This window comes from Clytia hemisphaerica, unplaced genomic scaffold (genome assembly GCF_902728285.1).
Source record: "Clytia hemisphaerica strain Z4C2 unplaced genomic scaffold, Clytia hemisphaerica genome assembly, whole genome shotgun sequence".
Lineage (NCBI taxonomy): Eukaryota > Metazoa > Cnidaria > Hydrozoa > Leptothecata > Clytiidae > Clytia > Clytia hemisphaerica.
This window is the reverse complement of record NW_027103435.1, coordinates 21,053-93,141: the sequence shown is the minus strand read 5'-3', so window position 1 is coordinate 93,141 and position 72,089 is coordinate 21,053. Positions and strand designations below refer to the sequence as shown.

Sequence of the window (72,089 nt, the reverse complement as noted above, 5' to 3'; positions counted from 1 at the left end):
ATGATCTTCAACTCGCTTGTTAGAAGTCGTCTCACATACTCATGCCAGACTTGGAACTTATCAGAGGTACAAATGCAAAGGATCAATTCAATGTACGTTTCAATGTTAAGAAAACTTGTGAGAAACGGATGCAAACGTGAAGAGTTTAGATACATGTTGACCAATCATGAGATTCTTCAAAGATGCAAAACCTCTGACATCCAAAGCCTCGTCCTGAAACAACAAACCAGCTACCTGGGACACTTAGCTCGCCAAGAAAATAATTCGCTGACAAAGAGACTTTTGTTTAATGACAACAAAAGAACAAAACACGGTCGTCCAATGGAGTCACTCGAAGACAAAGTTATAAAGAAGCTTAATGTCACCAAAGATCGATTTTATAAAGATGCTTTGAAGAAGAAAGGAGGACATGATCATCCAAACGTTGATCGCCGACTGTCGTCGCAATGATGATCCGGCTAAAGCTGCAAGTAAGTAAGTTGCTTCTTTCTCTAATAGATGGAAAAGAAGTCGTTGTAATGCAATTGTCGTTTGTTTGTGTCTGAAAAAGAAGTTGTTGTAATACAATTGTTGTTTTTTTGTGTCTGAAAAGAAGTCGTTGTAGTGCAATCTAAAAATTTGTATTGAATAATGAAGTCATTGTAAAGAAAAAATAAACAGACAAAAAGTCAAACAAAGTAAACTCGTGTGAAGAAACTTGCTTTGGAATACGAATTTTTCGGAAAAATAAGCATATGATAAACATACTTCGAGCCTGAGTCTAAAATATCTCTAAGCATAACTGAGCTTGTTTCCCAAAAAAGATATGCTTATAAAAAAAACATGTAACAGGGGTTTGGATTATAGAAATTTCACCAGCCGATTTACCAGAACTTTCAACTCCACCAGTATATTCACCTGAACTATCACTTCACTTGCAGAATCACCAGAACCATCAACTCCACCAGTAGTGTGGTCGTGTTACAAAAATACAGGCTGCTTGTAGGAAAAAAATAAGCTCTATCTGAAACTTTCTCCAGACCTTCTTTATAGGATGCTTATACCTCAGGAAAAATTCCCCTAAAATCCCACTGGTGGAACATCCATTTTTTGTGACATTTCTTTTTTTCCCCAGGCAAAACTCTAAGGGTGAAATCTTTGGAAAATTTCAAACTCATTTTCAGACATTATCAAGTATACCATTCAAAAGCTCTCGAAAAACTATATAGAAGACTTTTAAACGGGTATAGCCGATTTCATTACCCAACTCAAGATAATACACGCAGAAGATGCTAATGGTCAATTTATACCAAAATGTGGCGAAAAGTGGAACTTGCGCATGAAATATCTCGAGCCCGTAAATTATGCTAAACGACCCCACTACAGCAAGTTCACCAGACCATCAATTCGACACCAGCAGATTCACCAAAACTATCAAATCCATCAGTATATTCACCAGAACCATCAACTCCACCAGTACATTAATACCAAACCTATAATTTCCTAGTGATTTTTTCTGGGGTCACATCTTGGGGCAAGTGGGTCACATCTTAGGGCAGCTTTTTGGGGTCACATCTTGGGGTAATCGGGTCACATCTTGGGGCAATCGGGTCACATCTTGGGGCAGGTTTCACATCTTAGGGCAGGGGTCACATCTTGGGGCTGTACAGACCCTATTAATATCAATTTTAATACTTGAATTTGTGACTTTTTTTAGACTTACTTTGAAGCATTTTTTAGTAGTTCTAAAACAGATCACCTAAAAAGAAAATTTGGTCACCTGGGCCCGCTTTAAGTTCTCAACAGCTTCTAGGAACATTATATTACTTAATAAAAATAAGTTAAGTTGCCAGATTTAGATTTACTTTTCAGAAGTATCAAATCTTGAATAGTCTAAAATAGTCACCAACAGAGGAACTTCAAAATTGCCAAATTAATCATATAGTTTAAGCTACCGCTGTGTAAATTTTCAAGCCAACCTGATAAAGTAAGTCTAAACTAGCCATGGCTAACACTAACTCCCCAAACTTGCTTATCAAAAATTATGATCAAACCTATTTGTCATTTCGGTACTCAAACTCTTTGTTTATATAATAATAGTGAACCTAATTAAAATAAAGGAATCTGATTGGTTCTTTGAGTGTACATTTTTTTCTTAATTGTATGGTTCAGAAAAAAGGAATTCTTTTAGGATATTTTTGAGTTCACTATTAACACATAATAATTTGAATACTTTGTTTTAAATAATTGTACTCGTAACCAACTTATTTTGTCTACGAACAATTTTATAAGAACAAATTTAAAGAGAAAATCCAAGGCTGGGATGTTTATCTTTTGTCAAAAAAGGTCAAAATCTAATGGTTTAAATACGCCATGGCAAAATGAAACAAAATAACTCAAAAGAATAGGAACTAAATAAGAAAAGTTTGAGACTAAGTGGAAAAATCAGAACAGTTTGAGCTTCAACTAAAAATGCATGGTTATTATGAAAAAGACTGTTCATAAAATGAATTCTTAAATTTTATTGTATTGCTGATTATTACACAGAAATGAAGGATAAAATTTCACTTTATAGTTACAAAAATATCTTGCAATAGTCTGAAATTATATTAAAAGGAGATGAGTGTTTTAAAAAATGATACCGCTCTTGCTTTAAATCTTGCACTTTGATTTAATATACACTTGATAAAAGGTTAGCAAAAAGAAAAGCAATAAGAAAAGCAATTAGATTCACAAATCAAAAACAACCGTGTTTTCTTTATGACTATTGAGAATTTCCTATTCATGATATTGAGATGGTATGGATGAAAACTTATTTAAACCTATTTTATTTGGAAAATAGCATAATGCAATTAGTACACCCGTGACAAATACCACCTGTTCAGTATTTAGTAGAAAACATGAAGGGGTTTTTTTGGCAAAAATTGGAGAAAAAAAATCTTTTTTTGAAATATTTCTCAAAAGGATTTAGCGCCTCGCAAAAGGACTTTTTTTTAATAAGACATGAACCTCCTCTAAACTGGTAAAATTTGAGGAACATTTATAAGTTGAAAACTCATTTTCTGATTGTTTTTGAAAATTATTAATAAGCTTATTAATTCTTGCTTCAGCTTGCTTGTGTGTTGATCTTTTCGATTTTTTCCATGGGTCATTGCTTGAAAAATATTTTGCCACTTATAATAATTGCGGCCAAATATATTTCTGTACAATACTATGATATAGAAAAAAAGGTTACATCGTAAATATCATGAATATAAAGTTTTTTAATGAATTCAAAGTGTCAGAATAACAAGCCTGTCACAAAATTAAATGGTAAAACATTATCCATGTCAGACATGGCATGTATGTCAGGCATAAAAAATTCATTACTTAATCAACAAAACTAACGGGTACCCGGTGTCGCACACCGGTTAAGCTGTAGCTGAACACACTAAAAGTCCTTTGGATTTTGAAGCTGGCTTAAAAAAACGATCAAATGAATAATTAGATATCTTCAAAGTTTGACTCTAACCCCAGAGATCTTTTTCTCGCTTCGCTCGCATTAAATACGCCATCTAGATTCGACAATTTGAAAAAATGTCATGGTGACGAGGAGGGAAATGTAGAAATGACAATTCGTTTGATAAAAGCAAGATAAAATATAGTTCCCAAGCCCCCAGACCTTACTGCATAAAAGTTAGGTACCCCCAGAGATCATAGGTACCCCCTGAAATTGAAAAAAAAATCCAGTCCCCAGCCTTTTTCAGGAAGATTTTGGTTGTAGAACCCCCCCCCCTGCGGGCTTGGGGGGGGTTCATGCCATGTCATAACTATCATGAATTTTTTTAAGAACTTTTTGAACTTTACACAAAAAAGTGAAAAATGATAGCAAAATAATACAATAGCACACAAAAGATTATAAATTATAAATTATACAAAAATCTTTATCTGATCGTGATGATAGCAATAACAATAATAATAACTCTCTAAAATTTTTAATATAATTTTGATTCTTATTGCTTATCTTATTGCTGCCAAAAGGTGACTTAAATAATTTCAAGCAGATTAATAATAAAACCTTTTGCCATTTCAAATGAAAATTTAGAGAAAAAGAGCAAAACTATTTTATTCAGACTGCTCAAGAAAAGAGTTTTTCATTAGAAAATTGATTAATGTGATGCATTAAAGTATCCAAAACTAAAATTTGTACTGAAGCTGAAATCTCTATAGTTGGTTCATCTTGAAATTGTAGTCTAGCCCCATTCTGGTGTCTCGTTTGGAACTGTTTGCCAAATCAAGCAGGGAATCCTGTACCAGGGGTAAAAAGCCCTCAATCCGAATTGAAAACAAACCATATGTCATCAGAAATTCATTTATTCATTATGTACATAATGTTTTATGTTTGGTATCAAAATTCAGTTGTTGTGTTATAAATTTTATACTATATATATACATTATGCATCCAAATTCATTTGCATTGGCAATTACATGTCAACATCAAATCAAGATGTACTTTCCAGAGATGATATTACATGACAAATATTGATATTCAGTTTACAGGGGAAATTTTGAATCCAAAAACTTCCAAGAAACTAAATGTTAGGTACACATCATCATTTTGATTGAATTATTCCATTCTGTTGTTTCCTTTAAGTTAAATATGGTTTCACACATCTTATTAGCAGACTTTGTCAGTGTTTACAAAGATTTCGTACCAGCCACGTGAAGGTGCAAAATAATCCATTGATCTAGGGGCTACTGTATGGTACAGTATGATGGCAACTAATCTGAAAGTATATAATGAAGAGGGAATTAGGATCTTTGCAAGCTACACTTACATATTTAACAAACACCAAACAACAAAATTTAAGTCAAACAACAACTGGACAACCAATGAAATTAATCTTATATAATAACCGGATGACTGTGGGTAACCGCAAACCGCAATGCTTCATGACTGAGCCAATCTACTAAACTTCTTGGATGGGTTTTTTTGGTTCTGAGAATAATACTTACAATTCAGGAAAAGTTCTGGACACGTGCAAGACAGCGAAGTGTATCCATCAAAGAATTTTTGCCCACAAGATGGAGAGAAATGGAACTGTACAGACAATTTCCATTTGGAAGAGAACTAAAACAAAATAGAGAAATCATTTTTAAGACCACAATAGGTTGGTTGTCCCTTTGCCTCTTAAATTGCCACAAATTCATCTCCTGTTGTCAACCTTTTTTTAGCCAGAGTGATTGGCCAAACAAACAGTAACTACGTACCCTGACTTATCAGATTATAATTGATAACATGCAGGCATGAAAAATAATAGAAAAAAATACCACATACCTTACAGATTTGACTTTCCTTGTTGCAATGGATTTCAGAAGATAACCATCATAAGAAGAAAAACAAACATTGAGATGACCTTGATGGAGAAGATGTGCAGGCGATAAAATAGATAAAATCAGGACTGTCTATTCTGCTTTTTCTTCTCCAAGCATCTAAAGCCATTTGACGAGTCTTGACTTTTAACGTTTTGACACTAACAGCCATCAAACCCTGCATTTTGACCTCATCCAGGTCTTTCTGCAAAATTTTGCAGGGTGCAGGCTTGCAAAACGCTTTTGTACACAAAATCTAAAATACAGACTCGAATTCATGCTTCCTATAACGCGACTTGATAAACAGTTTTCTTATATTTACCGCAGACTTTAAGTCAGTAAAATAAATCTAATGACACTAACGAATGATCCGGAAAAAACAACTCCGGTTAGGCTAAAAACAAGATGCGACAAAAATGACTCCGGAGCATACCCTGCGAGTGCATGTTTTGCAGGGGTGTCGCACCGCCCTAAAGAATAGTGCAACTTTGTTTTTATCAGATTTAAAAAGATAAATAAGTCAATTCTAAATTGCTTAAAAGCCCTTGTCATAACTTTTCGAATTTTAACATGTAAAATGACTTACACAGTTTTTAACAATATCAACCACTTGAATGTTTTTATATGAAGAAAGAGATTAATTTCTTCCCTTGCTTTTTATTGCCCTTTGAATGCAGTTATGGTTCGACAAACTTTTAAAATTTTATGTTTTGATTTACATTTGAAATGTTCTTTTCTATAAAGAAAGTTGTTTTGTTTTGAAAAGAATTCGCATGTCATTAACAAATACGATCGTTAAATACATTCGAAAACATTTCAAACAAAAGAAAAGAGAAAAACAGAATCGGGCAAATCTGGGCCGAAATAAAAATTACTAAATGTAGATTTGCCTTAAATTTCTAAACAAAGGCTGAATAAAGTCTAAACCAGGCTCTATCCGACCTTTCAATCAAAATAAACTTATCGAGAACAAAACATTGCTTGCGAAACCAGAAGTATAACACACAGACAGAATGACACACACAGTACGGCTGTTATATATATAGTATGAAAATATAAATGTTTTCTCCTGTCAGACCTACAAACAACAAAGAGTGGCCGAATTCTTTTTCCTCTTAGAGAGACGATGTTACAATGAGAAGGTAGCAAATCTTCTCTGGGTCCCTCTGTCTTTATCCTGGCTTGGGACGCTTTATCATTTTTAGAAATAGCGATAAACTTGCAGTTACCTGCATCAAATACAAAATCAATGACCTCTGATAGTTCTTTAATCAGTTTGTCATGAGGAATCTTTGTGTACAATGTACTAAAGTCAAAGGTGGAAATAGATTTGGCGTTTTTCTTTTTATTGATCCGATTGAGTGAATCGGATGAAAATGTTTGTTTTTCTAAACGTTTTGGTCTTGCTGTTTCTGAGAAGGACTTGGATCTTCCATGTATCTATTGGACTCCAAAGAAACACAAGACTCCTACTGGTAAACGTTTCATTATCGCTTCAAAACATTGTTCCACCAAACTGATTTCTAGATCTGTCAGTCTAGTTTTTAAGCTTGTTTACAGACAAGTTGAAAATTTCCATACAAAAGCAAAGTTTTTGAGCAATTATAATAAATTTTGGGTACTACAAAATTGTGATCCAGTACTAGATTCACTCAACCGAATCAATAAAAAGAAAAACGCCAAATCTATTTCCACCTTTGACTTTAGTACATTGTACACAAAGATTCCTCATGACAAACTGATTAAAGAACTATCAGAGGTCATTGATTTTGTATTTGATGCAGGTAACTGCAAGTTTATCGCTATTTCTAAAAATGATAAAGCGTATTGGTCAAAAACAAAACCCAAATCTTCTGTGTCTTTTACACAGAATTCTTTGAAAACTGCTATGAAACATCTGATAAAAAATTGTTTTTTTCAATGCAGGTGATATTGTTATGTGTCAAGTGATCGGGATTCCCATGGGAATCGATCCGGCGCCATTTTGGGCTAATCTTTTCCTCTACCAATACGAACAAAGGTATATGAGCAGGGTCATTGAGGAAAATAAGGTTAAGGCTCGCCATTTTCATTCGACTAAAAGATTCATTGATGATTTGTGTGCGATCAATGACGGTAACTTGTTTCAGTCTGTGTATAGAGATATCTATCCAGATGAGCTTGAACTCAAAATTGAGCACTCTGGTAATCATGCTTCTTTTTTAAACCTGGATATTACCATCAAAGACGGGATATTTATTTATAAGTTGTTTGATAAACGGGATGCATTTCCTTTTTCCATAGTCCGAATGCCACATAAAGATAGCAACTTGCCAGAATCGATTTTTTATTCTTCTTTTGTTGGTGAACTTCTCAGGATTGCTCGTTCTACGTTACTTTTCGAGGACTTGAAAGTTAAAGCCAAAGTTTTTATACAAAGAATGCGATGTCAAGGTGCTGAAAACGCAAAGTTAGATTACAGTCTTCGACGGGTTATAGTTCGTCATTTTTCAGAATTTTCAAGATTTCAACTCTCTCAAGATTCACTCGTTCGCCAGCTCTTGCGGTGAGCGGTCACGGTGTACGGGGCTTCGATGCCTACGCTCAACGGTATTCTAGGAAGAGCCTCAAAAGCGCTTTCGAAGCAAATGAAAGAGGGAAGAAAACCCACTATAACCATCGAATCATAAACGTGGAACAAGGATCCTTCACACCCCTAATCTTCACAACCAACGGGGGAACCGCTAGAGAAGCTTCAAATTTCATCAAATCTTTAGCTATCCTGATTTCCGACAAGAGGGATGAACTGTTCAATCAGACTTTAAACTGGATAAGAACAAAACTTGCTTTTGCTCTGATTAGATCCACAGTCCTATGTTTACGTGGGTCTCGTGTGCTCAAAAAGCAGAAAACTGAAAACTTGGATGATATTATTATCACTGAAGCTACTGCTTATATAAACTAGTTTTTTTTTTCTTTTACTATTTTCTAACCCTTTGTTTTTTCTATGTTTTAATATTTGAACCTGTACTTATACATATAATGTATGTTACGTTTTTAGACCCAGTCAACAAAAAAAAAAGTAAAAATAATTCCGCTTCGAACCGGGTTATAGTCCGACTTTTTTAAATTCTCATTCTTTTCCCACTCTTTCCATCTTCTTCTTTGAACTGTAAAATGTGTGTGAGAGCCACAGGGTTGGATAGTGGCGATCCAATCCCAGTTCCTTCCCATCTAGTATGCTTTCTACAACGTTGTGGCAGAAACGTGTCAAAGGTGTGGCAACTTTGTCTAGTAGAAAGTACACTTCTTTTTTCATTGTTATTTTAGTTTCTTCGGCTGGTTCCGTGGAGTTTAAGTTTTAGTTTATTTATATTTGCGCGCGTTTCATACTTTCACTAAACACATCTTTTTACACCTTTTTATCTGTGGTGGTGTCTAGCTAACACTGCTTGGCCTACCTACACAACCCTATTTCCATCATATAGGAGGATATTTTCACAAATGGCCGAAATCCTGTGTAGGTCGAAAACTGAGGAACAGATAATGTGTTTTTTTTGAAATATTTTTTGACTCATATTGAGTTACTTCTTTCCATCTTAACTCATATTGAGTTACTTTCTTCCTTAAAGTCATTTTAGATCACTAGTTTTACATTGACGGATTTCTATGTCATCATATTTTCCTTTTCTACTCCAACCTGATTGATTTGCTGTGAATGTTCATTCTAGATTTTTGTTGTATTTGTATTGTCTTTTTGTTTTGTGGGTTTTTGTCTTTATTGTTTCCATTTTGAGTAGTTGAAGGTTGTATACTTCTAGACTATATATATATATATAGTCTAGAAGTATATCTATATATAGATATTGATGTTCAATTACAAATCCACATATTTTTTGTTCCCTTTCTACAGCTGATTTCATTATGTTTACATTGCATCAACAAGTCATATACTGTAAGATTGTCTAATATCATCAACCCCTGTCACCATTCATTGAATGATATCGTCCAATAATAAAAGAGTCAATCGTTAATAACCAATAGGTAATCGAAAACATATAAATAATCCGGAGTATCAATTACGTATCGATTATCTAAAGCAATTATATACAATCTAAATGTCATAAAATGTGGTTTATAAGAAAGAACACAATATTTTAATTTACATTGCTTCCCTAATGCCTTTTCCGCAGGAATGACGAATGCCGTAATGATTACATCCATATTTAACATAATACTATTTTAATTCTTTGTTTGGTTGTTTTGCTTTGGAAACCTTCTGTTCATTTTGAGCAGCTTTCGGGCTTCTTGAATCCTTAATTGACAATTTAACACATTTTTCTTGTTGAAATTTTTGGATTTTATTCAATAATTCTTGAAACGTGTGAAACTGCTCACCCTCAATAAATTCACAAGTCATTTTTATCTCTATAATAAAACATGTTTATAATAATAGCTATTATGTTAATAAGAAATGAAAAGTTGTTTTTGGAGTAGTAATAGTTCCTATGCCGCCTGCACGCATGAAGGACAATTCATTGTTAAAGCAATTTTTCAATCTAACTCAATAGCTGATTGATTTTAATCGATAGCTAATCAATGATAAAGTAAATCAATATTAACAATTTTTAGACGTTGTATCGATGAGTTATTGATTTGATTTTAATAGGTAACTAATCCATCAATCATTCATGGATTAGCTATTGATTAAAATCGATAATCAATTTTAAATTGATTACCATCGTCTGGATAAATGAATATAACTTTGACTTTTCAGTACAGTATTCGTAATATCTAGAAATTTGTCTTCTGTCTAGAACCATAATTCACCAGGCGTCTGGTGACTGGTGTTAAAATTATGTCTGGTGATCACAAAAAAACATCGGACAAAAGTGTCCAGTGCACGAAGTTGTCCAGTGCACGAAGTTGTCCAGTGCAAGTGCATGCCTTTGTCTAGTTTAGGCATAGACAACACAAGCCATAATTCAAACACTACGCTCTAGTCTTGCACTTTAGAAATGTCTAGCTAGTGATCCCGGGGTCCCAGTCACCATATTACCCGAAAAAAAAAATAGAAAACTCTTTGAAAAAATTTCAAACATTTCAAAGATCTTTATATCTGAAAACAATCTTTTATATACGGGGCATCTAACCCTCAGTTTGCTAGGCAAAATATTGAAGCAATAAATAAAAAGTTATGACTGTTTAAGTTTTGTCAACAAGTCTATTTTTTAAGCCGTACACAACAAATGAATATGACCTAAAAATGGAAAACAAAGTCAGGCATAAATGTGTTGAAAGCACACAATGAAGTCAATCAGAATAAAAAATCATGTTTGTATGGTTAAGACAAGTGTTATTTCAAAACTGGCTTTTACATTTAATGTTAAATATTTTCAAATAGCATTACTGGTGATCATGATAATAAACAATAATGGACCCAAAAGCATTTAAAAGCCAAAACCATGTTACCTACGGTTTCGGGACAATATTTACTTGGAATACTTGGAAGTAGTTCAACGCTCTGTGGCATCTTCTCGTCGAGACCAGTGCCATGTGACCAGCTCTCCTCAAGTCTGTATAGCCTGAAACAAGAGGTTCATCTGGGACAGTACGCAAGTAACAATCAAGTATTTTTTTGAAATCAGCTTTTTTACATTTTGTATATAATAAAATTCCTCAAATCTTTGGGTAAACAATTGAGCAATTTTGGTCAGAGGCATTGACTTGGCGTTAAAAAGAACTTCTCCTTATCAGGGGGATGAACCATTTCCTTCCTTGTCTCTCATTGAAATAGCTGAAGATGCCCTTATTCTCTGTTTCATAATCAATTGCAATATTTGAAACTAAGCCTTCTACGATGCTCCAAGTATAGATGATAATATATCATTCCCTCCTTCGTTGCAAAGAATACATTCCAAGTTCCTTCAGTCTTTCCCAGTAGCTCAATGCTTTGACATCAGTGATTTACCGTGGAAATGATCTTTGAACCGCCTCAATTCCTTGGATCAGGCCCTTTTCCTTTGAGTTCCAAAGCTGTGAACAATAGTCTAAATGGGGGGTGATTAACGACTTCCACAGTGTTGTCATCACTCCTTTACTTCTGGATTTGAAGGTTCTTAAAACCAAGCCGACAAGTTCTGTTGATTTTTTTATCATACCATTGATATGCTGCTTGAAGTTGGTATCATCTGTTAACACTACACCAAGGTCCTTCACACCAGATTTTTCGTCAATGATTTTGAGTGATCAGTAAAGTAGCTATCGCTAGTAGCCATCTGCTTGCCATAATGAACATTCAACACCATGTTGTTATCTAATGCCCATTTATAGACTCGGTTTTAAATCTTCTTGAAGTTTGAAGGTGTCTATCATCAGCAAAGCTTGATAGTGTTGAATACAGTACTCCACATTTTCATCAATGTCACCGATCATGATAATAAACATTAATGGGCCCAAAACTGAGGCTTGAGGGACACCAGAAATTGTCTCAGCTGCTTCAGAGGTTTCACCAACAACTACAATTACTTGTTTGCGTTTGGTTAGGAAAACCCTTGCACAAATTAGGAGCCGTTCGGGACCCATGGGAGCAGTTCTTTTAATAACACCAAAAAAGTGTCCATTCGCCATTTTTTGTCATGGCGTCTAGACAATTTTCAAAAAATACGAAAACAATCACAAAAAGCTTTCACCCCAGACACTGTCCGTCGAATTCCCAGGATCCTTAGCTGAAATGATACCAGGAATTGAATGATAAACCGAGACCCATTTATTATCCCGAAACTCATCAAACAGATTTTCTAATATCATCAAACTCGTCTAATTTGATAGAACTTAAATTAAACGTTTAGGGTTTGATGAGTTTTACAGTCAAGTCACGCCAGTGTGCAAACGACCTGATGCTCACGAACGAGTGGCTCTGGATTCAAAAAAGAATAAAAAGACAAATGTTTCTGAAACCTACTTTGAACAGCACAATAATACTCACAACCTACAAGCCTTGCAATCTATCAAAAAAAAGTTTGACTTTCGTGCACTGGGGCGTTGTGGTATAGACATCAATCTTGATTCCTGTACAGGCGACCAAGGTTCGATTCCGACTCACAACCGTTCACTTTTGGCAAGTGAACAAACCTTCGCCTGGGTCAACCCATGCCATGTGGGAGGGATTGGGTAGTCAGTTCAAGGTACTGACGCCGATGCTTACTCAAAGCATCTATAGTTGCGAGAATGGGCTCCCAGAGCCTCCTGTAACTCAACCATAATAAATAGATAGATAGATAGGCACTGGGCACCCCCTCTACTTATCCTAATTATCGAACTGTTCACCTCGTTCAATGGAATGGGTCTACCAAACACGAAACACCAAAACTAGATATAGCTACTTCGATCTTGCCTGTCTTAAAAGTTGTTGATAATTGGATTGTTAATGCAGAATGAAGAGAAATGAATAATGCAATGGCCAAAGTGTCAAAAGGCTGACAGCTGTGCTGTGACTTCAAAACCTTCATTCCTTATTCTCCATGCACCCATTATCCATGCTTTCATCAAATCAAACTCCCCTCCCGGGTAATGCGATTTTTTCTGGCTTTCTTTTAAACTTTGGACTTCTTTGGGGCTCGAACTCATACATGCAAAAACAGCAACACTACTAGCAACACCAATTTAACCACTCGGCCACCACAGCTTCCCAACACTGATTTCAAATTATTTATAGTTCAAGTTTAACGGGAATTTCCCAACCTGACGTGGAAGTAGCCATTCCGCGCGGACGGTGTTATATCCACGTCATTTCTAAAAATAACCTGACGTTGCAGTAACCACTCCGTTGATTTGTCAAAATTTACCCCTCAAAAAGTGACCAAAAAGCCAACATTTTAAGGAATTCAGTCAGTCAGCAATAAACTTTCATTCATATCTTTTGACTGAATAAACATTTTGAACATTTTTTTCACAGTGACGAGTTTCTAAGAACAAAGAATCACCACAGTGAAAAAGGTTTGACTTTTTTCTTCTTCAATTTTCATCTTCATTTTCGAACTTGTTTGAATTATTTTTATTTGGTATTATCCCACTAATAAATACCTTTTCAACAAGCACAAAATCGCAATCTAATTCAAATGCTATGAAAAATTACAGCCGCTTTTATTTCCACTGCAGATTGTTTTGATCTTTGTTGATTGGAAAGATAGGTAAATAAAAAAATTCTGAAAATCTACCCAAATTTGCTCTGAAACAGTTTCTATGGGCTGTGAAATTCGGAAAAAGTGGTTTTTAGGAAATTCCAGGACATCTGGTTTTTTTCTGGCTGTCCAGTGTTCACGGTATTTCTAAACAAGGGTCTTAAGTCAAAAAAGTAAAAAGCTAAGTTGAAAAAATATACAGTGAAAACAAAAGACTAACTATTGATAGAATCTGAATTAATATGAAGATAGCGATTTTGTGCAAGTTAAAAAAATAGATCTATGAGCGAAATCTTTTTGATTTTGAATACATAAATAAATTCGAAAAAAAAAATCAAAATGCAGAAAAAACAAGCGACATCTACGTGCAAAATGCCATCTATGTGCAAAAGGTTAGAAAAAAACTAATGATGGAATCTCGAGAAAATCCTGCTCCATCACATTTTGGCCAATGCCATTTTGTATCATTTTGCAAAAATCTGAAAAAAACTGATGACACGATCTTGAGAAAAAAATGGAACAAACAGACGAATGAACATGGGTTGATTTATAAAACACCAAGTCCAAAAGTTGTTTTGTTTACCAAAGACCTCCATTGTAATAAGATAAAATAACAGGTTAATAGAAATTATAACTTACCGGTGTATGCCTGAAAATACGCATCATCTAACACCCGGCCTCTGTTGATTTCGGCCCTTAATGATACAAGAGGCTCAACTGAATCACCTGGTAAAACCGGTTATGGTGGGTTGTCTGGTAAAACTGGTTGTTCAGCTGGTATAGCTGGTAAAACTGGTTGTATAGCTGAGTTGTCTGGTAAAACTGGTTGTTCAGCTGAGTTGTCTGGTAATGCAGGTCGAGCTGAATTGGCTGGTAAAGCAGGTCCGATTGGAATGTTTGGAAGTCGACAGCCTTGTTCACAGAACATACATGTTCCGCAGGGAGTCATGTAATCACTTTGTTGGCATACAACACATGTTGTGTCAAATAAAACATCAGAGTTTATTTTAGTGTGGAAGATAAAAGTGGTTTTTGATATGACCAGTCCATTTACACGGATAAATTGCCAAAGATCTTCCTCAGAATCAATTACGCGTCCGTCGGCCATTTCCATCGTTAAAATACATTGATGTGGTGCCTCCCCAAAGGAATTTAATGAGTTTTTATTGAAGTATTTCAATGTAGCTGCATGTAAGAGATCTTTGAACGAATATGGAAGTTTATAAGGTACTTCAATCAACCGTAACCCACCACTACTGTCTGCCGGTACAATTTTGTCTTGAAGGAGATTAGGAAAAAACCTTTTCCACTTTATCTGGATACCCTTCGTCTTAAGTAAGTAAGTAAGTAAGTTAGTAAATGATTTATTTGTCCTAATAAGCGAGACGAGCGACCGCACTCATAGACAAAAAAAGCTAAACTAAGGAGGTGGCCGCACGAAATAGTTACAAGATTGAATAATTTTAAGCTCTTATTTTAAGTAGAAATTGACAAGAAATTTTTCGTAAAAATGCTTTAAAAAATAAAGTTTAAAAACAAAATAAACCAACTCAAATAACCAAATAACTAAGAAGACAAACTGTAACGAGAGCTAAGTATACGAAGACAAAAAGTATAACTTAAGAAAGTCCTTAAGACGATCCAATGCAAGTGTGGAGTTGTCATCAAATGTCAAGAAATCTTGAATTTCATTCCAAGCAAGAATTGATTGATTGGTATAAAACTGAGTAATTGCCATAAGTCACTGTATTTACTTCGGGTATTTTTAAAAGTCCGGACTTAGAACGGATAACTTCATGACGATCAGTATCATTTAATCGCTTGTACTCGAGACTTTGCAATAAAGGAGTAGGAAGTTTGTTTTTTAAGTGCTTGAAAAGAAAGATAATATTTAGATATTTGACAAAATCGAAAAAGCGAAGAATCTTGAAATCTAAAAATAAAGGAGATGAATGTACACAAAAGTCAGAGAAAGTCATAATCCGAAGAGTTCGTTTTTGAAGAATGTGGACCCTGCGAGCATAGATTGTCTGTCGTTGACCCCATATTTGGGCTGCGTAAGAAAGATGACATTGAAAAATAGAATGATATAATGATGTTAATGTTTTCTTGTCGACATAATGCCGAAGTTTACTGAGAGCTCCATTAGCTCTCTTTAATTTATTACAAACAAAGTTTATATGGTGTTTCCAGTTCAAATGTTCATCCAGATATACACCCAAATACTTGACAACTTTGCTTGGTATGAGTTTGCGTCCATTGACTTTGATTTTTAAGTCATAGTTGATCTTCTTTCGAATCGGATGAAAGATCATAAGTTCAGTCTTACCAACGTTTAACGAGATCTTGTTCGCCTTCAGCCAGTTCATGAGAAGCTTAAGGTCGATATTTGCTCGTTTAGCTATAGGTTTTAAAGATTCATCTCTCAAAAAGAGCATAGTATCATCAGCAAACAGATTGACAAGAGAATATCGAAGAGCAGTATGAAGATCGTTCACATAAAGAAGGAAAAGAAGGGGGCCAAGAACAGAACCCTGGGGGACACCATGTTGCATGCGTCTAGATGTAGAATTTTTACCTGAAACTGAAACAAACTGTGATCTGTCAGTTAGAAAAGAACGAAACCAGTCAAGAGATTTTCCCCGAATGCCATAGAAATCTAGTTTAGCGAGTAAGATGGAATGGTCGACAGTGTCAAAAGCTTTTTGCAGATCAATAAAGATGGAACAACCGAAATCACCTTCATCCAAGGCACTTGAGATTTGGTTAACACAGTAAAGAAGGGCTGTCTCAGTAGAATGTCCAGAGCGAAAACCGAATTGTAAAGAATAGATGGAATTTGTCTGATCAAGAAAATTTATCAGTCGTTTGTGCATAAGTTTTTGAAAAATTTTGTCGATGTTTGAAAGAAGTGAAATGGGTCTGTAATTTTCAGCATCAAAAGGAGATCCTTTGTTTTTGAAGACCGGAATGACTTTCGCTTCTTTACACGGCGGTAAAAAGTCACTCGATTGTACCCACAAAGACTTATTCCGTGACGTCACACTTTCAAAATGGCGGCGCACATTTCATGTCATGAGAAGGCGATGTCAATGAGAAGTGTTGAATTCCTTCTTTATTTTAAGACTTAAAGTTAGATAAAACTATCATTTTTTTACTAAATAAGACATTACAAGGCCTATATTATCTTGTTGATGTATCAAAAGTCTCTCTTTTGCCAATGTTCTTTCAAACAAACCATACATTTTGAAAACTTTATAAAAAAATGTCTAGTATGTTACAGCTGTTTGGGTTTTGAACTGAATGTCACAGCTCCAAACCTCCATTTTCTTTGAATATTTCAAAAGGTATCATAGCAACGGAGGGTTTTGTCTTATTACTTTTACAAACAAGGCCCCCAAGTCGAATAAAATGACCTTGGAAGGCAAATGTCCACCGAATTTGGTAGTAAAAGTAGATAAATCTGGATTCACGGGCCGCTATTAGCAAAAGTGGAAAGATGGAAAGGTTGTTTATATATCTGAGAATGGTTGTGAAAAATTTCATTGATATTGGTTCAGGTTTCATCAAGTTTAAAGCTTTTTTCCTTGCCCAACTAAATTATGAAATTTCGAATTCTGCTCCCTAGGTTGGGATCTTCCAATGAGACTTCTCAAATAACAAATTAAAAATGGCGGCCTACAAATTTGATATTTTGACTATTTTTCAGCAGACAAATCCCATAAAGTCAAGCTTAATATAAGCAGCTTATAAATTCTTCAGAGCATCATCATTATATTATATATTATACAGTAACTATTAAAAAAATGAAAAAATGAAATGTACTAAAAATTTCCAACAATGCAGCAAAGAAAAGGTCATACAGGACGCTGCAACAAAGAACGTTCACTGATCTTTTGGAAAGCGTCATCAAAACAAAAGGAACCAACACAATCATCAGAAACAGAAAGTGACAACACTGGTAATTTTTTTTTAAAGATTGTTTATTTATAAAATTCTAAGGTTCTGGTAGGTAGGTTATAGCGTATAACCAATCGTTTGATCAGATCCCAGTTGCGACGCCAGGGCAGGGGAAGAAGTGTCTAGTCCGATCATTTGTGTGATCTGTTGACATTAATATAAGGTGAAGGTAGGTATGTATACAGTGAGATTTTATATTGCAAAGTTTAATGATCCAACCTAAAATACAAACAGACAGGCAGACTTCCTTCCTGGACGACACCGCACCAACGTTCAATATTAAAAAAACGTTAACGTTAACGTTAACGTTAACGTCAACGTTAATATTTAAAAATATTAAATTATTTTTATTAGGCACACAGTTGCAATCGGCAAAGGAAGAACTCGTTGCCACACAAAGCACACTTGATCAAGCGCAGTTAGAAGTCAAGGAAGCCCAAACAAAATTTGAAACTATTGCAGAGAAACAACATACTGAGTTGGTTCAAGGTGCTTTCGAACTATGTGAAATTAAGGATGAACAGAAAATTATTAAGGACAACCTCAAAAACGCAAATGAAACCTACAACAAATTGAAGCTTTTGCTTAATCGGAAGCAGTCAGCAAAAACAAAACGTCAGAATAACCAAACGTCAAAGGAGATGCTCTCTTCTCAAAGCACAACCAGGTAAAGTGTTTTCTAGTATTGGAAGCTATTCATTAATTGAATACTATTGAAGGTCCAAAATCTGACAACTATGTTTTTTTATTAAGCCAACAGGGATAATCATTTTCAAAAACCCGGGAATTTTTCTGACCGACAGTTTTTCTGACTGACAATTCTTTGAGAAGAAATAGTTCCTGTTAATAATTTTAATTACTACTCTCCCTCTTATTAGGTACCGTAGACGCAAGGAAACCAAAGATTTGATGGAGTTTGTTCATGGTGGGGAGGATGCAGCAATAAATGGTGCATGGGACTTCGTTATGAGCCAGTGCTCCCAAGAAAAAATGGAGGAATTAGTTGCCAGCTTCCGTCGTGGTAAATTCCTGCAAACGATACTCAAAAAGCAAGTTGAAAGTGATGAAGTAAAACTCAAGAAGGCAGTTGCTTCAAAATACCTTGGTCACCTGTCACGCAGAAAATTCGGTCTCCTTTGTAAGATTCAAGGCGCATCTTTCAAAGATGATGAAGGACCTGATGTTGGAGAGCTGATTCCTCGGAACGAGGAGATCAAACTTGACCTGAGATCACAACAATTGTCTCACTATACTGTTGACAAGTTTGTCAAGACCCTGGATATTGGTGAGATCCACGAAATCCCATCGTGTTCAGGAGTCGCTAGAACAGTCACAGCTCTAGTGACAATGATTGTGGATGTCAATCTGAAAGTGAAAGCCAATAGAGAAAGACTCCACTGGTTTCATGATATCCAAAATCATTTTATCGTTGAGTTCAGTGATGACGGAGCACCCGAATCCAAAGAAGTTACAATGACAATTGGTACACTTAGCTTATGGAACTACCAGAACCGAATTCGTAGTAGAGATCATCATTACCCTCTTCACATGTTGAGTATTGATGAAAAGAATGCCATTTGTGAAGACCTTTGGAGGCAACACTCTGATGAGATGCTTCTTATAGAGGGAAACATCTTCACCATCAATTCTCAAAAAATTACTTTCGAGTTTCAACCCTCAGCCGATCAGAGTTGGCAATGTTGGGCAGCTAACGTTCTTCCTTCTGCGGCAACTTATCCTTCCCCTTATGCCAATGTGCATAAGTCCCAACTTGACTTGATTGATGGTACAATTGGCTTGGAAGACAACAATACATGGAAACCTCCAACAAATGAAAGCATAAAGAAAGAACTTGATCAATTGACCACTTTTCAAAAAACACTGTCTCCTTCACTTTCTGATTCTGGTAGACATAGTCAAGAGCTAGCTTTTATGGCTAAAAATGGATATAGAAGTCTTGGTGAATCACGTATTGGAATATTTGCTGAGAGGTACTATACCGTTTCGATTCACACAATTAAAACAATATCTTATAAATGCCAGCTAGACTTTTCACTTTGTTTTCAATACGTACCTTCAAAAAAACTTCTTGTACACAAATTTGGAAACTATTAACTTTGGAACTTATTTTCACAAGGAAATTTTGTATGTCTAAAAAACTTATTTTTCGCAAATTTTGCGAATCCAAAGGTTCTCAAAATTGTCGCAAGGGTTAATGTTTGCGAATTAACAGAAAAACTTGCGAAATTTGTGAAATATAATCCCCGCGCCAAAACTTATCCCCTTAAGGTTTTTCTTTTCAGATTACGACCTGAGCCTCTTCATCTTGAAATCAATAATTGGCAACATCTTTTGAATTTGATTTATCTTGAATCCATTCGAAGAGGTAATTATTTTAGAATTATTTTCAGAGGAATTGTTTTAAAAAGCCTGTCGTGTCTTTTTAATTGTCTCTCATTACATAATTTTTTTTATTGTTAGGTAAATTCGAATCATTCTGCAAAGTTTTGGAAAGTCCGGTTAGATGTGAAACATACCCTGGATGTGGTTTAAAATTTATTGTCAAGAAAATAAAAGAGCATTACGAAAAGGAAACGCAAAGAACCAATGTCCTTGATGTGCGTCTCATTGGAGCCCAGGCCATTGCTCTTTCCCGGTATTGCACACGTGTGATTGACGCCATCCATGTAGGTGATAACAGTGAAGCTACCAGGATTAAACATCAGGCTTTGTATCTCATTTGCATCCAACTTCGAAATATTGGTGGAATGATGAATAGAGTTATTGTCACAAGGGATTATCCAAATAGTCTAAAGGAAGTTTGCCGTCTGTATTTCAATCTTTTCTCCCTCTTTTTTCCTGATCATTGTCAAAGCACTGTTTGGACCCTAGGATATGCTGTACCATACCATGCCGAAAACTTGTATGAAAAATTTAAAGTTGGTTATGGGATCCTTTCCATGCAAGGCAAAGAATCGTTTCATTCTTCAATTAAACAACAGCTCAAGAGTGAAACTAACACGTCAAATTCAGATAACCTCAAAGGTAAATGGGCTCAAATTATGCGATCCAGCTATGTACGTAATTTTTACCTCCCGTACCACTTTCCACTTGCGCCAACTTACCATTCACATTATCAGACCCGGCTGATGGACATGGATGATGGGGAGAGTTACTGTCAACAATGTGCAAGAAAATTGGTTGATACGGGTGAAAGTATCTGTAAGGTATGTCATGACAGTTCGATGGTCATTGAGGCAGCCCGAAATGGAAAACTTGATGGTAATGTAATCCGAATCTTAAAACCGATTGAATGTTGTGAATGTGGAAAACGTTTTGCTGATGTTGCATCAAGAGATCGCCACAATGAGCATTTTCACACAGGCCCAGTGATGGATGCAAATAAGATCATACCATCAGAAATGACAGTGAAACAGTTGAAAGAGGAATTGAAACGGCTCGGGAAATCGACCTCAGGTAACAGAGATCTCCTTGCCAGAAGGCTTGAAGGATTACTGTAATGTTTCACGTATAGTTAGTATGATATTTATTATTTATCATCAATTTTCAATTATTATTCATAAATTTTCAATTATTTTTCATAAATTTTCAACTATTTTTCTTTTTTGGATAAAATTTACTTGCTACATTTTATGTACAACTCAGAAACGATTTTTTGCTGTTTTCAATTTAGAGCCAATTTTTCACACTTTTGATAGCGCAGTTTAAGTTGAGCACAGTGATTTACAATCAACTATCTTCCTTGCTTGAAAATGATTTTTATGGGAAAAAAATTTCTGAATTCTAGAATTTATTATATTATATAAATTTTTGCCGTTCATTTTTAACATTTCTAAACTGTAATTAGGAAAAAACACCAAGCCATTGTAGTACAGTGGTAGTACATCCTTCTAAAGGAAGACCTTGGTTCGATTCCCAGCAATGGCAGATCTTACTTAGTATTTTTTTTTGTTAGATTTTTTTTGAATTTTAATTTCCAACTCTTGTGTAAATAAAGGAAACCATCGAGCCGTTGTAGCAAAATGGCAATGGCAGTTCTTATTATCCCGAAAAAGAAAAAATGCACTTCTCAAATTTCACGTTTCATGCCGGAAATACTGCTATATGTTATTTTTTGTCTATACTGTAAATTTCAGAGAAAACGAAAGTGAATTTGAAAGTTTTGAAGAACATGCTTTCAGCCAAAAGACTTGATCACATAATCTCTTAAACACTGTATTTCTCTTCTTTTTCTTATTTTATTGATTTTTTGACCAAACAACGACAATAACCCTAGCTAGGTAGTCTGTAACTGAGTTCAATTCTCAGTCTAGGGTAATGCTAATGCACATGTTTATCAATTGGAAAGAAGAATTGGCCATAGCAAAAGGAAGGTAAATGTGTGTTTTTATGCAATAAAAATTTAAAGCAGAATCTAAAGTTAAAAAGTTTCCTGATTTTCCAAAATAAGAGTAGAGAAACTGTCACTCAGGCTATATAGTATGGATAAGAAAGAAATGAGAAATTATCAATTGATGACAAATTATCAATTGATGAAAAGATGAAAAGAGAACCGCAATATTTTTGAGGAATAATTTCATTTGGCTGATCTTCCTAAAAAGGAAGATTGGCAATGCGCAGCCTCGCAGGATTCGATCCGTAACATGCAGGGATTGATGAGGTTAATTCAATCCCTGACCCGCGTCTATGCCTTGAGAGAGAAGAGTTAAAAAAGAAATGTGAAAAAGGTGAAAGAGTATTTTGGTTAGGTCTGGTTCAATTGTTTACTTAGATATTTATAATTATAAAAAAAGTTCACTCTCCAAAAAGGACTGAAAACAAACAAATACTTTAATTGTAGAAATTTTAGCAAGACTAATTTTAGCCTTTTAGCGAGTTTTCCCTATTTGCGCTAAAATAAAACATGCCAAATCGCTAAAATTTATCCGCGCGAAACCTTTTGAAATCGTGATTCGCTAAAATAAATCCAAAAAAAAATTAAGATTTTCCTGACTCGCTAATATACGCTAAAATTAGTCTCGCTAAAATTTCACTGACTTACTCTTAGAATTTTTCAATGATTAAAATGGAAAATAAATGAGATATTTTTAGTGGCATTTCAACTTTTGCAAACAAAAAAAATAAACTCTATATACTGAAAAAAGCTAAATTGTACAATCTTATACATGAAGAATGTTGCTAATTTACACCTTATAATCTAAATAAATCTCTAGTTTTGAAATTTCAAATAAAATATTAAAACTTTACTCTCAAAAACTTCTGTAACTCTCGTTGGCTGACCTTGGCTGGTTAATACAAACAATCTGCCCTGTTATTATTGAAATTATCTGCAAAACAGGCTTGAATAAAAAATGTTTTGACAATTTTAAAAATCAGAGTTCTAAACTTTACGTTCCTCTATTTTAAGAATCAGTCTGGGTACACAAAATAAACTTTTTGAGACTGTCAGATTAGAAAGAGCTTTAACATTTCAAGTGAGCGCCTGGGATAATTGTAAGGTGGCAATTTAAATTATTTTCCGTTTGCGTCACCTGACTTACAGTATCCTAAAAAACGTTTTAATCATCATTGACTACAAGTTTTTGATTGCTGACTTGATTCATTGGTATTTAATACAAACCACTGCACTGCAAACATGTTCAGGCAAGTTTGGGCTACGTTCGGGTCACAAAAAAATTTGTGCAGGCCATTATGAAACTTGAGCAAGAAAAATACCTTTTTGCTACCGTCAACAACTCGTCCCGAGTTGGAGCAGTTGATAGTATATCTTTCAATTGAAAACCAAAAAAAAAAGTTATATTTTGACTCCCCATTTAAATGAGAGGTTCTGTAATCGTATTGCATAGTGAAAGGTGTACGTACAGAAATTACAACCTCCGCATTTCCATTGTACGCTCTCTTTCGTTTTTTTGTATCATTATCAACAACCATACGAAAAAATCTCTTCTTTAAAAGATTTGATCCATCGAACCGAGTCGGATGGAAGACAAAAAAGGCAGTTCTTTTCCCTGTAATTGTAACTGTTGTTTTGGAAACCTTCTTTCTCTTCCCTGTGCCACGATACTCGTGACTCATCTCACCCCCATAACCAACACACAGGGCAAAAATTTTTGAAAGAATGGAGAGAGAGACGAAAATGCTCACTTGAGGAAGGAGGCCTGTCAACTTTCCTCTGCTAAGTTTGGCCTGAATCCTCACACCAATTTCATTGAGAAAATCGTCCAATATTGGGCCAACTAGAAGCAACCTATTGCCAAGAGAACCCTCATGCTGGCCATTCAAAGCACCACCATTTGAACAGTCTAAGGGCAACATATAATTTCTCCTCCAATCACACTCAAAAGAGATCAGTTTGACTTCCTGTTCTCTCCAAAACAATTTTGTACCTTTTCTCTCCGCCATTTTGTTTGAATTCTACCGAAGTACTTTTCCTCTCCGAATGAACTTCCCGCGAAAATCGACTTCCAAAGCTGCTTCCTGATTGGCCGATTGAGAAGATTACGTAATCGGAAAATCTTTTCCGAGTGGTAAACAAATCGCGCTTTTTGACCACCGTGTTAAGTTGACTTGGAAAAACACCAGTAAAAAAAGAAAGATTGATGATGTCAGTGAAGATCGAAGAAAGACTATTTAGGTTAGAAGAAATAATACAATAAGGGATGCTATTGGGACCAGAAGCTTTGTTCTCACTTAAGGACATTAAAACTTTAGAGAGTTCGAGTTTGGAGACTGGCGAGATGAGAAAGTTGTTAGGATTTCGACGTTCATTTGATAGCCATTCAGAAAAGTGATGACGTGTGAAAGGGTTTTTTGATCGTATCTTACCAGCAATCGTTGAGAAGAAATCATTGAAGCCCTCTGAGACTTCTTGAGGACATGAAGAAAGAGAGTCATTGATGTTGAGAGAAATACTAGACCTAGAATTTGAAGAAGATATGACTTCCCGGACACCTTGCCAAAGTTTACGAAGGTTATTAAAGTTTTGTTGAAAATAGTGAGAATAATGAAGTTTTTTACTTGCACGAATGAGTGAAACTATTCGATTACGATAAAATTTATATCTACCTCGAAGGAAAGATTTGAGATCCTTTGCAGAATCAGGAACGCTCAGATAGTCATTTTTGAGATTATCCCTGATTTTCATTGAGGTACGAATGCCACTCGTAACCCAAGGTTTCAGCAGGAGATCAGCTTGACGCCTAGTAAGTTGTTTCAAAGGGACATGCTTATCATACAATGAAGAGAAATGTGTTTGAAAAGTGTTAAAAGATGAGTCTACATTCCCCTTGTCGATTTCAAGAAGATTTTCCCAATCGAAACTGTCAAATTCTTCCTTGAAGCTGGCTTCATCAAAGTTAGACCATTCTCGACGAAAAGGAAGTTCAGGCTTAAATTCGGGACCGCAGTCTGTGTTTAGAACCAAAAACTGAGGAAGATGATCGGAAATAGCAACAGTAAGATTTCCAGAGACTGAAGTACAGTTGACAGGAGAGGTAAAGTTATTATCAATGAGAGTGCTCGAAGTGTCAGTAATTCTTGTTGGCAAGGTGATTGTTGGTAGGATTTGGTAGGCACCGAGATTGTCGAGAAACGCAGAGTGAGAAAGGTCAGTGTCACAAGTTAAAAGATCGATGTTGAAATCACCTAATAAGATAAGATTTTTATTTTCTTGGCAGGCTTTCTTCAACAAAGGAGATAAAAAGTTTTTATTAAAAAGATCAACATCAAGAAGAGGATGTTTGTAGATACAACCAACGATGAAGTTTTTTCGATTCTTCAAAACAATCTCAGCAAAGGTGGATTCAAGATTGCCGCTGTTAGAATTAATAAAATTTTGAAGATCATCACGAGGTTTGCCTTTAAGAGATTTAGAAATAAAAAGGGCAGTACCCCCAGCAGTGGAGACTGCTGGAGTATCAAAAGTATTGAAGCCGCTGATGGAAAGTTCGGTATCTTCAATTTTAGAATGGAGCCTTGTCTCAGTGATACCGAGAATACTGAAATTATGATTAAGATCAGAAAGTAAAGTTGTAAGATTGTCATGGTGTTTTTCCAAAGAACAGATATTTAGATGGAAAGCAGAAAAAGATTTTTCCTAAAGAGGCAGAGAAGAAAATTCTTGAGTACTATAATATTTGCAATTAAAGTGAGATACATGATCATCATAAGTTATATCGTCTTCTTGATCGTCGACTTGAGAATCAAAGTTAGAAAAATGATTAGATTTTGAGTTGAGATGTTTAAAATAGGATTTTAGATGACTTATGTCTTTACCAATAGGTAGTTTATCCTCAGTTTCAAAATTAGGTAAAGCGTCTTGCCTGCAGAGTTTACAGAGCCAGGTGTTTTTTATAAATTTTGGTTCAACGTCGAGGCACTTTGCATGGGATCGTCCCTCACATTTTTGACAAAAATGAAAAATTTGAGTGGTTCTAGAGATTTTTTTTAGGCAAACAGTGCACTTCGCACTTTGCATGCTTGAAGAATTGTTAATCTTGTGTCTCAAAGTTCAAAGGGATATATTTCCCGAGCCAAAACTAATGTCATATAATATCAATAAAAGAATACTCTATCACAATAGAAAGAAATGCGTAACAAAAATCAGGGAATTATCTACTTTTTAAGAATAGAAAATGTCTTTATAATCAGGAAAAGATTCAATCAAGTCATTCAGATGTGTTACTTTCATTACTTCATTGTAATTGTCAGCAAAACGCACGTTAATTGTCCCATTAAAGACCCAAAAAGACTCAATTGCATTCTTATTATAGAGTGATTTCACTCTTCCCCAAAGATATCGATAATAACTGCAAAGGTTATTGTTAATATACAACGTGTTAGAAAGATTCACTTTTGACAAAACTTCTCTCTTTTTGAATTCCTTTCCTTTTTTGATGAATTTTTCTGCAAATTTTCTGTTTACAAATCTGACAATAGTACGTTTTGGTTCGTTTTGATTTTTGTTTTGAGTGAGTCGATGACAGGCTTCAATATCATGTGAAGAGATTGTAATGTCAACAGCTTTAGCGACTTCGATAACTTTTGCCTCTAGATCCTGTTGTTTAACGTAATCAGGGATACCAGCTATTTCAATGTTATTTCGTCTTGTATATTGATATCTTCACTTCTTCATCAGTATCATTTGGTGATTGGCGTCGAATTTTGTTTAAAAGATTAGTTAATCGTCCTTCGGTTTTATCCTTTTTTTGTTCAAGATGAGTCTTGAGATGAATTTTGAGATGTTGAACTTTGAGATGAACTTTGAGAGGTTTCAGAGGCTTGCAATGAATCTTTATTAATTTATTCTTGAATTAATTTTCTGATCACGTTTTCCATTTTTTTTAACTGAGAGGAATGAAATAAAAAAGATAGAAATGCAACTTTAAGTAGAAAGGAATAGAATCAGAGAAATTCTTCTTGATATCCAAGTAAAAGAAATTAACCCCGACGCATCATTATGCATAAAAAGGTTTTAGGTCACATTCCAAATAGATGGTTCAAACTGAAAGACAAACAGCCGGTTGAAAAACAGTGCTAAACAGATGGAAAATTTTAGCTTGATTTAAAAGGGACACACACAATTTTGGAATGTAATTTTAAGCTGAACATTGAACAATTAGATTCAGATTCAAAAGACTAGATTAAGGAAAATTAAAACACTACACCTCTGATTACACATCAACTTACAGTTAATAATCAGTATCTGACATATACAAATAGAACACACCTGAAAAAACTTCCTTTAGAAATATTATATTCTTCAATACCCAAATCTCCCCCTTCAAAACTAAGGATGTTATTCAATGTGTTTTAACAGTTTTTTACAATTCCTTCAGTTACTATTTAAATAATGTGCATACATAATTGTTGATATAATTATCAAAAGTACTTCTCAAGAGTGATTTTCTATTTGTTGTAATAGAAATATGTAAAGATCTAGGGCATCAGAAACATTGTAACGCATGGATTGGTACCCATTTGAAGTTATTGTAATTCTTGCAAATTCCTTAAATTCCTCAGACATGTCGGATATATTGAATTCAGATGCTACATAGAGATCTTGTAACTCTTTCTGTTCAACATCAATGGAATAGCTTTGACTTTCTAACAGATGTGGCAAATAATTGTGTCTGGCCCCTCTGTTTTTGCTGTTCGATATTATTTGAACATTCCAATCATTCTTAATGGACTCTAGATCTTTACGAATCAAAGCCATGAAACAAAATCTGATGCATTCAACAATCACAGGATCATGTGCATATAAATCCAAATCAGTAAGGTCTTCAAAGAATCGTTTCCACCAATCAATCTTGTCTCTCTTGAGTATTGACCAATAAGCTTCAATTGTTTGGTTTTGGGGTAAAGTGATTATGCTAAATGAGTTGAGAGCTGTTTCTTCGTCAGTATCAAGATTTCTTATAGAGATATGGAATGGTTCTATCAAAGCATGTTCAGTTCCATCATCAACTTTAAGTTAATGAGGACAGTCATAGGCTGTCTATTTGCACACAACCACTGCTCTATCGGAAACACCGGAAGATATATCCAACCTAACGACTGGAGTTAGACAAGGTGGTCCAGAATCTCCTCTCTATAATTTATTTATGGCACCTCTATGTATGCACCCAAGGAACAAGTGTGCAAAATTTCAGCCAAATCCGATAATTTTTGAAGTCTACAGTTTTCGGACATAGAATAGAAAGAAAGATAGAAAGATGACAAGGGATTCTGGATTTATAGCCCAAAATCAGGAAAACCAATATGTTGACAAAAATTTTAAGAAATTTGGATAGCTGTTCTGAACATACCTTCTATTTTGAGATGGACAGGTAAAAAATAACGTAGGTGAGTCTGGAGGGGAGTCTGGAATGTCCTAATAAAAAGAAAAATGATTGCTTATATGATTACTTATTATTTTCATAACTTTTAACACTTTAAGGAAATGTTCCTTTGCTTTTAGTGTTCTTCATGATCTCTTTTCCATGAAATTTCTTTTGCCCTACCCTACCTTGGATATGTAACAGGCAGTTCATATTGCTCAAATTGTACAAATCATGGTTATTGACAATAAAATTTCAAACAACAAGTAAATATTATGATGTTCATCTGTCCCTAGATTCCAATCTTACCTCATACTCAAAAGCCTCACCAGAGAGGTGAATTATTTAGTTCAAATTATTCAGTCCAAAACTTACTTTCTAATTCAGCTTGGTTAGATTCTTCTTGACAGAACCTTCTTCTGAACTCAGCCATCGTGGAAAGATAAAGTTAAAATGTGAGTCAGAGAATTTTTTCACTAACCGCGTGCCATAGAACAGATGTCATTGGCTGAAAATGACGTAATCTTTCAACTAACCAATCAATTATCGCCATTCTAGCCCGTGTTATCTTATGAAAATAGAAAACAACAGGCTTGATACTAATCCGAAACGGAAAATCGGGAAATTAGTCTGTCTTTCTTTCATCTCTCTTTCCTCTGGTCTACAAGATTTCTACTCAAATCGACTTTTAATGCATCGAGAGCGCTAGACAATATTACTGGGGCGATCTTGCTGACAAAATGAAAAACTTCTAATTTCTAGATTCTCATTATGTTATTATGTTATGGAATCACTTGAATTTCAAATAGAAGTCACCTAAACATCTAAAGAAATCATTAATTCTATTATTTTCAAGCTCCAGGGCATAAAAACTAGGGTACTCCAACAGGTACACCAATGGAGTAGTCCATGGATCGGATCCATGTTTTCCACTGACCCAATTATTTCAGACATCTTCATGAAAAGATTTGAATTGGGATATGATTGAAACTGCTTCATATCAAGTGTCATAATAATTAAAAACTTTTTCTTTGCTCTCAGAAATTTTCATCATAAAAAAGTCCTTACAAAAGCCATGGAACTCCTAAGTGACATTTAATCTAAAGGGAAATCAGATATTTTTTTATCTTTGATTTTGAAATCATTAACTTTTGCTTGACGTTCTGTTTTCGTAAAGCGAAGAAATTTCAAAATGTATAAGAAATCGACGACTCCATTATTAATACAGAATTTAAAAAACAAAATAATAAGACCTCCAATATCACCAAGAATTTATTGCCAGTGAGTCATAACAATAATGTCAAAAAAGAAGGGGATGTTGGAAAAATTAAAAGACAGATAAAAAGTCATTTGTACTCGATTTTGTAATACTTTTGTAGTAGTTTCAAAAAATCTCACTGGAAAAAGTATAAAGATATCTGCTCAATACAACTTTTCACAAAAAAAAATAAAAAAAAAATAAATAAAACTGTAAAGAGTAACATCGTAGCATGGACTTAATAACATAGGGGTATTACAATGGTATTTAAAAGGGTAACACAGAGTTTTTCATACAGGGCTTTTAAACTGAAAATAATTTGATGAGTTTTAAAAGATCTATCTAGAATTTTTCAACGTATCCTGTGAAAAAAACCCTATTTCAATCATGAAGTCATAAAAACAATAACACATTGATGTGTAGTTTTTGTAATAATGTAGTCTTTCTCGTCATTGTTTTGATTCTGTAGTTTTGAAATATTACAGTAAATGTGACATTGTAATATGGACCTTTTGATAGTTTAGGATGTCATAAGTGGTAAAGAATAAAATTCATTTTTACAAAAATATCACTATATAATTTATAATTCACTACTAGTTTTCATACATTCATGCAATCAAAAAAGCAAATCATGCAATGACTTCAAACCCCTTGAAACATTCCAATATTATAAGGCAGCGATCACGAACCTCTCCATGTATTTCATTTAGCCAGTAAGTAATATTCAAGAAATTTGAGGAAAATTGTTATAGAATCGAAGAAAAGATTTGTTAGTGTTTTAGTTGGATAAGGTTTTTGTTTGCCTGAAAGATATAAAGTAAGAATATATATAACACTTTCCCCTAGTAAATAAAATATGACAGTATAGCTAAAAATATAAACCTAAGAATAAACATATAACACTTTCCCCTAGTAAATAAAATAAAATGTTAAAATATATATAGGCCTAAAATCAAGTGAAAAGAAAGTAACCAAAAGCAAAGGCTACTTCATAACAAAGTCATTAAAACGTTTTGGGGTTTTAGAAACCCTTGTACTTCTACGTAAGCTTGGTGATTCATCAACAACAGTGCCCTCTTGAGTATTCATATTGTTCTCAGGCTCAAGAGGGGGTGTAATGTGTGGAACACTTTGTGTTTTGGGAGGGGGCTCTTCAGCGAGTACTTCAGAGTTCAAGATGTCCGTTCGTGTGTTCTGAACTGGTTCAAAGTCCCTTAATGTTTCTGGGTGTTGGGCAATATCTCGAAGATTTACAGACGTTTCAACTCCAGATTGAAGGCGAACGTGTGCATACTCTGGATCGATAGGTTGAAGAGTTGCATTTTTCAAGTCCTCCTTGAGTACATTGAATGCGTCTAAAACTGGTTTTGGAACTGGAAATATTGTATTCTTGTTGAGTGTACGAATTTTCTCTGAAAATTTATCAATGAATTTACTGTAGTACGAGAACATTCCTATGACTCGTTTCTATGACTTTAGATTAGTAGGTGGTGGCATATCAAGTAAAGGTTGAAGGCGACGTTGATCTGGAAATATCGAGTTATTACTAACAATGTATCCAAGGAGCGTGATTGAGATAGTTTTATCTGGGTTTAACGTAGGGTTGTACTTTTCTCTAGCGGCATGAGAATTCTTGACGTTTTGATCATGTTCTTCTTTGGATCGACCGGCAATAGTAATGTTATCAACGTAAACAAAAGTATCTTTTAGATTCTCAGTTTGGACGACCTTATCCATTGTACGCTGGAAGGTGCTAACACCTTTGGTGACTCCAAAGGGTATACGGGTGAACTCCCAAAGTTGTCCATCAGCCTCAATGCAGTGTATTTCCGGTCTGATTGTTGGATTTGTACTTGATGGTAGGCTGATTTAAGATCAAATGTGGAATAGTACTGGTATTGTGATAGTTCTTGCACCATATCGACTGAGTTTGGCATAGGGTAAGCATCTAGTTCTGTAAAAAGATTTATAGTTTCACTGTAATCAACTACCATTCTACGTTTATCTCGGGTAAGTTATGGCCTGTCCATTTTTTTTGCGTTCGCACACGCGGGATTTGTCTTCAGAAAACGCGTTTTCTAAGTTCCTTATTCTGATTGGTCGATTTTTTTATGACGATGCGTTTTTCATTATAAGATATATCTGTCCTGCCGTAAACCGACAAATTCGTCAAATTGAACAAGAAGCTTTCTGCAGTTTTCTATTTGGCTGAAAAGGTAGCCGCCATTTTATATCTTCGAGCTGCAAGAATATTTCAAGAGCATTGTCTTCAAATATCACAAGAAGTGACAGCAAGTTTTACATCAAATCTAAAGGGTATCAGGTAGGGAGTCATTATTCATGATTTAGAACTTTAATTGAAAATAAATTCGATAGTTTTAGCTACAAAACGACTAATCAAAGTTGGTGCTCAATGTTGTTGTGTTGTAGCTTCAGTTGAATATCTCTTGGAGCTTATTCAAATATTTTTTCTTTTCTATCAAACGAAATCTAAACCTAGGGGGATTGAATTTATCTTCTATCTATGGTACTGTAGATAGTTCATCCATGTTGTACAATTAGTTTACTTTCTTTTGTTTGGGACACACACACCCAACAAGTGCACAAACAGTCCACCAGTTTAGGGACCATTCAAAAAGTACGTACGCTCTGTGGGGGAGGGTACTACCAAAAGCGTACGAAAGCGTACGAGGGGGAGGGGGAGGGGGAGGTCAGGTAGAAAGGTACGTACGCTTTGACATTTTTCAATACAACGAAATTTCAGTCCAAGTTTGGTTAGATCTTCTGATTATATCATCAACAAAGACAAACAGAAGTTGAACTTATTTTAATTTTTCTCAAAATCCCTTAATTTACCTTTGTATAGACTCTTTAATACGATCTAAAATTTATTTGAGGGGGGGTCATTTCAAAAGCGTACGTACGTGAAAGGGGGGGATGCCAAAGCTTACGAGATCGTACAAGGGGGTGGTCAATTTTCACCCTTTTTGAGCGCACGTACATTTTGAATGGTCCCTATGTGATTTCAGACACAATGAAATGACTGAAACTATTTTTAGACTGGTTTGGTAACAATATTCCCTTATCATTTTCCTTATCTATCCCTCACTTTGCTCAAAAAAAATGTATCATAATAGAATAGAGAAGTTTGCCTATGGCCTATGCTATCAGCATAGTATAACATTGTTTACATGAAAATAAGCTTTCACAGTAGACAATTTGATTCCTTGTAGTATTCCACAAAAATCAATTATTTATCAAATACATTCTCAGGCAATGTCAACCGAACAATTGATTGGAAAGGTTGGACACCGGAAGCGAGGCGAAATATTTTATTTTTTTTTGAAAATTAAACACTAAATTTAAGATAATAAAATATAATTCCAAGTTTTATGTAATCAAATTAATCAAGAAAAAATGTAATACCTTTTTATTAGATTCTATAGTTGAATTTAATCGTTCAATTGACTTCAATAAACTTCAATTAACTTGACAATAGAATTATTTGGTTGACATCGCCTGGTGGTTGTAATCAATGAAATCGATGAGTAATCATTAGATGATAGATTGGTTCTGATTGTTTACATTATCAATTACAATCAATACCTAATCGATATAGATAATATAATTAAGGTAAATAACATTGTGACTTAGTCTAAAACACAGTGACTATCGATTATCGTCGCTATAGATCGATTTGATGTTATTAATACAAGAATGACCGGTTAGTGAGGGCTGTACTGAGAAATATTGCCCGAGGTCAAGTAACGACCAAGCTTGCGAGGTTGTTGCATTGACCGAGGGCAATATTTTCAGTACAGCCCGGAAGAAACCGGTCATTATTGTATTTGTTAACCGTTTTCTTCAGCTTCAATTGATTTTTAGCGCTTTATCCAGAAAACATAGCAAAATAAAGCGAAAGAACAAGCGAAAAGAGCTAAAAAATTGTTATAAATTTTGACGTCAGAAATAAAAAATGAGAGAAATGATGTCAACGCATTGTTATTTTTCCTTTGAAAAAGTGACGTCACAATGAAAAGAAGCAATTGCATTGCGCAAAAAGCTGTGTAGCCCGCATCGAAAAAGTAACCGGTTAACAACAATTAATAATCGATTTATAGTCAATCATATTGATAGGTATGGTAATCAATAATATCGACTTAATTGACAAGTTTGAAAAACTTACAAAAATTGAATATGAAATGATAAAATGATAATTCATGTCTAACTGTATTGGGTTGCAATGGTGTATAGGTTGGTATTTTCAGTTTGGACAGATTTTAATGTTTTTTTGTTTTTGTTTCAGGCTTTTTTTACTGATGGCTGACCCTGGAACAAGCTAGGAAGAGATGACCGACTGATTCTATAATTGAAGACGATTTGTCTTTCTTCAAACGGTAATTGGTAGGTAACATTTCTCGTATTTGCACCACTTTTTTAAAAGGATAAATAAAAATAGATAAATATTATAAATTAAAATTATACTTTTTCTGTCTTGAAACAAGCCTATTTATAGCAAGACAGTTAAATCAAAAAGCTAACCTTAATTAATTTCTTTTGTAGAAATTAGATATGGGATCATTAAGGTTTCTTTTTTGATATTTTTTAGGGATGCAAAATGAATGTTAAACTACAAAACTGAATTGGTTGATATCATTGAAAGTTAAATCGATTCAAACTGAGAAAAAGAAAATCATCTTGCAGAAAGGTATTTTTGTTTATAATTTGATATTACCCCCTTCACATATGCAGGCTTTTGAAATAACCCCCATACCCCAGATTGAATGGTTTATACATGAGCAATTGTTTAAATTAGGGGATACTTGGAAAAATAAATACAACTTTAACTTTTTGTGTTTGTTGGTGAAATACAGAACATCCAGCCATAAACTTTCGCTGAAATTTGGTACTATTGAAAAATGTTGTGTACTCTCAAGACTAAAAACTAATAGACAGGTGGTCTGGAATTTTTTAATTTAACTAATTGGCAAGGGATGTAATAAGAATGTCTCTTGTGGAAAATTACACCCTCCCCCTCAGAGCATACTTTTTAAGAATGGTCCTAAATAATGTCCATGTGTTCTGTTTTCAAATAAATCTAGCTGTGTCACAAGTGTTCTAGTGTAAGTTAAAACACTCAGCATGCTCTAATTTCAAATTTTATTTTCAGGTCTCAAAAGCTAGTGGAAGAAGTGTCTGGATAGCAATTTTCATGAAACTTGATCTCTAAGGAAGGTAAGGATATTTGAATTTGAAATAATTCTAGGTTATTTTTAGACTGAGGTAATTATTGCCAATTATTTCAGGGTACATGATCTGGAATATGGAATTGTACATATTATATAGTTATACAGAGTTCTATCACCTTTTTTAAGGGGGGGGGTCGAACCATGTGAAAATGTTTCAAAGGAAAGGAGATCCCATTTGAAAGGAATTGACATAAATTCTAATTTTTCTGGTCAGGAATGGAGATTTTAATCGGTATTTTTAAACTATCTAATAGGAAATTTGCCCAATTTATGACCCAGTCCCCATTTTTAGGCAATATTAGTGTGGTATGTGAGTGGTAAGCAGTCAGATTGGGAATCGGAATTTTGCCAAGATGAGAAGATCAGGCCCATCCACACTAGACCACTTTCCACACTATGAAATTATGTTAATTTTATTTCTTTTTTTCATTCTTTAGACCTTAACGAATTGGATCGGACAGATTGCTCATCATCTTGTGACTTTTCGACGTCTTGTACTCTCGGGTACCTAATAGCCGCCCCCCCCCGCTTATTAAGTTTTGGGAAAATGTTTTTGAAAGTTCCCTCTTTTGTCATAATTCAACATTTTTCCACCCAGGACATTTTTATTCCAACTCCCCCCCCCCGCTTATTAAGTTTTGAGATTTTTTCCAACCCCCCCCCCGGCTATTAGGTACCCGAGAGTAGCGATCAAATTCATCAACCTTTACAGAACATCAATCCCATGTGCTAATGGCATTTGTATTTTGGATTTTTGTGAAACACATATTTCATTTAAATGTATCAACGTCGAACAAATTTATATGAAATAATTTTTTTTAAAAGCATTGAAAATTTTCCTTTCCCAGTCCCAGTCCCTTTTTGCAGTTTTACGAGTCCCAGTCCCTTTTTGCAGAGAATGATAACTGCTGTTTGGTTATACATCCTTCAGCTAATTTCTCGTGTTTTCAATTCAAAAAATTTTTGGCCTCTAAAAGCTTCGAAGTAAAGCCTGCTTCTTGGATAGCGCTATGTAGAGAATAGAATAACTTATTTTGGAGAACTGCTTTTCTAAAAAATGTCCAATTGGGTGCCAGTAGAGAATTTAGGAGAGTGACCATGGGCTTATCATCGGAATTCGAAGTGCTAAGCCCCAGTTGACTTAACTTGCGCTTAAAATCGGAATCCGAGAGGCTTATCTCTACATTTGATTTTTAAAGAATGAAAACCAATTTGACCTAGTTCACACCTTTCATTGGGGTAACGTCCAATTGGGTGACAGTAGAGAATTTAGGAGAGTGAGCATGGGCTTATCATCGGAATTCGAAGTGCAAAGCCCAAGTTGACTTAACTTGCGCTTAAAATCGGAATCCGAGGGGCTTATCTCTACATTTGATTAAAAAAGAATTTGACCTACTTCGCACCTTTCATTGGGGTTATGTGTCCAATCGGGTGACAGTAGAGAATTTAGGAGAGTGAGCATGGGCTTATCATCGGAATTCGAAGTGCTAAGCCCAGACTTAACTTGCGCTTAAAATCGGAAACCGAGGGGCTTATCTCTACATTTGGTTTTTAAAAAACCAAATTTGACTTTGTTTGCACTTTTTATTACACCCCTTTCTCACAGACGCTTTTGGGAACTCTTCCCATTGGAAAAATTGGCTAAAATATCGGCCGGGGTGGAAAATTATCCTCCAGCTCCAATTTTTATCCCCACTGAAAATTATCAAATAAACCAATCCTCATTGCAAGATATTCACTATTTTTCCCATCGCCACTGAATTTTCTGACTTTCAAAGAAAAGAATCCCCATTCATAAAAAAATATGTGAATATCAATCCCCATTGAGTTTCAGTCCGTTATTTTTATCCCCACTGGCTAAAAAATCCCATCGGGTCTGTGAGAAGGGGGTGTTTCATTGAATTTGTGACAGTATAGAGTTTGACTTTAATTAACCCTCTGAATAAGTCTAATAATTTTACGCTCCTTTGCTATAGGCCACCACGTAATAAGCAAACCAAACTTTCATCAATAGATAATAGAAGGATTAGATAGAACTAAATATGGATAAGCCTTTCTAACCAACATTGAGATGTTGGGAATTAATTTGACGGGGTTTTCGTAAGGATTAGCTGAAAACGCAGTGGTCTTGATCTATGGCCATCTATGGCACTTTTGAGGCCTAGATGCTATGAATAAAGGTGAAACAGGCTTGATACTTTCAAAATTGAAGGCTCCATAAGATCTAGCACTGGTATCCCCATTAAAACTCTAACCCCCCCCCCCCCGTTTAAGAATATTTTCAGTTGTCAAAGAGAAGGCACCTTATTTTGCTCTAGATAGCCTGATTTTTGGGTTTCCAGAAGTACAATTTCCAATTATTAAAATATTTAAAAGTGGAGTCGGATATTTTCAATGTTCTTTCAATATTTTGGGAATATAATTATCCAAATGTGCAATATAATTATCGAACTTTGTAAATTGCAAATGATTGATAAAATAGCTATACAATATAATAATTTATGAAATATTGAATATTACAAGTAGAAATAAATAAATACTATATATATGGAGAAATAAAATCCCTAGGCGGACGAAATAAAATAAATTTTTGAAAAAGATAGTAATTATCGAATTAGCTATTGAAAATAGAAAACTATGGAATAATTTAGCAAATAAAATAAAATCTAAAAAAATTTTTTTTATATCATTTCGGGAATAAATAAGAAATTAAAATATCAAATAGAAGAGTTTTTCCATGATTTCAAAATGGCCTTTTCTTGGTAGAAGATTTGGATGCAAGTTCATTAGCATCAGGTTCGTAACCATTCTTGATAAAAAAATCTTTTTGCCACTTGTTCACAGCTTTTCCCTCTTGCTCGTATAAAGCTTTGATTTGTGGCTGTAATCGTTCTTGAACTGCACGGCAAATCTCACGTGAACGAATACTCGCAGTTTCTCGAAAGTGGGTACGGTGTTGGTCGAAATTTCGGACATCATCACACATACCGAAATTCACGTACAGACTTTTGGCGGTGGAGGAGGTCAAAGTATGCGACAGGTCGTGTTTGATGGACTCTGGAGAAAAAATAAATAAACATAAAAAACACAATGATTGAAATGTTAATAAGTCTGACGGGTATTGATGTTGGTATTTCTAATAAATTTGCAAAGGTTTAAATTTATTCTACTTTACAGTCCATAAAAAGAGTAGGGAATATAAAAATACCTGGGCATGCTGCGCTCTCATCCTTTTCTTCTTCTGTCACTTCAACGATACGTTCTTCTTCTTTATCTACTTCTTCTTCCTCGTCGTCGTCGTCTTTTTCTTCTCCGCCGTCCTCCTTTCTTGGCTCTTGCCCTTGAGGCTCAACAACTAAAGTATGAGATGCAAGTATTTGAAACAGGGGATATCATGGTGTAAGTTCAGCGACCTTTTGTGATTAAAAAGTTTGAATATTGATAAATTTTTTTTCCACTTGACTCAAAAGAATAGCTAATTTGAAATATTTAGCATATCGAACGCTTGGAATTTAAAAACATTATATACTCAAACTAAGTACTTGGATCAGTGTATCTGTCATCTAGTAGCTTCGCAGCAATCCCGGTTGCTTTGCACTCTTCCCAGTCAACCTTCAAATCTTCATAAAGCTGCGAAAGTAAAAATAGCAATTCAATCAAAGTCGAAATTTTCATACGATAACATAACCTTAGCAAACATTCAATTTTGGTGAAAAAAGGTCATTTGTTAGTAGTGACGAAAATTGAAAAATTCAAAAAAAAAACAACAACGAACAAATAAACCAAAGTTGTCACTTGCCTCATAAAGTTTAGTGTTTGTGAAATCTTTAAAGATTGGTCCTTCTTCTCGAAAGTCCACCTCATCATCACCATCCATAAATGTAACAAAGTTACCGTCCCTTTGCCACCAAACTCTGTCACCACACTTCAAGAAGTCAGGGATTTGCTTAAGGAAGGCATGCCAATGATTGATATCAATCTCATTCACCAAAAACCTCGTATTTTTACCACGATCTAAATGAGAATAGCATTGATCTCAAAATTATTCGAAAATTTAAAAAAAAAAATACAAGACATGAATTCTCCTAATCGAGTAACAACCCACTAAAAATGTCTAATTTTTCAAATTCTAAGACCTCTTAACTCAATTCGATAAGAAATTTAAAAATTACTTGTCCATATACCTAAACCTTTTGCTGCATTGCTAATTTTGCTGTCTACACCCGACTTTCTGCTGCCATTCTTTTGTTGAAAATCTTTCTCTGATTGAACTCTAAAATTTCAAAATCTGAAGCTAGTATGATAGCAAAGCCTCTGAAAAATCATACTACTCAAAAATAAGTGTCTTCGATTCAGTAGGTAAACTAGTTAAAGGTCGATAAACTAATTAAATGTTACTAGAACTCAATCTTATGGAAACCTTCAAATTAAATCTAGAAGAAGCTGTTTAGACATATACTAAATTCTTGCCTCTGTGCAATTACGAGATTCTAAAAGTTTTATCTGAAAATACTATACAATCTACCTTACTATACCAACATCTCGAACAGATTCCACTCCTCTCCCTGATGTAGCCAAACCGATCAACCGTAAGGTCCCGAACAAACGCTCTTCACTTTCAGTATGAAGAGAAGAGGGAGCGATTATCCGTTGGACGAAGGCAAAGTGGTCGAGGATGGAATGGTAGTATTCCCCGTAGAACTTAGTTAGTTTTGGAGATTTACCAAAGATTTGTTTACATCTGATAGCATGAAGAAAAGACATGGTATAAAGCCTTAAAACTGATTTTGGCGAACGTTTCAATGCTGGTTGGTACACAAGCCTTGATATCTCGATCAACGAGTATATCAAATCAGAGACTTCTGATGGTAACTTTGGTTTCATCAGGCGATAGACGAGGATGACAGACAAACGAAAATCAGCACCACGATATTTGTCTTTGTCACCCAAAACAATTGCAACTTCGTTTTCAAAATCTTTTTTTAAGTCGTCGGACAGGTGAAGAGGCAATAGATCCCAAACATTACGGATGTGACCTTTTAGGTCATGAAGTGACTCTATAGGGCTAACCTGAAAATAAATTTTCAAAGAAGGATAGCCATGGAAAAAAATGGAACATAAAAAGCGAATAGATTCGCATTAATTATTCCATTTTTTTCCAGTACAAGCTGATTATACAATATAAAGTAAAAAAAGAGTAGTAAAAATCCTTCTAAATAGCTACTTCTTTAGATAAAAAAATGTTGTCATATGTGTAACAGTTGTGTTTCAGTAAATTGTCCTGGATGAGATTCGAACTCATGTAGGGACTTTCGTCCAGGCTCTACCAAACTGAGCTACCAGGTCTTTAAATAGCTCATGGGAGCAAAGGTTACGTCATGTCATGTCAAATGTATGTCAAGTTAAATTGAATTTCAAACCTCATAATCTGAAAGATTTGTGTCTTTTAATGGCAAATTGACACATCCAAAACACAGCGCAGGCGCTCGCGAGACACCAGCCATTTCAGATTTCAGCAAATTCTCCAGGTCAACCTTGAGGAGACGCGAGTCCCTCTCCAAAAGATTTCTGTCAACCACCTCATTGAACAATTCATTTGCTTTCAGCTTTGACAATGGGCTCATCTCGTTTTCTTGCCTACCTCTTTTCGTTTGAGTGAGCTGAAAAAAGAAAAGCTTTATACATCCTTTGTTTAAACCAAAACCAATAACATTGCTCAATGTTAATGATAACAGAGGTTTATACAAGTAAAAAAAAACACGATTTAAGTTAATTTCATACTCAAGTTTTACTGAAGTTTGCCATCCTGGATGGCATGAAACTTTGAGTATGAAATTAACTTAAATCGTTTTCTTTACTCAAACTAGTAACTTTGAATATCCAATAGCTATCTCATATTTCAGAATAAGTAAGCGAGTATGCTTAATGAAAAGTTGGTTACATACTTTCTCCCTTCTCTGGTCTAATGATTTTATTTGGTATGAAAATGCCTTGCCCAGATTTGAAAATTGTGTTTTAGGACATCCACAAAGACATGGGTAATTTCCACCAATGCTGTTGCCACTCTCAAAAGCCAATTCTGGATGATCCCCTTAAAATAAACAAGAATAAAAAATAGTCTTCTTTTTAATTCCTAATCGTGAAGTAAAAGCTTCTTGGTTCTAAATTCTATTCAATCAAACGTAAACTTGCTGAAAAATTACACACCTTGATAAAACCTCATTTTATCATTCAACTCAACACCATTAACCAAAAGTGGGACAGACATCTCAATTATATCTTCCCTTCTTGCCAAGGAAAAGGAAAGCTTTTCTTCAATCGTGTCGTTGCAGTGTGACAAGATATATATCTCCGGCTGCTCAACTTCACTCTGTACATTTACCACTCTCTTTGTCATATTGAGCACCTAATGTAAAAAATGAAATATTTCTCAAAACAGAATGCAAATTTATTCTGTTTTTCTTATTCTATTGCTTCAAATCAACTGTTTGGGAAATTCAGATTTATCACAATTTACTCCATTACGTAATTTTTTACTAAAAAGGACATTAATCGAATTAAGCTTTTTAGGGAACTGGTAATAAATTTACAAGGTGTACATTTTCGTTACTAGTCTCCTCAAAAGCGCTAAGGGTTGACAAGTCTATAGGGAGCTGACATTCAGATTTAAATATACCTCCTGGTCGGTGAAGAAAATTTTACTGTCATACAAAACTCGTGTTGTAAATAACATGAATCCTTTGCTCAAAAGTGATGAATGATCACCCCAAACAACAAAGTGACGAGTATACGATACCATTTCACGCAAATAACCTTATATAAATAAAAGATTAGATTAGGATATCATATCACCTGTCAAGATATAGTACTTAAATGACCAAACTTTAAAAACTTCTTACTTTAGAAATATCTATTACACGAATATACTAGTCATAATAAAACCCCCTTAAACCAATCATGGTGTCCTTGAAAAAGCAATAAAATTTGTGTCAATTTTGGCGTGTTAATTTCAAGGCCGTTGAATAGTTGCCTAGTAATATTCGTGTAATAAGGTAATGATTTTTTTAAGTGTTTGATACTCACCCATCACACCAAAACTACCTTCAAATGGAGAAAGGATAGGAAAATTTCCTTTTTGAAAGTACATAATATGTTAAAAATTTTATTGAGTTAGTACCTTTTGCTTTATGTTCTTGGAAAATCTTTTTTCGAATTTCAATCAAGGGAATCCTTCGCCCCTCCACTGTGAAAGTTTCAACCTTGATTTCACCGCTTTTCATGATGACTATTCTTTTGAAAGTCTTTGGCTCCAACAATTCACCCAAAAGAAATTTCCCATCTTCCACCATTTGGTTCATTTCAACACGTAGCTTTTTGTAGGGACGAGGTTGTGGAAATGATACATCTCCACCCGCTAAAGCAAATAAATTTGAAAGTAAACACTTAAAACTTTAATTTCAAACATTTTCCAGAAAGTTTATTATAAAACCCTCCCCTAAAACTCAGGATTCATAAACACTAATATAAGTTTTCTAAGAAGACCTGAAGGTATAAAACATTTGTGACTAAAAATAGTTACTCCATTGGTGTTCACAAAAGGTTGTTGTGAAAAAACTTTCGGGTCTGATCTTTCCAGCATACCTAATTTTCTTTTGGCTCTCCTGTTATCTCTTGGGCCCTCATAATTGTTGACAAATTGATCAAGGTTCACGTTCTGTTGCTGTAAAAACTTTTTGCATGTTATTCCCCTTGTTGTGTGTCTCATCCCATACTCTTCTGCGATCTTACTATAGCTTATCTGAAAAAAACAAACAACTCATTTTTCTTTTTCTTCAAATCCACAAAATGAAAATTTAAGAATAATTTCTAAAGTCAAGACTTATATCTCTAAAATTTATTTCTAAAATTGGCAGTAAAGCTACAACTTTGTTGAAAATAGAAATTTGAATAAAAGCAATCACCTTATCTCCAGGTTTCATCCCTTTGACCTTTTCTAGTAGCCCGCACCTATCAAATTGAACTTTGTCAAGATCTGGATCATGTGTTTTTGATTTCAGAAGACCATCAGCTTCCTTCAGTTTTCCTAAAAAGTAAAGTACAAATTTTTATTTTTTACGAGGTTGGTACTTATCTCCAAGGAAAACAGAGGAAAAGGAAGTTAAAGGTTAAGTAAATTGCACGAATGTCAGAAAGAAAGGCTAATCTAATTATTGATTGATTACTTAAAATAATGGAGGAAAATAATTTTTTAATATCCCATAAATTTTCATCAAGACTTGGCTTTTTTCTGATTTAAAGCGATTTCAAAAGGAGAAAATTAAAAACATAAATAAATCTGACATCTCTAAGAGCCATAGTGGAGGGTTTCAAAGATTTATTTCATTAAGAGAAGACATTTTTGCAAAATTAATTTAAGCACTTTGAAGAGAAATTGAGAGTTCAATGATAGAAAATAAACTTGGCGAAATTCTTTTTTTTCAAATCTTACAGGTAACTCAGGAAAATTGTCAGAAAATATATTTTTGTCACTATTTCTTCTCTTGAGGTATAATATGTACATACGCTTATTTGATCTCTCCTTAGCCTCAGCTTTGGTTTCATGAAAGAGACTCAATCTTTGCTCTTCATAGCGGCTTCCAGCTTGACGCGTCCCATACAGTGTCAAAGTGTCACGTTTGCTTAAATCAGTTTCAATATGGTTTTTCATTTTCCTCTGAATCTTTCTGGTTTCTCGCTTCTTCTCAGAAGAAGTGAGACGACGTGTTAAGTTTGACTCTGGCAGCTTAGATAGAATTTCAGTAAAAGAATGTGGATACATCATATTCCATTTACTGTTTACTTCCTGTAATACATTCCGACAAATTTCTTTTTCCATGCCAATGGATGGTCGGTTAAAGGACGGAAGTTCAATTGTTAGCGATGCCATTGGTGTGACAGGTGTTGAAGGTGAGCGAAGATTTGATGGGCCAGCCATTGAATTTTGTGGGGAAAATAATTGAGGTGATTGATTTGCATGGTGAAAAGATGGATAATTTTGAGTAAAAAAATTTGAATTAGATGGACCAGCCATAGGACTTGATTTTGTTGAATTATTGAAATTGGATGGACCAGCCATATGAGTTGTTGGTGTTGCAATATTGAAATTAGATGGACCAGCCATAGGAGTTGTTGGTGTTGCAAGGTTGAAATTTGATGAACCAGCCATAGGAGTAATTGGTGTTGCAAGATTGAAATTAGATGGACCAGCCATAGGAGTTGTTGGTGTTGCAGGATTGAAATTAGATGGACCAGCCATCATAGGAGTTGTTGGTGTTGCAAGATTGGAATTTGATGGACCAGCCATCATAGGAGTTGTTGGTGTTGCAGTATTATAATTTGACGAACCAGCCGTTTTAGTTGAAGGAGTAGAATAAAGGGACATTGATGGACCAGCCATATCAGTTAACGAAGTTGAACAAAAAAAGTTGTTGGGTAGTGGAGAAACAACATTTATTGGAGATGAAATAATTGGAGTTGGCAAACTGGCGGAAGAAACAATTTGATAAATATATTTACATGGTCCACATTCATATAAGGTGTGTAAACGTTTATAATTGTTGTCCAGTTTGTTCCACTTATCAATGCTAAATCGACACATGATTTGTTTTTTCATGGAAGTGTTATATATGTTCTTGTTTTTTTTAGGAATTTTACGAACCTTGCCAAATAAATATAAAATGTTTTTTGATCAATGTCTATGTGATCAAATTGTTCTTTAAAGTATAAATACTTTTCTTCTTTCATCGTGTGGTGAAAAAAATCTTGAACATAATAAATTGATGATTTCATATAATGACATTGAAAAACAGTTGCCATTTTTGATATTAATTTAGCCTAAATTAAAAAAGGTTTAAAGTTTCAAGGGTTGTCAACATTAGACCAACTTACTGTACCTAATCTGAAATCAAAATGTGATGATGATGTATGGCGTCCATCAAAAAATTGTTCTGTTCAGCTGTTAAAGATAAATACAGGCGGGCGGGCAGCGCTGGCGGATAGAAAGATCTCCGGGTTTTTGAAAATAACATCAGTAAACCAATTTCTTCTTCTGATGGTATCTGTCAGTCTGTTGTGTTCTTGCGAAGTATAGCTAAACTAACGCTGTTCTCCCTTGAAGTTTCAATCTAATTTATCAGTATTATTTCATTTGTTTATATGTTCGTTTGTTCGGAGGAGAAGCTTAAGAAAAAACTATGGTATGTTAAAAGCACAATTTCTTTTTTCCGGATTCTTTCCCTCTTCTTCGCATCGCATTGGAAAATCAGCGGAAAATATGATGCGGGCGGGTGACGCGAACAGAACTATTTTTTAATGGGCGCCTACTAATACATAGATCATAGAATTTAGACACTCCAACTTGATACAATAAGTAATTTCATCCAATCTATCAGTTGGTTATTGATTGGTAAAAAGGAAATGGAATGCATAATGCTGCTTTGAAAAGGAGACAGTCAGTAGACAGATTCTAGGAATTTTTGTTTTGAAATAATTTCTAAATCATTGTCATGAAATTATATTGAATAGTGCTCGATGATAAACAAACAAGAGACAAGAAATATTTCTATCTATATATCTATACCTTTTATTACCAGCTTTTTGTTATGTTTATACTAAGTGGAATGGAAGATAAGTTAAATACAAAGCTTTCTTCCAATTCACATCAATACGAGTATCAGCCACAGGCCAAAACTGGATATAAGGACAATCAACATTAAAAATCTTTCAACTTTTATTATAAAGTTGTGTATCCATCACTACCACTAACAAAAATCGAAAAAAGGCGCCGTGCGTAAAATGTTACGGCAGACGAAAATAAGCTTCATCCGCGCAAACCGCGTTTCTGGAACTATATATAGAAAGTATGACGTCATTAAGCCTCAAAATCAAAAAAACTTAAATAGAACGCATTAGCGCCGAAAAAGTTGGCGATATAATTATATTTTCTAAAAGCAGAGGTATCAGGCCATCTTCTGGTAGGTGTAACCTAATTATTTTCAAGCATTTCATGCGACTTTTTTAAGTTTATTTCCCCGTAAAAATTCAAAAATTTGCGGGAAAACCGTTATTATGACGTAATGGACGCGAAAATAATTAGGTTACACATCTCAGGTAAAACTTTAACATCCATAGGTCATATCTCAATAGTTGTTTTGTTTCGTATCTTCCGACTAATGCGATCTAAAAATTATGGTAAATTCGGTCCAATTTTGAGACATGCCATAACTTACCCGAGGAAGAGGATAAACCTGCAACTGCAGAGCCTAATCTAGAAAATGCAATGATTCGTGATAATCCAGAGAGATGTGGAGGAGTTTTGGAATTTGATTTTTCGCCAAAACTTTGATTTAGGCAAAAGTGAAATAAACATTGTATTTGCAGGAGAACCAGGAACAGGCAAAGGCCCTTTCAGGGAATTTATAACTCTCTGTATGAATAATTTTTGGAGACAAAAACGCCATTTCATTAAAGTTGGTTCCAGAAAGTGTAATGGAAAATCGTTACCACAAGCTGGGTCAGCTTGTAGCTGTTTCGATCCTTTACATAGGAAAGGGACCCCAATGTTTTAACTCGTCTGTTGTTGAGTGTATTTTTGATCATAAACCAGGCTCATTACTCGCATTTGACGATGGTGAATTTAAGGATCTGTTGTGAAAAATTGATGACGGAGATACAGAACCATTACTGGAACTGAACATAATGCCTAACACCTCATCTGTCAAAGATCTTTTTGCTGTTACCCACATCATTTACTCCAACGCAAGTGCCCTGTACCAATTCAAAAACGGTGTAGCCAGCGTTGCACCTGAATTGATCCAGAAAAAGAACTTCAATTTTCTTTAAAAGTTTTTTGTGGTCTCAAACAAAAAACTTACTCTCGAAGAGTTTTTATATCTTTTTGAATTCAAAAATGAAGCAGAACCTGGATCAAACGAGCATAGACAAATAAAGAATTTGATTTGCGAATTAACCCTTTTTAATTCTCTGAAGTTAGTAACGGGGACAAAGAAGATGTAACTTTAGAAAAACTGTTGTTTCTCTTCACCAGTACTGAAACAGTCCCGTTGTTTGGATTCGAGAAGAAGATTGAGGCGTATTTTGATGAAAAGAAATGGAGCATTTCCACTTTTGGACTGATAATAATTTTCCCATTACAAGAAACAATCAAAAACCTTGATATTGCAGTAAAATTTGGAACTGGCTTTGCCGATGTGTAAAACATGAAAACATGCTTTTATCTACTTTTTTTTCTATTTTCTGACCTTAGAGCTGGCATTTTCGAAAAAGTTTTGTTAATTGTGCACCTTTATTTACCTTATTTGAGCTATTTCTATTTGTTATCACGTTGTGTTATATTTGGCATCCTTGATTAGGTATCCTGAGGCTTTGGCTATCTCAAGAGAATTTTCAGCTGAGACAAAAAAGGCTGTAATTTATCATAAAAGTATCGCACTTTTTCACTTTTGAATGCGCTGGAATGCTTAAAGCAAATTTTAAAGTATGATAGCTCAAAAAGTTAGCCTATATCCTCTTTCCAATGGTGAAAAGTTTTTTTTTAATATTTTTAATTTTCTCACAATCTCAATCCAATCTTGTACACACCCGTCCTTGGTGTTAACCAGCAATAAAATTTGTTTGATATTGTAAAGATATACCACAATTTTATAAGTTGATGAATTTTCTATAATGGATAATATTTCACTCATAAATATCTTTGTAGCGAGCTCAAAAAGCAGCTTGATTCGAATTACATCAAAACATTATAGCCTTTTTTGTCTCCTCGGCAAATTTATCTCGATTTAAGCATAGTTTGCAGAGGAGTATGAACCTCCTGGATTTTTAATAGCCCCTATTATATCCTCCCCCTTCTGAAATGAAACCGAGTCAATAGATTTTTTACCTGTGAATAGTTTAGAAGCTTGCGTTACCTACTTTTCTGATTTTTCTGACCTTAGGATCGGCACTTTTCAAACAGATTTTTTACTTAGATTGACATAACCGTCGGTGGTGTCCATTTAAATAAAGAAACTGAACTTTTTTCGGCAGAAAAGATTTCAGTCACAGGGGAAGGCACTTGGTCAAAATTGGCTACGGAGACGTGCTGGTCAGGGTGCCTATTTAAGATTTGTATCCGATGGGGTCTACTTTTGGCTTTTATGAATAACATTCCGCATTAATAAAAAGTACTAAGAACATTTTCTCAAGGTCTTGCTAAATCAACTAAAATTTAGCTAGTTATTTGGCAACTATTTATTTATGTTTTGCTTTTTTTAAGAAGTTAGCTTTTGAAAGCAACATTTAAAAGCATTCTTTGATATTTTAACATTCTTTATTGTTGACATTTTAGCTAATTTTATATAGTGTTGGCACTTAGATTTTTACCTGTACATAGTGGTTCAAAAACATGCTTAATGTGATAACCAGGTGGTTCGAGATATTTGGCATGTGTAATATTTGTCCAGAGCAAAACCTCAAATATTTTATTTGAATTTATTCCAAAGTCGAGATATTTAAATTACAAGATTGCTTTTTCGTTGACCTTCTTTCTTCCCATTTAGGGTAATTCCAGTGAAAGATTTTAACTGTAAATAGCTTTAAAACTTGCGTACTTGCGTTATCTACTTTTTTGATTTTTTTTGACCTTAGGGTTGGCACTTTTAAAACAGATTTTTACCTGTACATAGTTTGAACATTTTCGTTATCTCATTTTTTTGTTTTTTTTTTACCTTAGGTTCAGCTCTATTTTAAACATTTTATAGCGTGATTGCTGTTTTTAATGATTTTTTGAAATATCGACATTAAAAAAAAGTCAGTTTTTTTTAAACAACTTTCAAACTACATTTTTTCAAATTTAATGTATGATAGCTCAAAATTCAAGTTAGAGCATTCTCTATACGATAAAAAAAGAATGAACAAAAAATTTAAATCCTGAAGCTCACAATTTCTCGACAAACCTGTATACTTTTTTTGGTGCACCCGGTACTAAAATTATTTTTGAGCTTTTTTACAGTACCACCACGTCACTAAATGTCATGATGTCTGAGATTTTAGTACCGACCCCCACCCCCTGGGGTAACTCAATGGTATTTTACATTTAATTATCATATGTAAACGTTTGCGCTTTTGTTTTAAGATTGATAGCTACCTCTGGAGAATACATTTACGTCTATGTAGATTTAATGTTGATAATTATTCCGTTTGAAAACGAGGCATGCAATGCTTTTTATACATCTCGAGAAGAGTGTATTGAAAACGGATAACTGCTCAAAATGTTTTGATCATCAAAAGTATGCGTCAATGTTCTCTTTTTCAAAGTCAAAAATATTTTTGAATAATCTGTGTATATCAATTCATTACTTTCAGGAAAAAGCATTTGCATGCCTACAGAAAATCAATCAAAATCTGAAGGACGATTTGGAATCAGAAAGACAAAAGAGCAAGAAATTCAAACGTTCGTCCGTGATGTGGGACATGAACAATCAATTCCTTTCCTACCGAAGTAGAGAACTCTCGAAAGTAAAGTTGGATTCAGTTTTTAAGTCCAAGAACTATTTCATTGGTAGATGCTGCAAGCTTCTCTGGTTTTCTTGGGTACGTTGACAGAGTTCTTCTAGATCAAACGATTAACACAATTGAGTTTCCTGAAAAGTCAATTAAAGGGGCGTTGGTGCTCAAAAGTACCTTGCTTCATACGATTTACAAAGTGACTCTTGAAAATGGGGAGTATTGTATCCTTAAACAACACAGGCGATCCCTGAAATATTCCGAAAAAATGTGCATGGCTTTGCTTGCAAGGGAGTTCAAGATTTTTCAAATTCTCGGAAGTCATAGAAGCGTTGCATATGCTCATGGTATTACTTGGTCTCAAGACGACCCTGCTTTGGTTTTGGGCTTTGGGTCGACTACAACGTTGAAAGATCTTCTGCGAAGAGTAAATGTAGTAGACAGATTGGTCGTTCAGCACATTTTGGAGGGTCTTACAGAAGCATTGGCCTTCTTACAAATAAATGAGATTATTCATAATCAAATTACTACCGAAAACGTGTGCTTGAAGTACAATGGGAAGTTCTATACGCCTTTCCTAGTCGGATTTTCAAATGCAATCAGGAAATGCAGCGAAAGAACTTTGACAATCCCTCAACAGGAACGATTTAAAGACGCCCATCACCTCCCAGTGGCCGTCCGAACCGGGAAAGTTCCTCCTTGCTTTAAATCAGATTTGTATAGTTTTACTCTCATCATCAGAAGGCTAACTCGCTTTTTGAGTGAAGAAAGTAAAAATAACCTCATTGAACTGACGGGAAATTTGATGGCGACTGACTTCCGAGTGGAACTTTTCCATCAGCTTGTAATTACTTACTTATCAAATTTGTAATTTTTAGACCTGACTTGTTTATACAGTGTAAAATAAAGAAAATTCACTGTTTCATTGATTTACTACCGTAAAATTATCCCCTGACTTTGGAAAATCATTCCTCACTTTGAACGGCCTTGCCTTCTCTTCTCTCGTTAACAATAATTTTCTTTCAGTTTGTAATTTATTTTACCAAAGTTCGGACAATTGATAACTTTGTATGCTTCGTTTACAGTATTTAAGGAAAAAATCCTTAACATAAATCTACAGACAAGTCTTCAGTAAAACGAGCCTGACATTATTTTCGTCGACTCGCCCAAAATGTTGTTTTGGATTTTCGCAATGGTACATGACATGAATTACTCAAAGTGTTATTTAAGCGATCAGTTAATTTTTGATCCAGAATATCACCTAAGTGGTACAGTGCAGTATCTTGGCAAAAAAAAAAAACAAAGACATTGATTTTCCGATTTTCATATCAAAGATTTTAAACATTTTGATTGTCAGTTACCCAATGTGTTATTTAACCCTATTGGCCCCAAGCATTTTTGACTTTGATATCCCCAGGGGGGTCGAATCTACCACCCTCGATTATTTTTTATCTAGAAGAACTATGGTCATGAATTTTGGTACACATGTTCTCCATCATGAAACAAATTTCCAGAAAGAAAAAAAAATTGATGGCGTCATTCCAAAACCGATGACGTCATCACAAAATTTCCACCTGTCGGAAAAAAGCCCAAATATATGGGTTACTAAACTGTCTATTACAATCGAACCAATAAAAATATTTAGATTCTGTATAAAGATTCAGAAAGATAAAAGTTTTTTTAACATAATTGCTGGTTTTGAAATTTCCATGAAGACTTTTTCTTAAAATCTATGCTGAAGATGAGTAAAATTTTCAAAATTAGATGACGTTATAAATGGACGTCATCATTTTCAATTTTCTTTTTTCAATTTTTCAAACTTATATTGTCGATGCCTATCACGTGTCAAAATTTGAAAATGATTGAATAAATAATTCAGAACTCTAGCGTGGTAGATTCTAAACCACCCCTGGGGCTAATAGGGTTAAGCGATGAGTTGATTCTTTATCCAAAATAGCACTTAAGTGGTACTTCGCGCTCAGAAATTAGCATTTCCTTGATTTTATTGAGCTGTTATAAAATTTTCAAGCGTTTTGTCAATGGAATATTATGATAATGTCTTACATGTCTAAAGCCTTTTCTGAAGCGTATTGATTTTTGCTAGCGATTTTAGATTTCCGTATATATATCTTTTTCCAGGGGAAATAATCTTAAAATCGCATCAATATTTTTAGCCTGAAACTTGATGTTTTTGGTAATCCTTACCCCCTGATTAGTACCAATGACTAATATAAAATCCAACAATAGAGCGCGGAAAGCTTACGCATTCATCCATATTGAATTTTGAGTAATCCGATATATTTCTAAATTTGCGAAAACTTTCAAAAGCGCCTCTCCAGTCTTCAGATTAAGGAAGATTATTTTCGAAAGTAAACTCATACCTCATTTTCACTTTTCACATTAAATATTTTGAAAGATTTTTCAAAGTCACACTCAAATGTCTGCACATGATGGCTAAAGTCAGAGTTATACACGCCGATTTTGTCGACCGACACAAAATCTTAAAATTTCCAAGCAAAATTCAAGCAAGAATCTGGCTAAAATCTGTGTTAACAGATTACACAATTTTGAAAATAGGGTAAGTCGTTGCGATCTCAAAAAAAATGCCTCTGAGATGAATGTCATTCTAATTGTTCCCGGTATTTTTCGATATTTTCAACCCCCTTGGACCTTATTAGGCCCATCCGTTTATTCAATTTTGAAATATTTTCAACTGTCAAAGGGAAGATCCCTTATTTTGCTTTTTGCTTATATTTACCTAGCCTGGAGGCCACTTAGAGCTTTTTGATATACTGGATGACGCTGATAAGTGGCCTGGAAGTATAAGGCACCATTTATTTTCTGCTCCGACAGTCTCTAAAATGGTCTGGAGGATTTCAGATGTTTTGGAAGCTAATCAATGAATGGGGTGATAATTTGTTTTCGATGTAAGGTATTGTACATCTCTAGTTTATATTGGTTCTTCTTTCTAAATCCCATTTTTCAACTCTTTAAGTAGTTTTTTTGTCAAATTTTGGTCAAAATGGCGTTTTCGTCAATAGCTCCTCCTAGTCTACTCCACTGAACTCAGCGTCATCAAAAATCACCAGAAAGCAAACTTCAGCCAGGAGTAGATTCTAGTCTAATATTTACCCTGTTTTGGGGAGTTTTCAGAAGTATAATTTCCACCCCCCCTGGCAATTAGTTGCATGGCATGAACTCTCTGATTCATGTCCGAGGTATGTTCTTGAGAAATTAAAAAAATCGATTAACAAAATGCTTGAAAATTCATAACTTAATAATAACTTAATAAAATCAAGGAAAAGCTTCTCAAAAAAGTATTTATTTTTATTATACTCAATACAAAATGTCAAAATGGATTAGACTACACTTGCCCAGCCATCGACCATTGTTTCGCCTTTTTTATACAGACATGCAGACATCTTCTTAACTTGGAACACACTCTGATTTTCCTTCTGACTTTGTACTGAAAAAGAGTCAGTCAAAATTTTGTTTCAATACTTCAATGCTTGACTTTTTACCTTAATGGAATGATTCTTGCCTTTTATCTGGTTTGATAAACTTATTTCATAAATTGCTACCTTCATAAAACCACAACATCTAGGATCTCTGATTGGGGGCATAATTCATTAATTGCTCTAAATTTTACTCCTAAAATGTCAAAGTAAAGTAAAGGTCATTCCAAATCCATTCATACAACAGATCTAATTTTGCTCAATATTATTGTAGGTTCACTCAGTCAGCTTTGCAATAATTTGGATATATTTACAGGCCTAAAAATATGGTTGAGTTTCTGTAGCAATATACATCAAAAAAATATGGACAGTAAAATATGAAATTATTGGCAGTAAAACACAAAAATATGTTCATCGGGCATGCCCGACGAATAAAAATTTTTAGTGACCAATAAAAATATGTTCATCGGGCATGCCCAGGCATAATTCTAAAGTTTAATGTCCTGGTCCTTAAATTTGCTTCTATACGGTCCTCAAAATTAGAAGTTGTGAATTACCGGTCTGCATTTTATTTTTTCTGGGACCATGCTTGTGGATTTCCGGAAATTATTAAGACAGCAAGACATCACAGAATCACAAGTGATAGGTAAGAGATATCTTTTTTTCTAATTATTTACCCCTTGTCTGTTTTGTTCTTTGGGTTTTGATCTAGGAAATTTTAATAGACAGGCTATAGCAGAAGAACTGGAAGACAGATGTTTTAAAAATGTGAAACCCTAGTCCAGGATCTGGAGCTCAACTATTTTTTGCCTTTGATAATCTGATGGTGGAAAAAATAGAGTTTATATCAAGAAGTGAAGATACTTTTTACGGCAGACTCTCTGACTATTAAAATCCTTGGTTGAAACACCCTTGAAAAAATCATTATTATTTTGAGGACCCCTTTTTATTTAAATCCTTGAACCGGGCGATTTGCGCTAAATCTGTACCGTGTCCCCTCCGAAATCATGAAAAATAAAGTTCATTTTTTAAACATAACTCTACTTTTCTATGACAGTCTATAGCCTATATTTCATGGAAATGTACCTTGACACCACCTTTTAAGGCTTAATAATAAAGATATAGGGGCTCATGGAGCTGTTAGAGCGTATGAAAATGGTAAATTTGTGGTAAAAAAAAATCAAAACTAACTTGCACTGGAGAGAGTATCACATATTATAAGGGTTGTAACAGGTGATATTTAAGTATCACTAAACTTAGGTGAAATCCTTTTTTTGTTGCATTCTTTTGATTGGCATGTAGATACCGAAAATGATTTCGGACGGACAAAATTTGCAAAACTAAAGGCTAGAATACATCAGAAAAACGTATTGAGGAAGTAAGGAAGCTGTAGAACAGCCTGAAATTGTTCGTATAAAGGCCTTCCTCAAATTAGAATAGATCTTAAAAATCTGTATCACCTTTTTCATCTTTTTTCAGGGTGATTTGCACTAAATTTTTCCTGTCCCGTCCGAAATCATTTTCATAAAAATCTGTTTTATTTCAAGTTTTGCTAAACTTTTTCTTTCTACATATTATCAGTAAGTATACAAGTAAATATACTACTATTCCAAATCGAAAAAACTTGAGAATCTTCCACTCTTTTTGTTCCAGTAGTGGTTTTAATACAATACCTATTTTTACAGGAAAATTGTCCCATCCGAAATCAATTCCTATTTTCAAGGTTAAAATAAAGGTATAAAAACTTACTTCAATTGGCCTGTTTGAACATTTTTCTTACCACTAGGTCTTGCTAATAACTTCCTGAATGTTAAACATTCATTTTATTACAAATTGAAACATATTTGAAAAGTTATGATTTCGGACAGGACAAATGATTTCGGACGGGACATTTTTTCTAGTACCCCTGGAATCAAATCTGAAGAGCTTTGAATCTTAGATTTACTCAATTAAAATATGCTCTATCCTAGATTAAAATATTCAGCCATTCAAATCTTTCTACCCTGCAGAATTTCAGAAATATTGTCAATCTTATTGTGATTTCGGACGGGACATTTTTTGGTGTCACTTCCAATCACCAATGCACTGGGACCTATAGAATGGTAACCTAATGGTAAAATCATACTTTTTGACAGGTTTTCAAACACATACAGATTGAGCTTACTCTCAAACTTTAAAAACCTTCAATAAACACTCTTAAAATAGGGGCAATGTGCAATGATTTCGGACGGGACACATTTTGGTGTCAAAATGGACGTAAACAGAAAATCACTGCTAGAGCAAGATGGAAAAAAGGTTTCAAAACACTTTTTTTGTAGAAAAACACATTAATAAATTGTCTATATGGAAAATCAAAATTTCAGGTCAAATACCTTCCTGGAAAGAAAGTGCTACCATAGAACTGAAGCACTTTTTTGCTAAAAATTGCCAAAACAAGGAAAAATTGACACAAAATTTATGATTGCAGACTAATGATAGACAGTTAAAACATGAAATTTTGCAGAAAGTGTACCATTACCAAGCTGTATCTGATGAAAAAAGAAAAAAATCATTAACACTTAACCTTAATGAGATTCATGCAAAAAATGATTTCGGACGGGACGGTACAGATTTAGTGCAAATCGCCCAACCCTTGAAATTTCAGATTTTCAGGCCATTTTCAGACATTTCAGATTTTAACTTTAAGAAATACAAAATTTTTTGTGGGATAATATTAAAATCAGTTTGGGAAATTGCATAGATCTGCAACGTTGAGTAATTTCGCATTTTTTGCATATTGTAATATTCCGCAGCGCTGCCAAATTCTGCAGCTTTATCGCTGCATAATTTCGCAGCAATGGCCTATGGACAAAAACCGGCATTGCAGGGCCTGAACCGGGGTCCCAAATTAATGTGCATTTTTAAGAACAACCCAAAAGGAAACTTTTCACCCTAGCATTAAATTTCTTAACTAGCGATTATATTCACAATCATTCTTGGAAGAAATGCTACTTTGTTCAAATATGCCATATTCTGCCTGATTTTGCTTATATTTACAAAAATTGGTCGTCATAGTTGGTGTTCATAATCGCACACTTCCATTGGGAACGTTGCGAAAAATTGCAGCACACGCTGAGGGAATCGTTGCAAAAAAACGCAACATTGCGGAATTTTGCAACATTGTGAATCAATGCAATTTCCCTAACTGAAATGAGAAAAGATACTTTTGAAACCCCTTGAGATATTTTGTGATACTTCGTTAGGCGAGACCAATTTGATGAGTTGCTGTGAGTTGTTTTACGGGCCCGACTGACCCTAAAATTTGAAAAATCGAATTATTTTGGCAGTCCATATTTTTATTTTCACTGATTTCATGCATTTTTACCGACAACTCAAACTCTTACTGTCAATTTATGAACCAATGAAGTGTGAAGTACGTGATAGGCAATATTATATAGTGGATCATGTTCAAAAAATCCAGGCTAGTTCAAAAATAGTGTGACATTTAGGGAACTCAAAAATTGAGTATTTCTTGAATAACTTGGGAAATATTTCAAATAAAACGTTGACATTTTATATGATGATCGGTATTTACACAAAGAACATATTTTGATGAAAAAAATGGTAAAATGAGTAAAATGTGTGGCTCCAGGTCCAAATATGTCCAAATATGTGTTTTGTCAGCCACCTCAAAGGTAGCTGGGAGACCCGACTTCTCTGTCTATGTGGTTTCAAAAAAATATCAAAGTATGAGACATAGTAGTAGCTGGAAATTATACAAGATGCAAGAATTAATCGCAGAATTTGATTGGCTAATATCTTATTGTTATGATTTGATAAACAAAAGTATGACGTCAAACAGCTCTATTGTTTCAAGAAGTGGCGCGAGCTTTTGAATTGTTTTGAAAAAATAACGGTTTTTTCTTTTGTGATTTGAATCGAGTCAATAATTCCATACTCTGTATTTCAGTGAAGTTGTTGGGATTTTAACAGGATAGAAATATTTTTGTAACAGAGTATGGTCTCCAGACTACCTCAAAGGAGGAAATGGTTTGTTTGAAAATGACACTTGAATCGGTAACTAGAGGTATCATATTATCTCAAAACAGATAAAGGAGCAACATTTTGAAACTGGTTGGTTTCAAAAAGCCACCAGTGTTGTCAGCCACATAAACGACTCATAGCTTATCTTGAAATATCTTGTAACCTAGTGAGCCACTTAATTTCGCTCCAAAACAATTGGAAAGGTTAATCGTTCTACTTATGCTTGGTGAAAAAATAAACTGTTAGCCACCAAAAATACTCATTTTATTAACAAAATTGTCAGCCACTTTGAAAATGTCACAAAACAGGCCTTTATTTTTGAACACGATCAGTGAACAAGGTGAAAAAAGGCGGCACAGACAAAGAATTTTACATTTTGCATTGTCAAAACAGAAGTATTGAAACCCAAAATTTTTTATTGAAAGATTTAAATTTACTAAAAACGAGAAAAACTTTTCTGTTCTATGAAATCTGCCCGCCTTTGCCCAAACAACATCATGCCAATATGTCACTCTTCTAACAACTTTACAAAAGAAAGCTCATTAAGTTATTAATGTCTCTTGAGGATTGCAAAAGAAGCCTATCCATCTTTTGTTTTTGTTGAATTCTGATTGGTCAAATGTTATAAGCCATAAGCTTTCTATTGTTTGTTGTTATTGTAAAAATTTACGGCAATGAGACATGTGCTCCATCAAAATTGGTATGAGAATTCTCAAACCAACTTGCCCAGATAAGCTGGGAATTGGAGCAGTCCCTCTCGACATTCATTTTTTCAAAATCAAGCTAAAAATGGAAGCTTTCTCCAAGGCTTCTAGATGTCCTAGTTTTACTATTTTTGGAGAAATTTTTAAGAATCTTTTTCTTTCTAGTTTTTCAGCATGTTCCCCAAATTATTGTGTTTTCATTGAATTTTTCTCCGGATCCATTGAAATGTAGCTTGAAAAGCTCGAATGATTTGGCGTACGATTGACACCATCTTATCTTTTGTCGCTTTGATTTTTTCTATTAGGCTGAAATATTTCAAATTATACTTTTCAATTGTTTGATTGATCACTTCGATTCAATCTATCACTTCGTATGACTTCAATTGATTTGATTGACAATTGAATTCAATTGTGTTTGATCGTGGGAAAAAGTATCAAATATATATCAACAAAAAAGATATGCAAATTCAATTAATTCGATTAATATTCGACATTTAATCAATAAATACTTTGATTACCTTTTTTGTCAAATAAAGAAAAAAAAACGAGGTATTACTTATTTTTTTTTACTTCAAGAGCAATCGACTACCAATTTTATTCAACCAACATTTTTATTAACAAAAGATGGTTGGAAAGATATTGGCCAAAATAAAACACCCACACTTCTTGACACAGACTTTAATATCATGTCTATACTCGAATTTGCTAATGGAAACGAGGATGACAAAGGAAGAGTGAGACAAGCTATCGCTGAGTTAACTACACGCCAGCTAAAGCAACTTTTGATTTTTGCTACAGGTTCGCCAACCTTGTTTTCTTTGAGTAACCGCAAAATCAAAATTAAATTTATGGATGGTACTGCATTTGGAGTGTCTACTTGTTTTTTCTTGCTGGCCATACCTCGAAGTGCACTGTCAGATGAACTATTAAAGCCCTGTATCGAATCTATTATCACAGGATCAGGGTTTAATTCCTCGTAAGACTTGTTAAGATTTTTTCTCACTTTCATTTTAAGTTTGAAATTTCTGTTTTGGCAAGAATTGCTGGTGTCATTTTTGGGCTTGTACCCCTCAAAAAAGACTACTATGTCTGAAGCCCATACCAATCTTCATAACTTAACTAAACGCACAATTCTTACGTTTTTGGAGGTTAAGCGACTAGATAGAACATAAGTTTGCCAAGCAAGCATTGTGAAATTTGACTTTAGTGAAGGTCGTCTTTTTTTAGTGGTCTGATCATTCGACGTTATTTTGACAAGCTTTTTTAACACTAAAAGATTTGACCTATTTTTTTACATTTAAACATTTTTTTGACATTGAAGATATTCTTACATTTTTAATTTAGTTGTGGAAAGGTTTATTTGGCATGCCTATTTAAACATTTTTTGAAGTTTTTTTTTTTTGACTTAGAAGGATTCTTAGTATTAGACCAGCGGCCTAGGTAGTGATTTGTGTCACTTCATAGGGCACCCCTTAGATCAGGGCAAATTTTTGATATTTTGCTCCTTACAGGGTGTAAAATTGGAGATAAAAATTTGCCTCTCGAATTTCCTGCAGCTTTCGAGTAAATTGATTTTTAGTTAATCGATTGAATTTATCAAGGGGGATCTTTGCAAACGATTTTTTTGAAGTCTGAAAGTGAAAATTCTTCGTTCTCTGACGTCATCAGAGAACGTCGAAAACGTCGCATTTTTTAGGCCTTTTCAGGATTTCAGACGCTGGTCTATATTTCAAATTTAGTTGTGGAAAGGTTTACCTTAAAATCCCATTAATTTTCGCGCCCCTTAAATTTTCACGCAAGAGAGGCGCCCGAAATAGGATATAAAATCTGGTTAAGAATGCACATCAAAAGTGAGTAAAAGCTCTAATTTCATGTTTTTTTTGGCACTCTTTATCGATATTTTCATCAAAGTATCCCTGAAATTACGAGATGCGCGAAAATTAAAGGGTGCGCTGTTTTTTTTAGAGGCGTTCGAAAAGTAGAAGGGATTTATTTTTAGCCGTGGAAATATTTTTTGAGCATATTTTTAACATTTTCAAAGTCTTTTAACCTGTTTTAACATGTATGATATTGTTATATTTTATTTTAGACATATTTTTAACACTTCAGTTTTTTGACATTGAACATTCTTATAATATATATTTAGAGAACCTATTTTATCGAGTTTGGAAACTATTCTAGTCGCGAGTTAGGGAGTTGCTAGTTTCGAGTTGGGGAGTTAAAAAATTACCGGCTACCGAAAAAGAATAACATACATCAAAAGTACGATTTTAAAAGTAAATGTAATATGAGAGTAATATATAACACATATAATACGTATAATACATATACCACCTGTAATATGCTTATTTGCCTTAAACACGTGCGCTGAGAGCATATGGAAAGCTATTTTCTACTGCCAATTCATATCCATTTATATTTCCTGCATCACATTGAGTATAAATATAAAATTCTTGATTAAAGTGACTTTAACACCATTGTATTTTATAATGTGATCAAAATTTTCATTAAAAAGTGTCAATTCCAATGATAAAATGACAAAAGAAAGTTACTTTTCTAGCTCTATAAGCTATCTCTACGAATTTTTTGAGGCTAAGATGACTGTCAACTTATATCCTTTTATACAATATTTTTGGGAATTTGTTTGACAATCATTGTATTTAAAGACTTTGTCAATATTTTTACAAGAACGTGTCATGTTGTCAGTATTATGACAATGACATAACAGTACTAAGTATTTTGGCTTTGCTAGCCAGCACCTTACCATTTTCATTATCTTAAAGTCAATAATATGTTTGGTACTGGCTAATTTGAAATTTGTACTTTTTGGCTACATTAATTTAAATTAGAAAGTTTTCGGTCGCCGTAAAGTTTTACGAACTCCCCAACTCGAAACTAGCAACTCCCCAACTCACCAACTAGAACATTACCTAGACTCTATTTTATCTTGTTTTTCACGTTTGATTTTTATTTTTATTTATACTTGATATTTTAGTTCTGATTAGCTTGAAACTTATTGAAACTTAGTTTTTTCTATTACTTGTGATTTGTGAAAAACTCAATAATTTTCTTTACACATCATATGAGTCCACTTATTTTCTTCAAAATTTATGGTGAAATGAATTCTGTCAAAATTATCTGGACATTTATTTTCTTGCCGTTTTGAGACTTTTTGGACCTACCTGGAGGTCCTATAAATTAACCCATGTTCGTTCATTCGTCCGTCCGTCCGTCCTTTCGTTTCTAGCTTTTTCTAGATCGGCTTATTAGTTTTTTCTGATTTTTGGCACTATGCAAAATGGCAATGCCCCAAATGTGAGCCCAATTTTCGGGAAATTTTTTTCCGGCCGAATATGCTGGAAAAACCATTTTTCCTTATTTTTTTCAAAGATGCGTATTAGGAAAGCTCAAAACATGGCCGAGTCCGATTTTTGAGAAGAATTTTTTTCCGGCCGAATATGCCGGAAATTGCCGTGTTTGCAGATTTTCACCGGACATTTTCCTTATATTTCGTTGTTTTTCACATAAAAACATAATTTATAACAATACCCACCATCAAGTATAAATCAATTGTCAATAAAACTGATTTTTGTAGCCTGAAGTTTCTAAAATCGCCGGAACAGTCGATTTTCGCCGGAAAAACAGTATTTCTTGAATTTCTCGAGCTGTACTTTATATTTTTTCATGAAATTTTGCGCACTGATGCAAAATGCAGGTACCAAAAAATGTGACGGAGCCTGATTTTCAGAGAACTCGTTTTCCGGCCGAAAATACCGGAAATACGCCGGTGAATCCGTTTTTTGCGTTTTCTTGACATTTTATTATTGGTTTTCCTGATTTTATTGCACAAAGATGTTAATTAGCAATGCTCAAGATATATGACCCAGTCCGATTTTTGAGAAATTTTCTTTTCCGGCCGAAAAAAAAAAACGGAAATCAACGTCTTTCCAGATTTTCATTGGTCTAATTTGTGCTATTTCTTTGTTTTTATTCACATAAAATATTGTTGAAAGCAATTCCCGATATTTTCTAAAAATTGCCGAAACGGCTGATTGTCGTGCCGGAAAAAAGGGTTTTCTTCAATTTCTCGAGTCGTGCTCAATTCATTCATGAATTTTTGCTTCGTTCAATAGTTCGTTCGTTTGTCAGCATCTTTCCCATTCATGTCTATGTATTCTCTCATTTGGCTAATTTTCATCATCAGGTAGGTTCAATCAGCATCCAGCTTGTTCGCTTTAAAAATACAACTTCTTTAATGATTTAGTCTGGAAATAATTCTTTGAAAAGGTTTTTTGATTTTTCTATTTTAGTTCAATTTAATGCTGAATTTACTTATTTACCTTACAGTATATGGCCCCCCAAAAAGTCTATCCAAATTGAAATTTTCTCGTGAATTTAGAAGATTGAGAACGTTAAAATTTTTTCTTGTAAATTAAGCTTCGACATGTCTAGATTATTTCCCGAAAGACGATTTTCTTTAAAATAAAGGTTTTGGTATGACTTTTATGCAATCAAATGATAAACTGACTATTCTAAACCCAACCTCGAAACCTCAAAAAACTGCAAAATGGTAGGATTTGGCTGAAATTTGCCACACTTGTCCATGGGGAGTCTACAATTGGGCCTAATGAATAATTTGAAGCCACTGAAGTTGAGCCCAGTGCGTTGCGCACGTTCGACTATAAACTTAAAAAAGACGTTATAGATGACGTATAGCTGTTTAGTAATAGCTGTTTTTTCTTTGAACTTATTCTGGCTTCAAGAGTAGAACAAAATACCTCGATCGGGAGACAAGGTTTTTGAGATAATACTGGCTGCGTGAATTCGTGCAGAAATATTGTTGCTCAGAATAACTTGCGAAAAATTTTCAAAGTAGAAATTTTTTAAATTTTCTCGGTCAATTTTAAAATCCTTCGGTCAAAATTCTTCCTTCTTTCCATAAATCCATTTTTAGCTTCTCCTTTTGCCCCAACTTTTCCCCTTTTCACTTTAAGATAGGAGGACGTGCAAAACGTGTACAACGGACGTTGAATGAATGTCGCGCTCTTGCAAAATCGTCTGCCCTCCGGGAGAAATCTCCCAAACGGGGTGCACGTGTCTCGATCGATATTAGCCTGTATTACCGCTTTGATGTAGCTGACGATAGTAGGGTTTGTTAAGTCAAGAAGGATTTCTTTCCAAGGTCATTTGCAAAAAGGCATACGATGAAGTGCAATGTATATAGCAATTTGATTCCCTTGGGGAGTTATTCGGGATAAAAATTGATTTCTTTCCAACTTTTTATGACAAGTGCAATGAAAAGCAATCCTTAAGTTATTGTTTCTAATAAAAATGTATGAAATACAAAACTAACTTTTGTAAACAATGAAAGCTTCTCAAGTTCTCCTTTGCTTTACAATCATGATCGAAATATATTGAGAATTTCGCTTATTTCCTCGTTTTTCGAAATTTGAAGTTCGGGCGAAAAAGTCGATTTGGGCTATCTGTTAAACGTAATCGGATGTGGGATGGGTTGGCAGATTTCCGGGCTATATTCTGAGCCTTATTGAACCATTTTTGAACTTTTGGATCCTAAGATCCTAAGGTCCTAAGTCTTAAGTGTAGCGCTTCCATGATTGTAGAACCCTGTTCATAATGGGATGGACAAGAAAATCGCCTTGACCTATTGATTAAAGAGAGTCAAAAATGACTTCTTTGTCAAAAAATGCTGAGTTTTGTAACCTCAACAACTCTGGGATGAAATTAAAGAATTAAAAAAGAAGACTCTAATGGGCTCTTCCAGAAAGCAAATTGAAATTTGAAAAATTTTACCCTGTGAGCATTATAAGTACTCACTGAACGTTACAAAATCAAAATTTGTGCAGCAACTCTTACATTTGCTCAAAAAGACTTTTTTGGAGAATTTAGCAATCTCCACGTCTGAATTTTTGTCACTAAGTAACCGATAGAAACTTCTTAAATAGATTTGTACATATTTAATAGGCTATTGAATGTCAAAGTCAAAATGTTACCATGCATTAAACAATAGCGCTCCGCATCACATACGTCATAATTATTACTTTTCACTTTTATTGACATTTGTACGAGTTGCTATCCCACAATTCAATGTGGCTCAATTAAAGATACGTGCAAGTTGTTATATATCTTTTGTCAAATCAGGGAGTGGTCATTAAGTATAGCATATACCCGGGTGGAAGGGATTTGGGTAGGGCATGAACTTTTTTTCCCTCTTTTGGGTAGGATATGAAAAAAACTTGAGGGCTTTGGGTAGGGTACGAAAATATTTTGAGCTGAATCTTACAAAGCTTTTTTTGTCAATTCTAAAACTCCATTATATTCTTGCAAACCCTGAAATCTGAGAAATTTTAAAGTGCCATAAAGCTGCCATCTGGTAAGGGGTAGGGTACGAAAATTTTCATCCATTTTTTGGTAGGGTACGAAATTTATTTGAGAACTTTTGGTAGGATATTAAAATAAGAAGTCTGCCAAAAAAATCCCTTCCATCCCGGTATATGCTATACTTAATGACCGCTCCCTAATGCAATTAACGTCAAAAGAGATTAACGCAAAGGTTGATGGGATTGGAACTCGTACAAACACATCGAGAGTAATAATAATGTCAAAAATAAAATTTATTTTTAGATTCAGCGCGGTGCGCTATTGGTTCTGTATGTATAACCATAGAGGTATAAAGAAAACAGGAGTTGAATGTGTCGGTAATTGGTCGTTAAAGTCTTTTGATTTCTTTTATAAAATGTATCAAAAGAAATTCTAAGCTCGCCCGATGAAATAAGACTTTTTAGTAGAACTCAAGTTTGCTCTGAACATTCTAATAATCAGTATTGAAGATTCTAGCCTTTTAATATACGAAAATTAGATAAAACTTCGTCCACGAAACAAATTTATGTTCCATTTCGCTATCCGTTCAATTTTGTTTTGAAAAGATATTTTCTCAAGCCAGAAAATGAAAAGTTCTTTATAAGCACACACGATTTCAGACTCAATTTGTAGACATAAAGTCGCTGGAGAATTTTGGAGGAAAGTATCAAGCAATAGAGTTCACCTGAAAGAAAACATTGATCGAAAAATCTTATCATTTGATGAAGGATTGCCAAGTTTACAGGCCTTTTTTTAGTCCAAATATTTTCTTACACTGATGTCAGAAACAATGAATCTCGTCTCATCTAATTTCTAAAGCTTAAATGAGCCAATAAGATTTAACCTATGGATAAAAGAGCTCATTAAAAATGCACGATATATGAGATTATGAGCATGCATACATCGTAACTTTTTTAATCGTAGGGCGAGCTTGGTTACAATAGCATACTTCTCCTGTCTTTCTTTATACCTCCATGGTATAACATTGTTTCTATGCGTAAAATCAAGGACACTTGTATAGCTACGCTATACAAGTGTCCTTGGTAAAATATTGTTTCTGTGCATAAAATATTATTTCTCTGTGTAAAACGTTGTTTCGGTGTGTAAAACATTGTTTTTGTGCCTAAAATGTTGTTTCTGTGCCTAAAACATTGTTTCTGTGCGTAAAACATTGTTTTGTGTGCGTAAAATGTTGTTTATGTGCGTAAAATATTGTTTCTGTGCGTAAAATGTTGTTTATGTGCGTAAAATATTATATATTTATATTGCCTTTGTTTCGTGTGGTAGGTTTTGAGCTAATTGAAAGGTTAAAACAGTGAATTTAAATCAACAAACCGTTTGAAATACAACGAGTCTACGTTGCTAAACACACTTTATAGAATTCCTTCACACTGACAACCAGATTAAAACAAGATTATTAATAATGGTTCTGGTTTGAAGTTTGCTTGAAATACCATCATATGCAATCATGTTAGCTCAAATAATTCGACGATGAAAGACAAAGGTTTGTACACTTCTTTGTTCCCATATTTTCAAGCTACTTTCAAGCAACAGTGTGAACACACCCTAGCCTGGTTAATCAAGCCAGATATTACAGCGCGCGATATACTGTATAAAGATGTATAGCGTTTTTCGGTGCTTTAATGATTTTTTTATATCCGTGAAATTTAAGTTAGGGCTGAATAACTGGCTTGAGAGCAGTAGACGTTCAGAATCTGAACGTCGTTTTTTTGTGGCTTCTAATTGGTCAGAGGCGGTCAAGTGGTATAAAAGCCGATGATGACATTAATGGTTTTTGCTGCAATATAGTTTTTGGGTTAACAAAATGTTCATGTTTTTGAAAAACAACTTTTTAAAGACAATAATCCCAAAAACATTGTATGAGTCTTACTAAATGAGTTTTGGAAAAATTTCTCTAACGCTATAGCGCAGTAACACTCCATAGGTACCTGGGTAGTATATTAGGGGGTCTGGGTGCCTATTTTGGGTTGGTAAGTCAAAATAGCAAAATAACAAAAAGTCGACCCTGCCAGAGCAAAAAATATTAAAATATCAGCCTGTCAAATATCAGCCTGTTTATCCCCGGGGGAGGCACTTATGCAAATATGGGTACGGGTGCAGGGTCCCTTTTTCAACCTTCTCTGACAGGCTGATATTTTAATATTTTTTGCTCTGGCAGGGTCGACTTTTTGTTATTTTGCTATTTTGACTTACCAACCCAAAATAGGCACCCAGACCCCCTAATATACTACCCAGGTACCTATGGAGTGTTACTGCGCTATAGCGTTAGAGAAATTTTACAAAACACCCTTGCGCTTAGATGATACTGATTCAAGTGGGGGACTTCTGGTCTACGCTAGGTCTGATATCTTAATACATCAGCTTACGTCTTTTATCTTCCCTAAAGGCATAGAGGTCATTCCTTTTGAAATAAACCTCAGGAAAACTAAATGGTGCTTTTTTATGATTTATAGAAATCCTACTAAATTTAAATCAAAAGAAAAGATTGAGCAATTTTTATCATATTTATCCCTAGGATTAGATTTTTATAGTAGAACTTATGACAATTTTGTGATATCAGGTGATTTTAACTTAGAACCCGAAAATGAATTAATTAAAAACTTTATGAATGCACATGATCTTTACAATCTGGTCAAAGAAAAAACCTGTTTTAAGTCAGAAGCTGGCACCTGAATTGACTTGATTTTAACAAACAGGAAGCATTCCTTTCAATTCACTGGTGCTCTAGAAACGGGTTTAAGTGATTATCACCTGCTAGTTCATACCATGATGAAATCTACATATGTTAAGTTACCACCTGTAATTAAAAGGTATAGGGATTACAAAAATTTTAATTCAGTTATTTTCTTAAATGAGCTAAATAGTATACTTAAAGACAGAAACATCATAGATTATAGTATTTTTGAACGAATATTTGTAAATTTATTAAACGAACATGCACCATTAAAGACAAGGTTAATCCGTGCTAATAATAAGCAACATGTCACCAAAGACCTCAGGAAAGCTATTATGCTCCGATCAAAACTTAAAAATATAGCAAATAAATCCAAGAATCCTGAAGATGTTGCTCGTTATAAGCGTCAGAGAAACCTTGTCGTTAATATGAATAGGAAAGAAAAGAAATCTTTCTTCAGCAAAAATGACCCAAAACAATCTCCCAAAGGATTTTGGGACACTTTCAAGCCATTCTTTTCGAACAAGGTCATTAATGCTGATGAGAGAATTCAGCTTATTGAAAATGGAAGCATAATATCTAGAAATAGAGATATTGCTGAAACTTTCAATGAGCACTATCACACTGTTACTGATCGATTAGACGTTCCTCGATGGAATTCTGTTAATGGTGAAATCTCAGATGATATCAATACGGCCATAGAAAAATTCTCTGACCATCCGAGTATTTTGAAAATTCTTGAAAACAGGCAAGGTGTTGATAAATTTGAGCTTTCACCTGTAACAAATTCCGAAACACTCAAGGTAATAAAAAACCTGAACGATTCTAAATCAGTCAGTGGTGATATTCCTACCAAAATTATAAAGTTAGCCAAGTTTGTATGTGCTCCTACTTTGACAGCGTGTTTCAACCACAGCCTTACATCTCAAAATTTTCCTGATAGCTTGAAGCAGGCTGATATAATCCCAGTCCATAAAAAGAATAGTAAGCACGACAAGGACAATTACAGACCGGTCAGTTTGCTCCCCTCCTCAGCTAAAATCTTTGAAAAACTTATCTCAAATCAGCTTAATATATTTTTTGAGTCTTTTTTCTCCACAAGACTATGCGGTTTTCGCAAAGAGTATAGCACACAAAGTGCTTTACTAAACATGTTGCGAAAATGGCAGTCAACTCTCTCTACTTCGGGTAAAATAGGAGCTATACTGATGGATCTGTCAAAGGCCTTTGATTGCTTACCCCATGATCTTCTGATCGCCAAACTTCATGCATATGGATTGGATTGTAGAAGTCTCGCCTTCATACATAGCTATCTTTCAAAAAGGAAACACAGGGTCAGGGTGGGATCATCTTACAGTAACTGGCTACCTTTGCTATTTGGAGTGCCTCAGGGATCCATTTTGGGTCCAATTCTGTTTAATGTGTTTATAAATGATTTGTTTTACTTTGTAAATGAAGATGACCTCTGTAACTTTGCCGATGATAATACTCTCCATAAATTTGCTTCCTGCTTGAAGGAAGTCATTGAAGCTTTGAATATAGACATGCATATTATTCTATCCTGGTTTGAAGATAATTCCCTCGTAGCAAATCCGGAGAAGTTTCAGATGTTATTTCCAGGTACAAAGAATGCAAATATAGCTCTTGATTTAGGAAATTTTTCACTAAAATCTTCAGAGTGTGTTAAACTTCTTGGTTTAGCCATAGATAGTGCCTTATCCTTTTATCCGCATATTCAGGATCTATGTAACAAGGCCTCACAAAAAACAAAAACTACACTCAGGTTTAGATCGTACCTGAGCCAAGAACAAGCGGACTTTATATTTAATAGTTTTATTTTATCTTATTTTAAATATTGCCCTTTAATATGGATGTTTTGTAGTAAGATGGCTCACAATCTTTTGACCGAAGCTCATTGCAGGGCCCTTAGGGCAAAAGAAAATCTTGTCCATCTTGATTATGACGAGCTACTGGACAAAGCAGATTGTGCGTCTATTCACACTCAAAATCTCCAACTTATGTTAGTGGAAGTTTATAAGAGCGTAAATAAAATCGGAAATAAACTAGGCTGGGATCAGTTTGAAATTATCCAGCGTAAATCAGGGAGTGATGTTGAGGATGAGGATTCCCGACATCCCCCAACATCCAGAAGAGGCGCTCAAATCAAACTTCCGCTACCAAAAAATGCAGTTTGCTTGAATTCCTTCAACTATCGGGCAGGACAGGCTTGGAATAGATTGCCCAATGAGATCAAAACATCAGACTCAGTTGAGTGCTTCAAAACCAAAATTTTGAAAACAAAAATTTATTGTTCTTGCAAACTGTGTTCAATCTTCTAATGATTTTTAAAATTTTAACTTTTACAAGATTATTTACTATTTAGTAAATATTTGATCGTCATGTTGGTGTTAATTAGTCTTTGTACTATTTTTATTTTGACCAACGTTAAACAAAGAATAAATAAAATCATAGGATAATATCCCGGTGGGGTTGAAATTTTAGGGATTTTTTTCCACTTGGGACGATTTTTTGGTCAATTTTTCCAGTGTGACACGGGCGGGCTGTTCTAATATTTTCAAAACCATCAATCATCAAAGAAGAAAAGCACCATTGACTGTCCTAAATAGACTTCCCAAAACAAAAAAGATTTGAAAATAAGAACAATGAGGCTCTTGATCTTAAGACACGGAAAACACAAAATTGGAGATTTACAGAATCGTAGAAATTTTTTAGACTTTTGGACCTCTATATTGGCTAGAAAAGTATTCAATTTTTCTAAAACTTTAACGTTTCAGAAGGTTCTTAAAAGTACCTATCATATCTACAAAGCAAAAATATCCACCTAGCTAAAAAATACTGTGTCATAAAAAAGCTGTACAAGCTAAACCTAAAATTCTCCATCACATCCAAATCAATAACGATCTCAAACACAGTTTAAAAAGATCAGATAATCATAGAGAAGAGATGCAGTAATTATATTCCATTGAGCATTTAAAGCTGAGACAGAAAATTTTCCAAAAGATTTCTGTGAGACAGAACTGACGGAATAAGATCTGAACACTGCTTAAGAAAACCGAATTCTACAACTTTAAAATAAGCGCGGCCCTCAAATAAGCGCTGCACCTAAAACCACGAAAATTTAATAGGGCCGCGGCGCTTATTAGAGGAAATATTGCCCTTTGAGGGTCTAAAACAAGCTTTTCAACTGAAATGCTTACTATGTTGGCCTCCAGATAACGTCGTCGGGTTGTTGGGCAAAGATTTTCTGATGGTGCCAGTGGAAAGAGCATGGAAAATTGAGTTATAAAACATAAAAATTTTGACAAAAATATTTTTTATCACAAAGACCTCTAAAGGCAAAAAAATTTCTCAATTTTCTTGACTTCTATTCCCAAGTTTAATCTGAAAAAAGAGACTTTTGTGAAACAATTTATAGTGAAGTAACTAGGTATAGCCTACAACCTAAGAAAACAGATTATTTTTCAGATTTAGTATGTAATAAAACAGTCATCATGGAAATTTTTGGGTTGGTATCAGTGAACGCTACCGCTAGGAAAATTTGATAGGTAACTGGGTATTTATTTGGGTGGATGGGTACGGCAAGAAATAGTTAGTAAGTACCCTAGTTTGCCTATGCTTTAGTACCCTGTGTGTGGTTGGAGGACGAAAGATGTTTTGAATAATTTAACTGGTCGAAATTTATCAGCCTAATGGACAAAAATGGAGTCTAACTTAAGGAAACCAAACAGAAAACGGAGAACAGAAAATGTCGAATACAAACACCAACTCTTGAACTTATTAAACAAACTTGAAGGGATAACCAGATAAAAAATGAAATTTGGCAAAAGGATTCCTTCCATGTTCCTAAGTAAGACCTCAAAAATATTTTTGCTGACAAACATTTCGAAGTTAAGATATGACAATTTGAAATCTCAGCTTTTGTACCTCACACGTACCTCACGTTGAAATTCGATTGTTTTCGAGGAGAAATTGAAAAAACAAATCTGAATATCTCAGCTTTGAAAAATAATTACCCCGTAAAATTTGGAGGTTTTGCTAGGGACCATGGAAGGAATCTTTAGGCTGGATTTCAATCTTTATCTTATTATCAGGTTATCCCTTTAAATTTGTAACAAAACCAAAAAGAACCGAAATAAAGCGGCGGTAAATTAAAACGCACCTCTCAAATACAAGAAGAATCGACTTTTGATTATTGTTATATGGACCATAATGATTCAAAAAAGTCAACTGCCGTCAGTTGGGGTATGGTCAATCTGCTGATCACAGATAAGGTTTACATTATGGGTGAAAAATCAAGTGAAAATAAGTTATTTCGATATTTTGTGTGATTAATGCGTTAAAATTGGACAAGTAGTAGGCTCTGGAAGACAAGTCATTATAGTGAGAGCTACAATGTTCTTCGTGTGCACAGACTTGTTAAAAGCAAACTAACTATTTTAAATGATCAATTAGGTCTATAAGATCACAAAAACAAGTGGTGAGAAAAATTTTGACCATTTTGCTGGTCCCAATGTGACGTCATCACTTTACCTGGGGCTTGAAAATGAAAGTGAAAGTTTTTTTCGATTTTGACGAATTTTTTATTGTCGATGACGTCATCGATGACGTCATTTTTTAAGCTATTTTCCTTTGTAGCTTCTCAAATATTGATTTTCATATACCTTAAGGGAACTATTTTTTGCGGGAACTAATTTTTGCGGTTCGCAGTTCAAGATTTAATATTAAATATTTGCGGGAACTTACTTTTGCGGATTTCTCACTTAAAAGAAAACTAGAGCCGTACTGTGAATTATTCGACCTTTGTTTTTCGCATTTGAAAAATTTTGCGGGAACTTAATTTTGCAGTTTGGGCCTAAATCCGCAAAAACCACAAAATTTAGTTCCCACAAAAATTAGTTCCCTTAAGGTAATATATATATGTATATGTTGTGATATTTTTTGGAATCCTTGGATAAATATCTTTCATTTGAGCCATAAATAAGCTTCTAACTTTCGCTTTCATTTTCAAGCCCCAGCAAAAATGATGACGTCACATGGGGACCAGCAAAATAGTCAAAATTTTTCTCACCACTCGTTTTTGTGATCTTATGGACCTAATTGATCAAATAAAAAATTTAGTTTGCTTTTAACAACTCTGTGCAGCTCTGTGCACACGAAGGATGTTTTCAGAACATAGTGGCTCTCACTATATCAGTCAGTGACTTGCACGTGGAAGTCTCCCCAGCGCCTTGAATAATTAAAATAGCTGAAATTCAAAACTCTAAAATAATTCTAGAAATTTCTACCAAAATAGTGCATAAAGTAACAAACAAGTGTCAATAAAATGTCTCATTTCTACTTTTAAAATCCAACATCCATTTCTAGTAGACATGTATAGCCATCAACATGTTAAACAATATGAGCAGGATTTTTTAAACAATTATTTTTAACATGGTATGCTAATCCTGAGCGATGATTATACTTTTCTTTAC

At 34.4% G+C, this 72,089-nt stretch overlaps 2 long non-coding RNA genes across 2 annotated transcripts; one reads left to right on the top strand and one right to left on the bottom strand.

The window, feature by feature from the left end:
* Positions 1 to 31,634: 31,634 nt before the first annotated feature.
* On the top strand, positions 31,635 to 35,361 carry LOC136798123 (uncharacterized). Its single transcript, XR_010845350.1, has 5 exons — positions 31,635 to 31,875; positions 33,859 to 33,956; positions 34,162 to 34,260; positions 34,723 to 34,787; positions 35,239 to 35,361. It is a non-coding gene; the product is annotated as an uncharacterized lncRNA (long non-coding RNA).
* A 5,391-nt stretch (positions 35,362 to 40,752) lies between these two features.
* On the bottom strand, positions 40,753 to 41,588 carry LOC136798122 (uncharacterized). Its single transcript, XR_010845349.1, has 3 exons — positions 41,478 to 41,588; positions 41,009 to 41,207; positions 40,753 to 40,892 (listed from the first exon to the last, which is right to left on the bottom strand). It is a non-coding gene; the product is annotated as an uncharacterized lncRNA (long non-coding RNA).
* Positions 41,589 to 72,089: the final 30,501 nt, after the last annotated feature.